The sequence below is a fragment of the Gordionus sp. m RMFG-2023 genome, chromosome 2 (assembly GCF_954871325.1).
Source record: "Gordionus sp. m RMFG-2023 chromosome 2, tfGorSpeb1-WG-v2, whole genome shotgun sequence".
Taxonomy (NCBI): Eukaryota; Metazoa; Nematomorpha; class Gordioida; order Chordodea; family Parachordodidae; genus Gordionus; species Gordionus sp. m RMFG-2023.
In genome coordinates, this window is record NC_088776.1 from 33,186,281 (window position 1) to 33,246,592 (window position 60,312).

The following is a 60,312-nucleotide window of genomic DNA, read 5'->3' on the forward strand; positions in this document are numbered from 1 at the left end:
TTTTATTTTCCTTATTAATCGTTTCATTATAATTAAGATTATATAAAACACAAAAATAATTAATGCAGTAATGACATTATTAGTCATATCCACTTTATTAAAATTCGAATTAAATATTTTATTAAAATTACTCTTAAAATTTGACATTTTATAAAAGCCATTTTTTCATTAATTATCCAAAATTTAAAATTTTATCTTATATATATTTCTAATTTTAATCCAAAAATCCTACTATTGCGTTGTGTAATTTAAAAATCAAATAAAAAAAATTTTCTTACTTTTAAATATCCAGAATCCACTATTATTTTGAGGAACCCGGTCCTAGAAAATATTTTTCTTGCTTAATAACGTCTGAAATTTATTTTTATAAAACTCTCTTGTTTTATTTTTTTCTCTAAATATTTCAATTTTTATATTTTTCTCAAACTTATTTTTTCCCTAATAAGTGTTAACGAATCCTGGTACCACTGCACCAATAAAATATTTATAACTTTTTAATTTATATAACTCTAAAATAACTCTATATTAATATTTATTAATATATATATTTAATCTCTCCGATTATATATATATTCCTTAATATATTAATTCTCAATTGCTTCTCTTTAAAATTTAATAATACTTGCTATTTATTCTACTTTATTTCCATAATTTCTACAAAAATTTATATATCACAATAATTTTTATCATATATTGTCATAATTATATTAATGAATACAAAACATTCGTTTCTTTGTTATTACAAAACCTTCTGCGCCGATTATCATATAAAAATCAATATAAACAAAAATCAATATTATTACTAACTAAAAATATATTTACAATGATTGACATCTATCAATCATTTAAGAATAATAGTTTAAATATATATAAAATATACAATATATATATATGAAATATAAATCACATACAATATATATATGAAATATACATCAATCCACATCTAACGGATGGACACCATACGCGATAAATGGACAAGTTGGTTTAATTTTTGGTTGTCCAACAATACATGTCCATATATCAACTTGATCAATGACGCAAGCACATCAATGACAAAATTGAATTCAACATCCAACCCATTAGCTGCAGTTAGCTTTTCTCGATTCTTTCGATTTTATTAAACCTTTCATAATTATGAATAGAATCACTTGATGACACTATTATATAATTGAAGTTAGTTGATTTATAATAAACTGGATAGTTAAACGTCGCATTTGTGACTTGCTATCTTTCTTCCCTGTTATGACTCACATTTATATAACATTTTATTTTATTTTATTACAATCTTTATCAAAAGTATAATTTTATTTGGCTTTATTACATCCTTTATCAAACATATTATTATATTTGGCTTTATTATAGCCCATTATCAATATCCGTTTTAAATGGATGTTTAAAATTATTATTATCATCATTTTTTTTGCCCATTAGAATGGTGGAGATTGTATGGGGAACATTATCCCTTGTTGTCAAAAATGCCTACATATTTCGTTCATTCAGGGATCATCGGCGTCATGTGAGAGATTATTCTCAGTAGAGAAACCATTAGAAAGACTTTATGCTTGAAAAACCGATTATTTTTAAATTCGGATTTAGCATAATTATATTTATCTGGTTCAAAGTAGTTATAACGGGATATTTAACTCTTTCCATCTAATTTATCAAATTTAACATTGGATAAGTCTGCCAGTTTTTCTTATGCTAACGTCACTATTTGAAGCGAAATCATCACTAGACTAAATCACCACCATTCAAGGCTAAATGACCCCCATTACAGACCTTATAACCAAACCTTAAAGTAAAAGAGCCAAATTACGAGCGGCATTAACATTATTAATGGACAATGGAATTATAAAATTTTGACAAATGTAAATTTTATGCGGAAGAGATAGAAATTTTAGGGCGTATAATTAAACAAAGAAAGAATATCGCACACTACAAAACATCTAGATGCAATCATCAGTATTAAATAAATTTATTAGCACTATAAATAAGATCATACAGTGACACTTAATCATAAAAACTTACCAGAAGTTTTGCTTGGATCATTCACCTAAATATAGAAAAATAATCATCCAATCTATTCATCAATTAAAATAAAAGGTTTATTATATAAATAAAATATTTATTGTTTTTTAAGACATTGATTATATTTTTTATTTTATTAAATATTGGTGTTTTCTATATAAAATAATATTTATATGACAGTATCCGTGATAATCGCTAGATTTTCTAAAAATTATTTTTCCATAACTAGGGTCAGATTATATTAAAAACAATATTATACATCATAGATTGAATATAAAAGTTACCTACTTATCAATTTCAATCAATCAAAATTTGATCATTGCAGGCATGGTGTAGCACTAACCCACTTTTTAAATATTTGATCATCAATCCATATGTCTATATTTCAAAAAATAACTTCATATGTTTTGCAAAAAAACTTTAATCGTAAAATATTCGTGATCTTTTTATTTTTATCATCTTATTATTAGCCATTTTAGTATATAGTGATATTGATAGGATTAATTTATGGACTCCATTAATCCAAAGCCAAAGAGGGGCTAAACGAGGATATAGAGGTAGAACAAATGCAAACAGAAAGAAAAAGGCACCTAAAGCAGAAAACACTGATAAAGTGATTAAAGAAAAGACTTTCAACGTCAAGAAAAAAAAGTATGTTAATTTAATTTGCTTAAAAAATATTTATCAATAGTGTTATAATTGATGATAATTTACCCATTAATTCATTAGACTATGAAGAATACTGCAAAAGAAAACCAACAGATAACATTTATTTATTAGAAAAATTTCTACCCAAGTTATATGACCTAAAAGAGGCCATTATAGCACATAAAGATGTTGCAAGCCCTGCCATATATGACAATCTTGATGGTTTATTTTATATTAAAATGTTATTAAATATGAATACATCAAAAAAAGTTTGTTTTTTATGCAATAATATTTAATCAAGGCCTATTTAGAACAAACCATTGACTCCATTTTCAGGAATATTGTTATATAAAAATCCATTTGACTTTCCTATGAAATTTAACAATCGTATTTTGGCCTTTGCACACAAACTATCTGAGCAAGAAATGGCCTCTGAAGCTGGTGCTTTGATAACTGGTTTTAAATTGATTTATTAATGTAACAATTTATAAGAAAATTTTAATTTGAGGTGTATGCAATTTACTAGCCAAAACCAAGTGCCTTATGAATATAATTTTAGTTTTGGGTTAGCGGAAAAAAATGGGCCTAGGAATTGGTATGGTGTGTACTAACTAAGCTATAATTTATATTGGATGAAATAAAAAAGCATATGAAATTTATTCTTATATTAATTTTATACTAATTTCTACTTAAATATCTGCTTTGTTCCTTTTTCTAACACTGTTATCCTGTAACAAATTGTAAACTTGATATTAGATGTTTAACACAACATTAATCAATTTGTACCATCTCATTTAAAATGCATATTTAAAAAAAACACAAACACTTCAATTTTGAAGTATTATTAGATATCTACTGTTAAATTTCAGATATTGAGCATATCTAATTCAGTTTTTTTTATAACAACTTTTGAGATATTACATCTTCAGGATATTTTTACCCAACTCTTACATTCACTCTTTTCTGCCCCTTTATATAGAAATATTGTTTTAAATTCCATTACTAGATTTTAAGTACTAGCATCTGATATATGGAAGTTAGTTTTCAATATTATATATTGCACAATATTTATTAAATCAATATTTACATTTTAAAATTTGATAATTTTTTTCCAAATGGAAGAACAATTATTTTGCTTCTTAAAATGCTCTATTTATTTAATCTGATTTATTCATTTTCAACATTTTATTTTATAGGTGGCAAAGAGCTTGTCAAAAAAATTATCAAAGGAACTATTAAGAGAACTGATTTTGACCATGTCATATGTACACCAGAAATTTTACCTGAAATAATTAGTCTCAGAGGCATTTTGCGTAATAGTTTTCCAAACACATCTAAGGGTTCTGTTGACACTGATTTATGTGGTATGGTTAAAAAGTTCTCTAAAAGTGTTACCTACAAAACCGAAATTGTTGAAAATAATCTTTCCACTGTAGGCAGCAATGATAGTGAAATAGTACACAAAGCACTTTTGGAATGTATGTTAGCCAAAGTAAATAAAACATATATTTAAGATTGATTTAATTTATATAATTACTCTATGTTTAATTATTTATTTTAAATCACTATAAATTAGTGCTAAAGCCATAGATTTTTTTTAAAAAAAACACTTTTATAAAGGTTTTATTCAAAATAATTATTTAAGCCTCGAGGTTTCATCAAAAGAGGACCTAACTTTGGCAAATTTTTTAGGCTTAGGTAATGAAAATCTTGATTTATCAGTTTTTTTTTAAATCAACTAAATTAAGCTTTTTTTAAACAACCCTACTACTTATAATTAAATAATAAAGTTTTTCTAATGAATTGGTGATTGAATGCATTTTAAAATTAGTTACGTAAATATAATATTTAAAATTCTTTTGTTGATAATTGTACATGTTGAAACTCTGAAATCACATATTCATCAATTTTATTTAATTTTACTAATTTATTCATTACTTTACCCTTTTTAATCAATTTATATTAAATAATTAAAAATATCAAATTAATTGATTGCATTAAATATATAATAAAAAAATGTTCAAAATTTATTTATACAAAGATTGGAATGCCGTTAGAACAAATTGTTCAAAATTTTGAAACGTTAGTTGACACTCTCATGTCTCATAAGCCTAATACCATTGATCCTGGTATGTAATTTTTATTTGTTGTATAATAAATTTAATGAAAGATTTTTAAAAAAATCATCACTTAAATATCGTCAGTCAGATATTTTGAGTCAGATGACGGATATTAAAGCCCTTTATAGAAATCAGACCTACAGAGGTACCATTTGCACGGTCCAGACTTTTTAAAATTATTTTTCAGCCTGGCCTAGGTTTTTTTTTGAAAATAATCTTCGGTCCAACCTAATTTTTAAAAAATATATTACATTTATTTTTAATTATAGCTAATAGTAGCGATTTAAAATATATGGCCCGGCCCGGATATGTAAAAAAATATTTTTAGAACTGGCCCTTGCATATTTAGAAAAAATTAAAATACGGCCCCGCCCTTATACCCGAGCTTAGGGCCGGCCTGTAGGTCTCTGATAGAAATAATTAAGCTAAAGGAAAATATATTTAAACGATATTGCATTTTTTTTAAATGAAGCTCGATCAAAATTTTTAAATACTTTCCTTGACAACATATTAAAATTTTAATATAGTATTAATACTAAAATGAAATTTAAAATGACGACTATTATAATATTTGAGCTTGTAAAAATACTATATCATAATGAATTTTTTTTCATTTTTAAAAAAAATTGCCATTACATTTTAGTCGATTTTATCATCAAAATTTATTTATCAACACCACCTAACCCCGAAGTTTTCGAAATATCGTTTAAAAATTTCTTGGAAAACCCTGTTGATCAGAGAGCAAGTGTATAATTTTATTTCAGTCTTATTTTTTTCCCCTCTAAATGTTTTAATTGTTATATGACGAATCTTATAAATATTGCATATTATATAATATGATGAAAATTATTGCAAATTTTTTTATTACACATAAATTTTTATATATAAACAAACCATAATAAAATACTTACATGTGTCAAAATATCATACAAATCATAAAATAAGATATCATTACAAATAGGTTCTAATTTATGAATCGTCTATTCTAGTATCTTCTTTTCCTTCTATTTGTTTAGATTTTTTCTGTTTGAGCAAGGTTTGTTCTTAATAGTCTAATTTATGTTTTATTTTAAAGTTTTTTTTTGAGAAAAATATTATATAATTTTTTAGATAATGTTCCGAAAAATGACAATATATTTACAATGAAAATGTATCAATGTAAAATTGATGATAAATTTCTTGGGCGAAACGATAATTTTGAAATTTATTTTAAACGTGACAAAATTTGTTAATCATATGTATAAACCATTCATATACGTTTTTTTACTATTTTATTTCATAAAAATTTTTTTTAAATTGCTTATTGGGATAAATAGGTTTATTAACAATCTATAGTTGATTAAGGCATGCATAGCTTGTTGCGTAATTGGCTAAAATTCTCGTCTACGCCTAATTAGGCTTAGTCGAAAAATTGGCTAAAACTAATTAATTAAAAGTTAGGCATCGGCTTACTAATCGTCCGTCAGCGTTACGTAAAATAAGCCTATCCTTAATTAATATTTATTAAAATTATATATAATCATTTTTATATTTATTATATAACCCTGACTAGCCAATGCTTAATTTTGATTAATTAGTTTTAGTCGGTTTTTCAGCTAAATCATTTTGGAGTTTGCTAAAATTAACCTATTGCGCAACACTGAGCATAGCTCATACCACAAATTAGTTGTGTGAATAATTTCCCAATGAGCTAAGTTATCTCAATAATATCAATTAATATGTTACTGCATGTTCCATTTATATACTAGAAGAATTAGCTAATAATTAATCTTAAATTTTTTCCCCGCTATAATAAACTAATCATTTTAATATATTGTGTAATTAAAAAAATATTTGAAATTTCTTATAATAATTTCGATCTGTCCTTATTTAAATAAATATTAATATTTAATGTTTTGACTAATACCAAAAAGATTAATTCTTACAGTTTATATAAAAATACATATTTTAATAGTAGCTATTTAATATTGAAAATTTTTTTTTAATTAACCATATACTCAGAATGTATTAAAATTAATATAGATGAGAAAATATAAAATATTGATAATTATGTATAAGTACTTTTTAATCATTTCAATATTGCTTTAGACAATTCGTTAATTTTATAATAAATATTAATATAAAATAAAGGTGTGTTCATTTCCTCTAATGTCTATAATCTACGATTTCATAGAGTATCTTAACAAAATCATGAACCCATATTTCAGAAGGTTTTTAGACGTGTTTTTAATTATGCAAGCTAAATTAAAGAAAAGTAAAATATAGTAGGGTTTTTTAAAATTGATATATTAAAAATTGGAGATTCCCCGATCACAGAGAACCTTTTAGACCTCCATTAGCCGCCAAAAGACGTTGCCACTCCCCCGCCACGATGAGGCTGAAGGTAGTGATTTAGGTTATTATTTTATATTGCTTATTACTCTTTTTTCGATAAAGTTAAGATTATTAATTATATTTTTGATATTTAGATCATAGCCTAAGCAGAAAAATTTAGCACTTAACACAGTTTTCGATGTCCTAAAGACATGTTCAACTGGTGCGAATTTTTTTTTAAACTTATTAAATATTATTTTTAATTGATTTTGTATAAATGAAAATAAAATTTTAATTAATTATTAAGATTTATATTATATTGAAGTTATTTTTCCCTAAAAGTGAAATTACTCCTTCCCTAAAGAAGTAACTTTAACGCTTTAAAGCACTATAAATTTTGAGATTTTCTTTTCGTATATGATTGGTTTCTCTTTTTAAAAGGCGCCAACCAGGCAGAAGACACCAAGTTAGACTTTCAATTTATTCACACTACTAAGATCAATGCTGTGCTGAGAAGTGTTCAATATTTTCAGCTAATAGAATTTACTTATTTAAACATAGATAATTTAAAGCTAAAATTAACCCTTCCCTGGAGATCAATAAATATATACACAAATCATGAATGTGGTTTTTTTTCATTCTCTTTTAAATCAGTCCCCTTTAAATAATATTCTTCGGACTAATAGGCATACAAGTACATGTACTTGCCTACAAACGTGCAGAGGGTTCCTTATAGTTTTCCCCAAATTTTTCTTTAATAACCAAGTAGGTGAAAATAAGAAATACTTAGCCTAGCTCGGTCGTATCCACAAGATAAGAGGGCATATACACTTAAATCTCGTACAACGTAATATAATTTTAAAATAATCCTAGAGGTAACAACAAACATTTAAAAATATGAAAAAACGGGGAAGTGAGTAAGGGATTACTTTTTAAATTCTTTTATTAAATAAAATAAAAATGGTCTATACTAAAAAAAAAACTTAACAAAAATATTTTAAATCATTTTCCAAAAATATAATGCGAAATTTTGTCAAAAAATTGTTCAACTGGTTGAATTTAGTATCGATCAATTGGCAAGCTGCCGATATATATAGGTCAATATATTATTTTGTATCTATGCAACTCTGTTTAAAATTCATAAATTTTGAAAACTCTTAAATAATAAACTTAATTATTACATTAATCAAAAGAAAGTCATTTTAAACATCCCATCTGAATAATGTTCTGGACTAGATAAAATAATTCAATTTTATCATGACAGAAATATGTATAGAACAATAGTGTTAACGTTGCTATTGAAAGTGGCACGCTACAAAAGTGACTAAACTTTTTTGAGTAGCAGTCGGTAAAGTTATGGCTAAAAGGCGCTATTTATTAAGTTATTTTAAGTTTATATTTTAAAAAATTAAATATGCTCAAATCCTTTAGCCTCTTGCATTCATTCATATATTTAAAATTAAAATGATGATTGACGTCGATCGACATCTTATAATAAGATTAAATATTTCATTTCATCTAGTTCTCCCATTGAGAGACTATTTAGTTTAGCTAAAGATGTTTTTTTCTAGATGAAAACTTAGAGAGACATTTCTCTTAAAATACAAAGCATATTAATTAAAATTATATATAATTAATATTTTAATAAAATTATATATAATAAATATTTTATTCCGAAAATCTATTATTCTATGTAGAATTGATAATTAATACTAATTAGGATATTTAGGTTCGTGCCGACGGCATTGGTGAGCTTGGCAGCTGCCCCGGGCGGCAGAAATCTGACGATTTTAATGGCCGCCAATATTTTTTTTGTTTGAATTTATGAAAAATGCAAATTTATTTAATATTTTTAAAGAAATTAACCTTATCTACTAAAATAGTAAAAGGAAAAAATGACCATATTTGGAAGAAATCCAGAAATTCATTTTGTACAAAGCCCATAATGGTAAAATTGCATCAGTTTCTTATCATGTCAAATTCGAAAAATATTTATAAATTGTTTAATCATTTTATGATTTTTTTTTAAAAAAATAAGGCTTGGCATGTCCAGCCATATCCTGTTAAAACAAGAAATTTCATTTATTTTTTAAGTTATTGGAATTTTTTTTTATATTATAATCTTAAAATTTATTATTTATTCCAGATGCTAGGTAAATTATAAGTAAAAAATAATAAATTTATAAAAATTAGGTAGAACTTTATTTTATTAATTGATCTGGCTTTTGAAATCACCTAAAAAGCACTCTTTAGATATTATGATTAGTTTTATTTCAACATAAAAAAATGTTTGCACCATAGACAATAAACTTAGGTGTTAAATTTCCTCATCTGAATTGAGGTATTTTAATTATGCTTTCGACTATTATATGTTTAATAATATATATTATATACTAGTTTCATGCCCTTAAAAAATGACAAACTAGATTTTAAAAAATAAATGTGTAATAGTGAACTAAATTTTTAAAATGTGCCAATAATTTTTTAGTTCATAGGCTATAAAGAGTGTTAAAAAAATAACAAATTTAATTTAGGTGCTGAAAAATGAAAAAATAAGAAGCAAAAAGATGAATTTATTCATTCTCATAAAAGGGGCTCTTTTAACACTTTAAAAAATTACATCGTGCACCCACATCTGAAATGTGAGAAATAATCGATATCAGCAATGAAAATATTGATGATTAAATTTTTTAACGTATACTCTATCAAGCGAAGATTTCGTTGTAAGAACATTTCAAGGAATATTTTGAGTTTTTATTCGATATACCTCATTGTTAAATATGTTTGAAATGGAGCTAAGAGAATATTATAATCAATTAAATTAACTGATCAAGATTCGTTGGAAAGCAATTAATGTAATAGATCTATTAACTGAATTAAAATTTTCAATAAAAATATTGCGTAAATAAAGTCCTTTATATTTTGCGTTATATTTACATTACACTAATAGGTGAAATGAAGCTATAACAAATGTATCAATTATTTAGAAGATTATTCTTATTTTAATTACCATCGCATCCCTAACACAACTTCTTAGAGCTCAAACTAATTAAGATTTACTTAAGATCCTGCATAGCTGCCTCACAAACCTATTCATGATTTTAATCGAAAATGACTTTGCATCGTTGTAGATTGTGTAGACACCCTCTTTTGCAAATAAAAAGACAAGGAGGATAAATCTAAGCAACTATTTTTTAGTTTTTAATGATATGATAAGCCTGTGATTATATACACGGTACATGCACTATACTAATTTTTTTGATATGCGTTATTCATATTTATGATTGAGATCAATAAATTTTGCCATATTATATTCTTTTAGTTCTTGTGAGAATATAAAAATTATTCAAATTAGTTTAGAGAAGTTGTAGATTTTTAAAGGGCCGCGGAATTAGTTTTTGCCCTGGGCCTTTAAAAGCCTCAGACAGTGCTGAGGACACTTATAGATATTTACATAAATTTTAATTTATAACAATCGAATATTATAGATTACTACATAATGTTTTTAACGAAAAATCGACCCACTTAGTCTAATGATTAATTTTATCTTTCCCAGCCCATCCCGCAATGTTAAATGGATTATAATTTTAACGGATCAGTCTGGACCAGTAATAATTGATATCCGTATTTTCAAACATCTTTCATATAAATAATATCTTGATATTAAAATTTGACAATAAAAAATAATATTCTAAGATGAATATTTACTTGTTTGATCATTAGGAATAATAGGGAGAGCAAAACTACTAAAACGAGCATAAGACCGACACCTGCATATAGACCATATATAAATATTTTTTCTTGACCTATGTTTTTTTAAATTATAAAATATAAAATCTTTAAATCTTCAATTTATTTAAATAAGGCTGTTTTATTTCCACAGTAATTGATTGCCAGTATTTTTGAAGATATTTTTTCAATAATAACAAAATAGTCACTATTTTATTTTCCAATATGAATTATAATATGTCAGTATATTAAGATTTTAATATAAAATTTATCTTTTCGATTTAGTTCCAACTCAAGGAAATTACCCAAAAGTTAATTTATTTAAATTTCTATTAGCCGAACCCAATCTCTCAAACCGTTAATTATCCCTCCAATATCTCTAACCTTTAATCTTACTTATTAATATAATTATTTTAAATATATTTAAATCAATTTTAAAAAAATTTTCTCAAATGAATAGAGTTATTTGTCAAATTTTTTAGTAAATATATCGTTTTTTTCTCAATTTAATTAACAGATTTGCCAGTAAATATATATTTTTTAAATATATTTTATAAAGTCATTATAATTTTTTATTTTTGAAAAATTGCAGAATTTGAAAAGGATATATATATTTTGTTATTTCAATATTAAAATAATTATTATAAGATAAATATTGATTATAACAAAATTAATATAAAAACCTTTATCTCATATGCATTATTGTATGGCAAATATATAACTAAATAATATAGTATTAATTTCTGTGGTATATACTATTAATGATCTATAAACTTTCTTGATGAAAGAAATTTATATTACTCAAAAGTATATTATATGACTTAGTTCCTGCTTTTAAAGTTAAATATACTTTCCAATAAATTAAGCTTAAAGCTAGAAAATATGATGGTATATTAAGGTAGTCTATCTAGATATATATTTTATATAAAGGTATGACACTTATTGATAATAACCCATTTTTAAGGAATCTGCAACTCAAGGAAATTTTTTAATTAGGTAAAATATATAAAGTTAAACAAGTAGGATTAAAGGTTAGAAATATGAGTTAGGGTTAATTAAAGGTTTAAGAGATATTGGTTAAGGGTAAGGTATGTATGGATTTTAAGGATCGAGTTAGACAAAATTTAAAAATATTTGTTTAAGTGGTGGTAAAATAATAATCATTATCATAATTTATCAGTGTATATATATTCTTTGGTAAAGGTTAATTGTATATAAAAAACATTTGAACATTATTTCAACAAGAAAATAAATTAACTTCTGCAATTAATAATTTAAATATTTGATTTATAGCTTCAAAACAATATACAAACAGATAATATAATATTATAAATAAAAGACCATAAAAATATAAAGTAGAATATATATAATATTACTATATAAGAGGTTTTTCAGAAAAATGTAATAAATTCTATTAATAACTTGTCAAATATGACAGGTCATGTGTAAAAATAATTTCCTTAACTTTAACCATAATCACATTTAATTTACCCCTATTAGCTGACCTTATTTTGTTGTTTGACAGTTAAATATTTATACATTCACCTATAAAATATTATCCAATTTTTTTAAACCTTTTACAAAAGTATAAAATAAAAATCCAAAGTAAAAATTCTAGTTTATGTTTTGAAATTTTGCTGTAATATAAATAAAATATGAAACTACTATATTTACTTTTGCACCTTTTTAGTGTTAGTCATAAATATTTAGTAAAATTTTATAAAATTAATTGTATTGCTTGCCATATTTTATCTTTAATTAATAATATTATTGATGAAAATATAACAAAATATAAACCGAATATATCATTATAATTGTAATTTAGTAGTAGTATTATTACAAAAATCTCAATCACAGAATCTAGCGTATGCGCTATCTTATTTTATATTATATTTTAGAACCATCTTTGATAAGAAATAACGAATATATTTTTAGAACAGACATCAATAATATCTAATTATAATTTAGAAGATTACCAGACTTTAATAAAAAATATATATATTGAATAATTGAAGACATTATTTTAATAGTTTCCACAACAAATATATTTTAATATTTTGAATCATAAACCAAATTTCTATTTAAATATAAATAATTTTTAATTTTCACTTTTTTGGTTAGGGATAGGAAGGAGGGTTCAAACGCCAGCCCTTCGTAATTTCGTGGCTATCCCATTATCCCATGTATTTTAAAAGATATTTTGACTAAAGAAGAAAATCTAAATATTATCCAAAATGAATTTGATTTGGTTCCACAATGGCTAAAATGTAGCTTAAACAATTTTTGCTAAAAATTATCCATTATTAAAAGAGGTTCAATTTAGTCCCACTCATTGGCTCTTTTGACTTAGGGTATGGCTAAAATTAACTCCGGGAATTATTTCTGTAAAAAAGAATTTGATATTTTTCCTTAAAATTAAAAGCAATAATCTATAAGTTAGACGTATAAAATGAGGTAAGATATTATTTTAGAAATATAGGTGTAGCTCATTAACCTCGGTTCCCTACATTGCTAATAAATTTTATGATTACTAACCTGAAATAATTATAATTTTAAAATAAATTGCAAAAATTGAAAGCACACCAAAATACTTATATATGGTTGGTTTCTAAAATTAAATTACATTTTACTTTGATCATATTTCATCGCTTGTACTTGGGAGGAGGTATTATTGATTATTTTTTGGGAACCATTAAAATTAATGTTAGAACCATTCACATTGCGCCCTGAAGATTTACCCGCTAGCCACATCATTTGTTTAGTGTCTTCAGTAGTAATATTTACAATGTAAGTCACAATATCATCAATGCAAACTACATTATTTTTCGTTTCAGAGTATCTGGCCATTATGAACTTACGATTTTGGGGCTTATGTCTTTTTAACACTTTACTGCATAACTCAGGGGGATTAGTCGAGGGATATGCCCATGGAGGGGGCGTTGGAACGAAGTTAAAATAACTTTCCGCATTTTGTGCTATTTGTATTTATGTAAAAAAATTTAAAAATCCACGAATTAACAAAATACTATAGACAAATTTTATTTTATATACAAATTGTCACATAAAAAATTTATTAAATTATATTAAAAATTTTATTAAATTATATTAAATAAATTTATTAAATTATATTTAAAAAATTAAAAAAACGATAGGCTTCCCATCGTATGAGATTAGTATTTTAACTTTTCTATTTTCAATTGTAAAAGCGCACTTAAAATTAGTATTATTTTCTAAATAATCGCTCAACCTTACTGCTTGAAAATAAAAAATCAGCTATTTTATAATCGTTTTCAATTTAATCGTAACCAAATCTTATTTTGGTATTACATTTTTAAAAGATGCTAAGTCTATTTGGATACTTTTCTATGCTACATACTAAATTATAAGTGCTATAAACGTTACTTCAAAACGTTACATCAAATAAAGAAACGCGTTGCCATTACTCGTTACCTTTTGAAAAAAAGAACGCTCGTTACTGCCTATTTAAAAAGTAACGCGTTACTCGTTACTAGATAAATTTAATAATATATTCAAAAATTTCCTATATATAATATAAATAAAATATACACAATAATATATTATAAGATGAGACCTGTTGTAATATTCAGATGAATATTTTCGAAAAAAAATGTCTTATTCAAATTAAAAGAATTATTACAATATACTTAATTTCATAATATAGATAGACTATGTATATGAGGATATTTCGAAGATGCAAGTTTTAAAGGAAAGATATATAGTTGAGATTTTGTGGATATAATTCACTTTTCAAGTTTTTGATAAGAATTCTTTTTTAATTTTTTTATTTATAACTAATTTTTCATAGTTTTTTTCATAGTTTTTTTACTATGATCTTTTTATAATGTTAATTTAATATATTTTTACTTTATAAATTTATTTTATATTTAATGGAGATGAATAAAGGAAACCAAAATTATGTTATTACATTTTTGTTTCAAACTTCATACCCTTAATTCTATTTATCACATTTTTTTATTTCGATTCAGCTAAGCCTTTTACAAGATCTTTTTAGAATAATTTTTTTCCTATATACAATATAAATAAAATAATACAAATATAATATATGATAAAATATTTTTAACAATTGATTTTAAAAATTTTGACCAGAAAAACAAGAGCGTTGCTCAACCCATCTTTAGCCGTGCTAACCACATTCAACTGGCGCAGAGAATGTTAATGAATAAAAATTTTAATTGAGGGAATTAATTAAAAATTAAAAAATATCCATACAGCTTAATAGATTATCTTCAAAAGAATCTTAATTCAGATCCTTATCAAAAATTTTTTATCTTTATCAGAAATAATCTATGTGGGTTGTTTTTTTAAAGAAATCAAAGTCTGATTTTTATTCTTTAAGATATTTTCTCAAACTGGAAGTAAGTTCAAACTAGTGTTGTTAAACGGCTCGTTTTGAGCCGATTTTTAAAAACGGCTAACTCAATATTTCATCCAGAATAGTATTACGCAAGCCGGAATATTTTGTTTGCAGAAGGAACAAAGGTTTGGACATCTATTAGTGATCTCAAGGCTTAGGCAATATTTTTCTGGCTAAAATATTGAGTTAGCCGTTTTTAAAAATCGGCTCAAAACGAGCCGTTTAACAACACTAGTTCAAACTTTCTACCTTCGATGACCTTTAATTTTATCCGGGGCCAATAATATTTAAATAGCGGATTAATTATTGCTGATTGTATATATTCATCTTCATTGATGTGTTTCGAATCTATTGAAATAAATATAATCAAAATATAAATTGTAAACACTATTCCAGCTGTATACCTTTTATCTATTTCTTGCAGGATTAAACATGAAATTATTTAAAGCAATTTTTTTAAGTTTTAATATTATAATAGTTATCGTGGGAGTAAGATATCTCAAATGTTCTAAAATCGAAAGAGCCATATCAACATTTTCCATAATATATAAAATCATATATATGAGGGATCGAAAATGGTTGGGACATTTTTCGTTCAAAGCTCAATAAATTCAATAATATTAGACTAATCTGAATAAATAAAACATCTTCTGTATCCTAAAAGCATGAGTAATTTGAAATCATTATAATATATATTTTATAAAATGTTTATTTTTTTAGAATTTAAAAAACTTTTGTCCCAACTATGACATACTCTGGGTACGTTGGGATAGTTGGTCCACTCATAAAACAGAGGTTAAATAAATTAAAAATCGCCATTTCATTAAGACTAGTGATATATAAATATATTTTTAATAGTTTATATAAAATATAATAAATTACTTGTATATGTTGTAGCTGTTGAAAAAAAGAAGAAATAAATGTAATTTAATACATCAAATGTCAGTGATTTTCTGACAGGGGAATGGGAGTTTTCCTGGTGGAGGGAGAAAAATGTGAAGATCACATGGGTTATTGTTAAAGAAAAGTCTTTTGTTAAAGATTTGGAGTGAAGATATTGGATTAATTGGAGAAGATGTCAGCTGTGAGGAACAAAGAATGGACCTTTGGGAATGAAGAATATATGAAGCTGGATAATTATTATTTATAATCTTTATATTTTTTTTAATGGATAGATAAATATAATTATGAATAAATATGGATCTTTTTATTGTTGCCGTCGACAGGATCCACTTAGGGATTAATGCGGAACACAATGCAATGTAAAGGATAAGAAAGTGATGCATGTACAGAACCTGGAGATTCAAGAGTTATTTGTTATAAAAGGTAAGAACCATTTTTTTTTTCATGTAATTTTGAACTTTACTGTGAAACCACAACACAAGTAATAGAAACTATACAGGGGTAAGTGAGATTAAGGGATGAGTTTAAGGGTTTCTATACTTATATATTTAGCTTACAAAGGTAAAGATGGAAAGTATGTAATGGGTATTAGGCAGGAATATGAAAATAAGATCAGGAATTTAAGACAGTAATATTTGGTATATTATATGTCTAGATGTATATTGTACATCCAATTTTGATTATTATTTGATACGCCTTAAGACTCATTGTGAATGGAGGTATTCCGTCATAGAGAGCTAAGACCTCAAGATCAGCAGGACAGAAAGGATTGCTAAATTTTTAAATATTTGAAATTTAGGAAAATATATATGGAAATAGACTTTTGTAATAAAGTGTGTATTATATAATTATGCAATTTAGGTTTTTAAAGGGATGGACATGTGTGGGATCATTTATTATTAATTAATGTTAATATATTATATTTGTAATTTAGTTTCAATTAAGGTTGATATGTTATTAAGGGATCTATTGAGGGTGAGTTAATGTTGTTTATTTTGAAGTAATTAACCATTTTTATGAAATTGGGTGTAATGTGAATTACACATATGATATATTTAATTATGAATGATAATTTAAAGGAATTGAAGTATGATGAAGTCAGAATAATATCTATAATGTTATAGGTGGATAGTTATTTTGATTTAGTGCCTGCATTTGATATATATATAAATTGGGTATGGATTTATATGATATATTAGATGATGTGTAAGATTTTTTTTTCCAAATTATGAAATCTTTATATTTAATATATATATATATATATTTTTAAATTATAAAATTTTATAAAAGGTTTTATTTGCAATTATTATATTATTTTTATGGTATGCAATGATGTGAAGGGAAAATATTTTTACAGATAAGGTCAGTCATGTTGATGGGTATGCCTTGAGGTAAGAATATTGTTTAGTTTGCATACTGGAGAAAGTTTTTTTTTGTGTATAAATTTTTTTTGTAAATTTATGCGGCATATTACATTTTTTTTATCTTTGTAATAATTTTATAGCACATCACATTTTACTATTTATTTTATGAACATTTTTTTTAAAGAAAAGACTCAATTTATTTTATATTGTGATTAAAAATTCTTTACATATATACCATATAGCCCATTATATTTTCAATTTTTGATACTTTGCATTCTACATTTTTGTGAATTTGTGCTCATTGTGATGGCGGAGTTAGGTAGGAATGGTATATTTTTCTTAGGATACTAATTCTTAGATGGAAAATATTGTATTTTCTACACATTATATATTTTTCCTCCTTATAAAATATTAAATTTATTTCTCATATGTCTTGTAATTTTATTTAAAATCTTTGTTCGGCAAATTTTCATTATTTTTAATACCTAAAAATGGATTTTTATATCTATTTTAGGAGATATTTATAAAAATGTAGTTTTGATTTTGTTTACATGACAGAAGGACAATTACATGTGTTGAAATTGCATTTCACACATAGACCATGTGTTCACATTACAGTTATATGTAAGATCATTATTTCCTAATTACCATTAATCATACCCTAATGATGTATATTATGGATCCTATTTCTCAAATGTCTTAAAATGAATGAATTATTATGTTTTGATATTACATTGTCCATATTAATGTTCCATAGAATATAAATGCAGATACCCCAATGTACATGTCATTATTGATAATATGTGTTTTCGCGATTATATATTGAAATATATCGGAGATATTATATTATAAATCATCATAAGGGGAGACGATTCGATAAATTCCCTGAACGTCTTCAAGGCGTCCCGATACAATTCAAAGAAGCGATTCGATACAATTCAAAGGGCGATTCGATACAACACCACCACAGAGAGAGGGACGCTGGGCTTGTGAAGGGTGGGCGTGTTGTAGCTGTTGAAAAAAAGAAGAAATAAATGTAATTTAATACATCAAATGTCAGTGATTTTCTGACAGGGGAATGGGAGTTTTCCTGGTGGAGGGAGAAAAACGTAAAGATCACATGGGTTATTGTTAAAGATTTGTTGGAGATTTGGAGTGAAGATATTGAATTAATTGGAGAAGATGTCAGCTGGGAGGAACAGAGAATGGACCTTTGGGAATGAAGAATATATGAAGCTGGATAATTATTATTTATAATCTTTATATTTTTTTTAATGGATAGATAAATATAATTATTAATAAATATGAATCTTTTTAGTATATACATTAATATAAAAGCATGGTAATAATTTCCAAACAAGTATAAGAAATTTATTTAGAAAAAGTAAGTAGGTATATAATTGATATTCCTCTATTATGTAGAATTAGTTACACTAGGTAAAATTCCACTTTTACAAACATATTTGACAGTTAGAGAATATATTACAGTTAATATTTTAACAAATATCAATGCTCTTGATAATAAATATAGGAACAATTTGCATTTAATTATTTAACGCCATCTATTTATCTTAAATAAATATTAAAAATTAATCTTCATATTATTTATCTCACAATGTCTTTAAAAGATATTTTCTGATGTCCTTATCAATATTTTATATTCTGTAAAATATATAATTCGCTATATCTGTAAAAATTACTTGATTGTCATATGATAATTGATAAAATTAGATATACTGTAAATCTATTCTTTCAAATTATTGTTTAAGTTATATGCATACATTTTTGGGGGTCAGGGAGTAAGAGGAAGACTAAGGGGGATATTTTTTATTAGCTTAAAATGAGTGATAAATTTCTGAAGGGGGGGGGGTAGGAATTTCCCCTTGCCCCCCCCCCCCGGCTACGCCTATGGTTGTAGGTGACGATAAATTTATAACTGGTTTTCGGATATAAATTTAAGATTTTTTCACAATCTTCTGTACAGAAGATATCCCTCTCCTCTTTATTGTGATTTCGCATAATTAGAAAGTGGTAAAGTGATCTAAAATGCGTGTCTCAACTATGACCGAGTCCACTAACTTTATAAATATCATTCAGAATCATATTATTCCTATTTATTGATTCTGTAAATTTCTCAGATTAAAAAATAAGGTTTAACTTTTCTAAAAAATTTTTATTAAGATTTTAAAGGTTTTACTTATAAATATAAACGATCAAGTTTCCAATTATTTTTTATTATATTTGGTATGTCAAAACACATTTTCTTCTGTAAAAATTAATACTAAATATTTATCAAATCTTTTTTAGCCAATAATGTATGACGTAATTATCTATCTTTAACCTCAAATTTCCAGTTTTATATAATAAAGCTCAAATTATAGTTGGAGTGACCTAACGTTCTCCTGTACTTAACTACCCCGGTTTCCCCTACATATCATAATTAATAGTAACCATACGATATATCTATGAACGACTTGTCATTATCTGAAAATCTCTGTAATTCTGATTTATCAAAAGATTCCCCAAATTGGCCATTTAATAAGACTATTAATTTCACGGAGTTATAAAAAGAGTTCTTATTGTTATAACTGGTTTTCAGATATCTTCCCATTTTTTCCTTAAAAATGGCAGCACAGTTTCGAGACTGCCCATGTTTATCCCACAATTGAGTAAAATATTTGAGTTGGGACATAATTTTACAATGTATAGACTTTGGGCCCTTAATTTTCTTTATTCGTGTAAAAAATGTTTCATATTGGGGTCAGAGTAGGTTAAATCCTCTTCATCTGAAGAAATATAAATTATATAAACTGTTTATTTGTCGAAGAGTTCACATCCCTGATTAGCACTCTATTTTTAAATATTTAACTCCAATTTAAACAAATACATTAGTATTTTATTTAAATAGCTTTCTTACGAATCTTTAAGGCTTATTTATAAATATTATTCTCCTTGTGGCATTAAATCATTCTCTTATAATTTCCTTCCTTTCGCCTTAAAGCATAGACAAAATAATTAAATGTCAAAATATATTATATTATATTATATGGAAAATGGTGTATATTCTAATAATTAATTAGATAATCCTGCACGTCAAATGAAACAAAACCTAATACATTGAATATATGGTTGTTTTAAAATTCATTATACATTCATTTTTACCCCGATTTTTGAGTTTACAAAAAGTTGTGCTTATTTTCAAATTAATTTAAAGTTTATTTTTGAATTAGTCCCATTTAATTCTGAAAAAAACAATACAAAATCAAAGGACGAACTTGGTAAAAATAATTTTTTAATTTTTTTATTTGGAAAATAAATGATTTTAGATTGAGGTTATTTAAGGATTTTTTATTGGTCATGACATGAGGGTAAAGCATTTGGGCTAGGTTCCACATTAGTGTTAGATTTTATTTTGATTAGTCAATACACGATATTATAATTAATTATAGCCGAAGATATAAATCTATGATGAACTATAACTCGACCGAAAGTCGGGAAAAATTAGGCAGAAGGCCCGGCCGGTCAATGAAGGGTATGGGGAGTGTTGTAATATTCATATAAATACTTTTAAACGAAAAATGTCTTATTCAAATTAGAAGAATTATTACGATATTATAGACTATGTAAATGAGGATTTAAGGAAAGATATATATTTAAGATTTTGTGTATATTATACTTTTTAAATTTTGGAAAGAATTCTTTTTATTTTTTAACTTTAATTTTTTATAAGTTTTACTATAACCTTTTATAATGTCAATTTAGTATATTTTTACTTGATAATTTATTATTTTATAATTAATAAGATGAATTAAGGAAAACAAAATTTTGTTATTTTGCTTACGAATTCAATCTTCATACTCTTCCTTATTTAATCTATTATCTTTTTTATTTAGATTTAACTATGTTTTTTATCTTCTACAAGCTCAAACCTTCAACTCTATCTCTGCAGTGGTGCCGAAGAGAAAATGCGTTACTGGGCTACTTTGGAAAAATTTCAATCGAATGCCAGACAATGGTTACATTGGGACAAAGAGTGTTGTTAAACAGCATTCTAATGAAAAAATTCCAAAAATAAAAAGGTAAGAAAAATATTTAGAGAAATATAATTGAAATTTAAAGAACATATTTTTTTAAAAAAAGAAGAAAATTTATCGTTTAATTAAATTTACTTTGGATAAGAATATTTAGAATTATATAAATCAAATTTTAAAGATGGATGTTGAAAAGAAAGAAATTATCATAGCTCATTTAGATCTTGGACTATTTTTTGTAAATATTGATAATATTAAGGTATAAAATTGTATAGGAATATAATTATCTAAAATGAAAAACAAAGAATTATAAAGGTAGCATTTAAAATAGATAAGATATAAAGAAATTTGTGTATTTTATTTAAAGGTGATAATTTATGCAATTTATAGTTAGTTACTGGTAAACATTGAATCGATAACTAAAGATAACTATGACAAATAAAAAAGAACATGATTAAATTAATTTATTTGTAATAATAAAGTATAAATTATAATGGCAAAGATTAAGATTAGTTTGGTTTAAAGATACCATAATTTGAAAGATTCGGAGAATAAGATTAGAAACTAAGATGCATATACTATTATTGTTAGAAAATATGTTGATGTTATAATTAAATTCTTATTACAGTTTACGTTTAACTTTTATTTTAAGGGCTGCGAGAGATAAACAGCCGCAATGATCTGATAAAGTTGATAATATTAATATTTGGTTGTATATTATCCAAAATCTTCATAACGAAAAACGAAAACGGCGTTCATCATTAGAATTCATACCACAATCGAGCTCAATTAGAGATCGGAATTTTATTTTGGATCATTAATAAGATTTGAGGTCAATTATGCAACATTTTTTCTAATAATAAAAGAAAGAAAAACAAGCGAAAAATATGGAAATACCAAAGAAGAAATGAAAAAGGCTATTTTAACTTGTTTTAATGAAGTTTTAGATATGGAGAAAATTAAGATAGAAGGGGAATAAAGAAATAGTGTATTTTTTGAATAATGATGATATGGATACGAAATACTTCTTTAGAGAAAAAGAAATGCTTAATATTTAATTAAAATAAGAATAATTACAAGAGTGTAAAATTTTTTAAAAAAGCATGAGAATATAAAGGGTTTTGAAAAAGGAAGAATGTGTGCCCAAAAAATGATAGAGTTTTTGGGAAATGTTTGTCAAGTGAAAATTTAATGATTATAAAAAGTTGTTATTTAACAACGTGTTAGAATTATGAGAATCATAATTTTATGTGTTTGAAAATTGATAATAGACATAATTGATTTGTTTTATAACAAGTTGTGCTAGAATTATGAGAATCATAATTTTATGTGTTTTAAAATTGATGATAGACATAATTGATTATACTATAATTATGAGAATCATAATTTTGTGTGAGAATTGATGATAAACATGATTGAGTTGTTTTTAACAACGGGTGCAAAACTTATGAGGAGATAAGTCAGTTGTTTTTCATTAACGAGTGTGAACAAAAAGAAGAATAAAAAAGATATTTATTCCAGTTGTTTTTGACCAATGGGGATGAGCCGCATAAAAGAGAAGAAAAGAAATAGATATTTTATTTTTTTGTAAAGAACATGCGCATACAAGGATTTATTAAGTAAAACGAAATAAATGCTTAATGCCAAAAGTAGAAAAAAATAATTTTTGGGGGTAAAAATTTTAAACGAAGAGATTTTTAGATTCATAATAATCAAGAGAATTTTAAATTAATTCAGCTTTAGACATGGTGACAAAAGATGAGGATCAAAATATCTAAAGGACGACAGAAAATGGTTCAATGAAGATATGGGTCTAGGCTAATTGTATAAATTATTTAGTATATTTGTACTATGTATTATTAATTTAAGATTTAGAGAAAAAAGTAGCAAATATTTCAGGAGTTAAGAGAGAAGTTAAGCAATTTAATAGATTATGTTAGGCAGAATTAGATTAGAGAAGTTAACCTTAGACATTAAGATGAATTTGATATATTTATATATTACAAGATCATTAAAGCAGAAATGGAAGAGAAGTTGGTCATTTGCAGAATGGTGGGTTTATATTAAGTGGAACTGGACGGGTGTTGTAATATTCAGATAAATACTTTTAAACGATAAATGTCTTATTCAAATTATGAGAATTATTACGAGATTATAGATAGTGTTAGGCTCGCTCGTTTTGAGCCAACTTTTAAAAACGGCTAACTCAATATTTTAGCCAGGAAAATAATGCCTAAGGTTGCATTCATAGTGGAGACGGATCCGATTTTTACATCCGTTCCGTCAAAAGTCAATCTCATTAAAAATGATATATATGTTCATAGTGCGTCCGTTCCGATACCTTCCGTCTTAAAAACGGATCCGGCAAATTTTGAAGTCAAAACATTTTGACTTTTTGATCCGGCAAATCTTAAAGAGCGTTATAACGTTACTTACAATTTTTTTTATAATCTATGAACATATATATCATTTTTAATGAGTTTGACTTTTGACGGAACGGATGTAAAAACGGATCCGTCTCCACTATGAATGCAGCCTAAGCCTCAAGATTTCGATAATATGTTTAGACCTTTGTTCCTTCTATGAGCAAAATCTTCACCCTAACTATTTTCCTTAATGAATACATTAATCTGAATTAAAAATTGTTCTTGGCATTGAACGTGACATTTATAATAAAGATGTCACCCAATATATAAATTTAAAATCAAATAATTACTTGTTAAATTTAAGTTAATTGAAACTTGGTGTTCACCACGTTGGTTCAAGTTTAGATATTGCACACTAATGCACGTTATATTTTTGCCATTGTCACTTTGATGTAATATGTACTTTAAAATGCCGGAATCTTCAGGACTACCCATCGACCCCATTGCAAGTATAGGGATTTCTTTTTGATCCAATCTCCATTCAATCTTAGCCTTGGGCTGACCATTTTTTGCAGTACAGGTAAACATTTTAACATTTTCTGGTTCCCCAAGAGTAACCAAAATCCCCTTTGTCTCCATATCGGAAATATTTAAATTTGCCTCTTCTAATTTTGGAGGTTCGGGAGGAGCCAACTGGATATTAAAAACTTTTGACTGAAAACTATTTGATGCATCCAAAGTTATAATAGGCTCATCGTTGGGTACTTTAAATAAAATATAAAATTATTTCACAAAAATAACTTAAATTTTAGTCTTTATTATTTAATTTTTGCGCAATTCGATAATTATCAAATGTGACATGAGATTACTATTCTTATCTTGCATCCTAAAATACTTGAATATATTTTTTGTCGAATTTATAAATTGCTACCAGGCTTAGAAAACAAGGATTTAAGATTTTTAAATAATATATAGGAATTACTATTCAGTAGCATCTAGGATTTATCCAAAGTGGGTATGAATTTAAGAAAGGGACTTCACCCCCACCCCCCATTTGACCGATCTTTGGCACTCCTATAGAAAATTATAATATTATCAATTTTTTCATGATTATTTTATTTTGCTTTAATATATAATAACATCTCTGTTAAAGTTGGCGAACTATTGGAATTAATATTGTTAAACGACTCGATTTGAGATTTTTAAAAACGGCCAACTCAATATTTTAGCCAGAAATATACCGCCTAAACCTCGAGATTTTGCTAATGAATGTCCAAACCTTTGTACCACCCATGCTCAAAATCATTAGGTTTGCGTAATATTTTGTTGGATAAAAGTTTGAATCAGCCATTTTTAAAAATCGAGCCGTTTAACAACACTAATTAGAAGCATTTATTCTAAAATCAATGCTAATATTTCTTGCTCTATTAGAGCATGCGTGCTTGTAGCCGCTATAAAGGAAAAAAATTATAGTAACAAAATGTTAGCTAACCACGATTAGAAAACCATTTAATCTGATAATTTTATGATTGTTCAGTGCTTTGAAAATTATTTTAAAGGTAAAATAAAAAAGTTATTAGCTATAGAAAGAAAAATATAGAAAACTAAAGACGCATAATTCTGAATCTTATATTAAAACATTAAGTATAATTAGTACATTTTATTGCTTCATTCTGTTTTGTAGAAGATGATTTAAGAAAGCAGGTTGGGGAGGGGGGGGGGCTAAAGAATTATTAGAAAGAATAATTTAAAATAGCATCATACCAGAACGGAGAATATAGAAGTTCTAAATATTTGTTTGAGTTAATATTTAGTGCCTTATACTAATTAATTCTTCAATCAATTTTATCAACCAAAAAAACCGAAGTCAAATAAAAACTGATACCATGCAAAGCATAAAGTAAGCCAAACTTCGGAACCTAACTTTGATTTATCCATAATTAATAAGTATTTAGCATAGTTTAGGACTTCAACCCATTTGATATATAGTTTTTTCAAAAACCGATTATTGACAAAATAAGATATAATTGTCAAGATTGGCGTCATGATAGAACGGAAATTATAAAAGCACTAAATATCCGGGTGCGCCGATTGTAATGGCGGACCAGTATTTAGACTGACTAATTCTTCAATCAGTTTTTACAGTCAATGAACAGTTATAAGTGAAATAGTAACTAACATGCCCTAAATATCGGATTTAAAATTGCGATTCCAAAATTAATTATGCCTAAATGCATTTAGGCTTCCTATTCCTCGATTCAAAATATTTTTGATTCTTATGATTCTATGATCTTTATGGATATTACTTGTTCTTTTCGGTATATGTAACAGATAAAGAAGTAAAATATTATATTTTAAATCGAGTTATATTTTCAAAATTATGATATAAATCTGACTAATATTAAGTCACAAACTTTCGAAAGCACTAATTTTAAAGCTTGGGCAAATATATAATTAAATAGTATATAATTTAGTTTAACCTTCAGCCGTTTGGACTGTAAAATCAAACAAAAATTATTAAAATTTATATCAAGGTTCAAGATAAACAAAAAATCTAGGAAATTATAATAAAAAAAAATTAAAAAAAAAATATGTAAAAATTTACTAGTACTGTAAAATAATATCGATGCTAGTACCATTGTTACTAACGGCGTTACTTTTTTGAGGAAAACGCCATTTGTTACTTGTTTTAAAAGGTAGCGAAAAAAGCGAACGCCATTCCGTGACTTATTTCAAAAGGTAACAAGTAAAGCGTTTCATTTTTTTGGAGTTTTAAATTTTTTCTTAAAAAATATGGAAAAAATATTTTTTATTTTATTTTATATTAATATATTTTTTTAAATTTTACAAATAATTCAAGTCGAGTTTTTAATTCAAATCAACTATTTTATATATAATATTATTGTTGCTGACTATTATCAGTAAAGATTAATAATCTAACAAATTAAATCAATTATGGTATATTAATTTTTATTCTCTAATTAATTTATTTTTTAAAGAATTCATGTCAATAGTACCTTTCCTTTATATGAAGATGATTTGTCCTTACAACATTTTTTACACAAATAAAAAAAATTAAAGGCATGAAGTCAGCACTTTCTAAATGTAGATTGTGTTTTAATTCAAATATTTCAACCTTGATGTCCAGCAGCTCAAATCCAAGAAAACATATGAAGACAGAGATATGAATTCAGATTAAGTTCTATTAAAGATAAAAAATAGTTTGATGCGCACCTGAATGAATATTTTTTGAAGATGATCTAATAAGTTATTTTGAAAATAAAGATTTTCTTTAAATATTTTTAATAAATTTCCCCAATTAAAATTTATATTTATTCATTAAATATAATGCAACCCTCTCATCCTCTGCGCCAGTTAAACAATTTAGCTCCACTAAGGCTATGTTAAGCACTAAACGCTTGTATCTGATCAAAATTTCGAAAATCAGTTGTTGTCATAAAAAAATAAAAAATTATTACAGAAGGAACTTATTTTATTATGATATTCAATAAGGTGGCCCATTATATTTACCATTATCCTTGGTGTTTAAACATTTATAGATTCGAACCAAGTTTCTAAATATCTAGTGTTTAGATGATGACTTCAACGCCCATTAGTGGGTGATACCTCTTTAATAAACACCATTCTTGACATTATAAATAATTGCCCATTATAGGTTTATATCATAACATGTCAAAATCAGATCACCAAATCTATTGTCTCGATCCTTCCTTTCAAATATATTACCATAGAACTTACCCATCTTGGTTCTCCAATTGGTGATCTCACTGCAATTAAGACCTTTTTAGACAAAACTAGTTCTAATCTAAATGGAAATACAATCAATTTTAAATAAATTACTCGCTCATCAGTCTTTCTTTCTGCTTAAAAATTATTCTAGCATTCTCGAGATTATATATTCTATGAGATCAGCCCCAATATTTTAATACCAAGCTCCTGTTTAAGCATGAGTTGCATATCCACTCAATGGAGGCTATCGTCAATAAAATTTTTAGATAAACTATAGCCTCAGGCCTCTCTTTCATGCAAAAATTGCAGGATCAATTTCCATCTTTCATTCCTCATCTCTCTTGCTGCTTTTATTTCATCAAGATCAAACAGTTCAAGTATAATATACTGGTCAAGATCTTGATCTAGAAAGCGGTATTCACACTTGGGTGAGCAATTGTCAACCTAGCATTATCATACCAATATCTACCCTTCAGAAAGCTTGGGATATTCCCCTAGGGTCTACTCCTTTAATTTCCTTTTATCGAGTGATTCATTAGAACAATGTCCCCGCCAAGCTATGCTGAATTCTAAATCGGGCTACGAATGGCTGAACGATTCAAAGCAAAAATGTTTTTCTTCCTAGTGAAGAACTTATAGCTATCACTCTTTCTCAGGGCGATATATTGCTTCCTTCCAAATGTATTATTAGTTCTTTACTATCTGATTCCAAAGGATATAAAAGGCGCCTCCCATCGTATACATAAATAACTTAATCTCAAAACCTCTTAAAAGGGCCAATATCCTAATATTATAAATACTCTAAAATCATTTAAGTTAAAACAACAACATAAAAATCGATGGTATTCGTCTAACGCCATGGGCCTTCCAGTTGCTTGGAATTACACAGGAATTGATATTTTGGCACGATCCAACAGAAATGCCTCAGCCATTAGTTCGACAAAAATCTTGGAATATTCAGACATCGCTAAGGTTATTTTTATTCCACTTGTCACCAATTCTTTTAGTGTTTTTGGTTTTCCTTAAATTTATCACATTATTAGGGAGAAAATTAAGGCAAATAAGGGGCGAATCGTAATGAAGCCTTTTATTTCAAACAAGCAACGAGTTGATTTAAGATAGTATAAGTAAATCAATTAATATATGGCGTTGCATTGCTATTCATAATTCCAATAGCAATGCAATTGGTCCCACCTTTGTTTACCTAGTTTAATTGATTTTTTTAATATATGTTATCTTTGTATTCTTTTATTTTATTATCTATGGGAAAAAAATAAATAGAAAGAAAATGTATAAGCTTAGTATATTTTTTAAGTAACGTGTTAATTATTTTGATAAACAAGTAACGCGTTTCGTTTTTCTTTAGGTAACGAGTAACGGTGATGCGTTATTTCAAACTTATCGAGTAATGCTTTTTTTTTTGAATTAACATTTACAGGACTAATTTACTATCATTAAAAAATTTAACTTTTTATTATATTTTAAAATATGAAACTCGATGTCTCTGGCTGTAGTTTTGATACTCTTATAATTTAGTAGCGGTTTCATCTAAAAAGTATTCAAATAGGCTTGTGACATCTTTGAAAATATGATACCGAAATAAGATGAAATAGTTAAAGTTAAATTGAAAACGATTATAATAGCTGATTTATACTCAAGCCCTAAGGTTGAGCGATTGTTTAGTAAAATAATACTAATCCTAAATGTGTTTTTACAATTGAGAATAAAAAGGGTGAACGCCTATCTCGTACATAGCGAGTAATGTTTATTCGTCGATTTTTAAGATTATTTTTGTGCACTTTTTAAAATAAAAGAAGAAATTTATGAGATTAGACAATTAAGAAAGGGGATTTATGAAATGGAAGCAAATTTTTATCTAGATCTTAATATAATTTTTTTTTATCTAATCATGATTTCTAAGGATGGGGGAGGGGGAGGTTGCCTCTGTGACTATCACATCGGAACTTCATAAAAATAAGGCTCTGATAACAATAATAAATTAAATCAAATTGGCTTGGAAAATTAATCATACATCTAAAGTGATTTACTAATAAAATACTATTTTGGATCTTATATTAAGATAAATATAAATTTATTCAAGAAAAGTATAATAAATCTAACATGTATTTAGTTTTATACCATGTCGGTGAACTTCAATAGTTTTAGACGTAAGCATAGGCCATGTACTCGAGTTTTCGGCGGTCAATATACACTTACGCTTGCCTAAATCTTCTCTAAATGAAGTGTTAACAACTTCTAAATTGTAAAAATTGCTTATACCACCTTCAATAAGTGAATAACGTCTCGAATATTTATTAGGGTTATCATATACGATATCATTTATAACCCAGCGAAAGTAGGAAGCTGGAACATCCACCATGATGAGTGAAGAATGATTATTTTTTTGTTTGACTCGTTTAACTACGTTGCACCACAAAAATAAACTTGAATTTTCGACTATGTAGACATCTTGTGGAGAGGTTTCTAATTCGAAATATGTGTTGTTGATTGAATCTACTCGATCTAAAGTCATGATTATATAAGTAAAATTATGTAAAAATATAGTATTTTAAATATGTTATGTGATATTACCTTGCGAATGGACATCCTTATTGATTAGTAAAAAATTTAGTGTCGTGAATGTTAAAACGAACATTCAAAATAACTTGCAATTACATAATATGCATTTAAAATAAGTGCATTTATTTTACATGATCTATAAATTTTAAAAGAAAATTACTATAATAAATGGAAATTCGAAATGTATTATATCTTTTGCTCTAATAAAACACATTCCAATTAAATAAAAATTTCTCCTTATATCAATCAAGATCTCCGCTAGATGCTGTTACTGGCGCTTATTATTTGTGCTTATTCAAACACATTATCCTAAATTAAAAAAATTTCTAGATAATTTGTATGAGAAACTTAGATCATATTCGTAACCTGTATTCTATAACTTTTATTAACCTAAATATTTTATCCTTAAGAAAGATAGGAAGAGTAAAATGAAGTTAAAATATTATATTTGAATAATATTTAATATATTTTATTCTCTCATTATATGAGAGACCCTTAAAGGTCCCATGATCAACCATTTCTACATCCTCTTTTTCAATGACGATATTAGGATATTCAAACCAAATTAATAATAAAAAAAAGGAAATTCAAATAGTAAATAAAATACTTATCAAAAAAAGGAAATCATAATCCCCTCTTGCTCCAAAAAGTTCAGATGCTAGTTAAGTATTTTTCATATATTCCAATTTATATTTATTTTTCACATTCACAGCAGAATTAAATACGCTATACTAATTTAAATTCTACCAATCCACCAAACTATTTGAACCTTTTTCAATGCAAAAATAAAGTAAAATATAAAAATATGACATCGATTTGTTTTAGACTATGAGAATAGCTAAAATCTTGTGTTGTTAAATTTCCGATTTGGACCGATTTTTAAAAATGGCACTCATTATTTTAGCCAAAAATTACCTTAAGCCTTGGATTTTGCAAATAGATGTCCAAACCTTTGTGCCATCAAGTAAATTCGGGCGTGCAAAATATTATTTTGGATAAAATATTGAGATAGCCGTTTCAAAAAATCGGTTCAATAGCCGTTTAACATTCCCACTGAAATCATTGTATTGGGATTTATGAAAATTGGGGCAAATTTTGATTACGAATTTCATTAATTAAATGTCATTGTTGAGTCATAAGTAAATTATGAATTTAATATTTTTTTTCCTCGACTCGCAACATGGCAAACTCATCGTTTCAATATTCATATAGGATTAGTGGAAGAATGCTATATACACTTTATCCCTCTCCGGGATACTTTTGTAACTCAAATTAATAAAATGTTCTTGATTAATCAGACAGCACTTACAAATTTGCAAATTATTACCTTAGAATCCTTCTGAATCTATTTCAAATTTAATAAAGAAAAAAATTATATATTTGGAAGATTTCATTGTGGGGATGTTATGCATTACTGGCTGAGTGCAAGCAATGATATAAAAGGTTACATATGGTTGATAATGTTCCAAAAAATACTATGACATGTTTAGCATAATTTCAAACATATTTTTAACCATTGTCTTAATATATAAAAATTATTATATATTTTGGCAACTCTACCCATTAGTATAATTCCATCAATGAAAGAACATTTTTTTCTTTAACAAGAATAAAAACATACCTGAGATAGTGATGTTAAATAGCTCAATTTGAGCCGATTTTAAAAATTCCTAACTTAATATTTTAGTCAGAAAAATATTGCCTAAGTCTAGAGATTTCACAAATAGTTGTCCAAACCTTTATGCGAACTATGAGCTAAATATTCAGGCTTGAATATTATATTTCTGGATAAAATATTTCGTTATTTGTTTTTAAAAATTAGCTCAAATCGAGCTGTTTAACCATACCACGGAGCTACCTCTGAAAAAGATGGAATGAGTGTTAGCCCTTCTTAATATAGATAGGAAATTGATAATTGAAAAATTATCTCAATCCCAAAGAAGATAGAATTTTCCATTATAAATTTATAATATGCTTCTTAATTATATTTTTTCCAATTTTTTATTATACCATAATTTTTTTCATTACTTTGCAAGTTTATATGTACCGAAAATTCTTAAGAATCTTTTTATGCATTAATAAAAATTTGCAACATTCTTTTTTAAATATAATTTAAATTTATTTATCAAATTTTTTAAATGAGTAAAAATTTTATTTTTTTTTTTACAAAGATTACAAACATTTAATAATAGTCATTAATTTATATTTGAATTTGTGTATTAGAAATTGTCAATATTTTATAACCACTAGTCCTCTTAAGATATTCTTAAATAACTCCTAGAATAATTCTAAAAATTTAATTGTAAACACGTTTCCTTATAGAAATTCCTGCATACGCGCTTCTATACGCGCTTCTCCCAAACCAAGCAAAGAGTTTTTCTAATTGTTTCTTCTATAAGACATGTATGGCAAATTAAATCCAGTTAAGATACGCTCACAAGAAATATATGTATACCCTGTTAATCACATCACCCATTATATTGATAGGATATCAAATGGCAATATTAAATTTTATTAAAAACATTTTAATTATTCCGATCAAATATTCGATCACATTATTAGAATAATTTGATTTGAATAAAGTATATTAGTCGAAAAATTTGTCAGAATATTGAATTATTCTAATAATTCGTTAAATATTTGAATTATTCATATTATTCGAATTGAATAATTTTTTCCTTTATTCGTGTTCGAACAAACAAATAATTTACTATGTGTATTCGTTACTATTCGATCAAATCGAATTATTAATGAATCGAATATTCAATTCGTTTTGAATAGGCCGTTAACTTATAGTTTTCAAATTTAAAAATCACTCCCAATTAATAATGTAAAATTGATCGATTCTAAGTCCTCATATATTACAACAGCATAAAGAAAACCAAATTGTAATAATATAAATAATTACAACAAACAAGTTAATTCCACTTATATACATAATGATATCGTTTTTCGATAATAATTTTCATTAAAAATTGTATCAAGATGTATCGAGAAAATAATTGTATCTACTTCTACACCTTGATATATCTTTAAAAGAATATCTATATTTTTTAAGCAATGTATTGATATCGATATTTACATTTTAAAAGTGTCCAGGCCCTTGCAAACAGCATTATTAATTTCTGGATATGCCTATGACCATTTCCAAGCAAAACTATTTTTTTGAAACTGAAAAAATTAAACAGTTTCTTCCAAATAAGGATCAGCTACCTTTATTTTTCTCGCTTTGAAGAAAACTACTTGTTTTGAAATGTTTTATGGTTTCCTTTACAATTATAAAAATTGTTTGTCATTTTTATAATTAAAGGCGGAAATTAGTTTAAAATATAAATTCACTCTAAAAAGGAGGAGACAAAACTTTTTATTAGACATGCATTATTATGTATATCTTAACTTTTTTAATGAATATATTCTTTCCTTTTAATTAGTATTTTTCATTTTTATAGTTGAAAAATATAAGCCGCTATTGGATTTTTATAAAGACATTTAAAATTGCTTTAAAAAAATTAATTTTAATATTTGATAATGCAAATATATTATTTGTAATAAAAAAATGATATTATTTGTATATAAATAAAGGAATAATGGAGGAAGGAGGAATAACTTTAACATTGTTCATTAATCTATTATCTCTCTATCCTTGGCCAACATTTCATGCTCTACATAACTAACTGGTTTTATTTTTATTTTCACTTTTATATATATATAATTTATATAATATTTTAATTATAAGGAATAAAAAAAATTTACCTGAAAAATAAATAATTAACTTTTCACAACTATTAGAAAAATAATGACTATTTTTCTTTTAATTAACAGCTTTTTTGATATTTCCTATAAAACTAAATTGTTTATTTTGATTGAGCGCTAATAAAAAAAAATTATATATATACAATTATGCATTTTTTTAATGCAATTGGTTTAAGAAATGGGCAGGCACTGCTTCTATTTTAAATATGTTCAAATTTATCATTGCCCCACAAAAACACCTGTCATCAAATAATAAAAATAACCTAAGGCCTGGTCAATATTTAAGCCTACAACCCCCCCCCCCTTTTTGACTTAATTAAACCTAGTAATTTTTGAAAGTTTGTTATTTTTAATTTTTTATACTTTACTAATTGTTTAAAGGGAGGGACATTGAAAATATGATTACTAAATGAATATTTCGCACTCTATATGATTTTCCAACATATTAATAAAATTTAAATTTATTGTTTTTTAATCAGCCCGACCGGGGTTTGTAAAAAAATATTTCCAGGCTAAGTTTATGCGTTTATTTTTTAATTTTACGGGTCAGTTCCAATACTTAAACCGAGCTTTAGTCCTGGCCTGAAAATCTCTAATATAAATATGGTATGACCACTCCGTATTTGGGCTAAAATTTTACAGGGAAAAAGTCCACTAAGTTTGCCTATGTTATAAATGTTAAAAAAAATAATATTTTTATTATTAATTAAAATAAATTTAAATAATAATTATAATAAATTATGATAATTGGAAAAATATATTATAAAGTTAATTTAAATAAATTATAATATTAATTATAATATTCGAATGACCTTTTATAAAATATAGCGCGATTTTAAATATATTTTATTTCAAATTTATATTCTAAAATAATATTATATATATAGAAATTTTGTATACTTAGTAACACAGGTAATTTTACATTTTAAAATAGTTTTCTTAATCTTTATTTGCCATCATGTGTTTTTAACAGCCTACAATAATAATATTTTATTTGAAGCATTGTTTAATTATAAATTTAAGTTTCATATATTCTTAAAGATTCCAATTTTAGTAGATATATTAATTTTTCCCCTTGTTAGAATAAGAAGCTTTATTTAACTTTTTGAGATAATTATTCAAATAGCCAAAATATAGATATATGTATATCACTTTTAGTGTACAATAAATATTTAAAATATGATTACATTTATATTGCGTTTAATTTAACAATTGTATATTTACAGTAAGTAAAATTTATTAATCTATATTCTTTTTCCCAGATAGGGACACTTTGCAATACCTTCAGACTCTCCTGTTATTAGTAAATAAAGTAATATTTAATTTTAATTATCCTAATTATAAAAAACAAAAAATTATTTCTGACAGTTTTTAATAAGAAATGAAATGAGCATTAGTATTAATTACTTTGGACAGTATTTAATTTAAATGGATAAAAAAATCCTTTGGTAGGTATATTTTAAATTTCTGACAAATTATTTATTATTTAGTTTCTTATTAACCTTTAGGAAATTTTTAATTTTTCTAAAGTTGTGTTAGATTTTTTTGAATTTAATAATATTGGAACAGTCTGACTAAACTGTAAATTATATAGGTAACTATTTATCAACTATAAGTTCTGATTTATTTTCTTAATAAAATTAACAAGTCATTAAAATTAAATTATTGGTTATATTTAATATTTTATTTAATTTAAAAGTAATGTTTTTAATCTTTAAATGTATCATATTTAAAATAAGTAGAATAAGAAAATAAGATATCGATAATATATATTTCGCAAAATGACGTATTTTATTTTAAAAAAATTTTATTTTTAAATTTGCACGATAGGTTAAAGTTTAAAAAAATTGCCAGAAACAATAAATAAACAATATATTTTCACTTTCTAAATATTTTGAATAGAATTACATTAATTACATTAAAAGATTTAAATCATCTATTATTAGATTAAATGAAACATAATAATTAATTATTTATAAATATATCCAGTAATTATATTTTAAAGACTTTTATATTATAGAAAAATCCAACTTAATTAGTAACGTATGAAAATTATCTATACCTACGCATTTGCAATTAACATAGGTCACTCATATTGGAATTTAAAATGAATATTAAATATTTATATAAAATTAAAAATCAGGACCTCTTTCAGTTTATAAATAGTTGAGATTGATTCATTTTATATCATATGTTATTTTAATAAAAGCTAGCTGGACAATTTTTAATTAATTAAACATTTTTATAATTTTATTGCTCAATTCAATTTTTATAAATACTGCCCAAAGCATTTTATTTTCTGATATTAGAAATACTAGGAGAGAGTGGAGAATATGTGCGAATCCTATAAGGCGAACGTCTAGAAAATACTTGATAATATTAATAAATCATATTCCATTTTATTCCTTTTATTCATAAAATAATTTTTTAAACATTTATACTTTTTTGACAGTATTAATTTTGCTAAAAAAAAATATGGGAAAAGGTGAGATACACTCGAAGGGTAACCTTCATATGAGGCGCTTTTAAGCTGCAAAATATTTATTTTAAATATAAAAATGATATATATATTATTGCTGATAAAAATAAGCCATTATGGAAAATAATTATTAAAGATCATGAAATTTATTGACAATTTAAACATAAAGAATGGATTAAAATTGCAACAGAATCAATGTTCTCCATGAGAGCATTTATTAGTTAATAGCAGGGATGCGAACCATCAAAATTTTTGCCCTGGTTCGGGTTAAGGTAAAAAAAAATGGTTTGGGTTCGGTTCAGGGAAATATTTTTGAAGCCGGGTTTGGTTCCGGGTTCAGTTCGTGTTTAAGAATTTTTAATTTAAATCAATTAAAAATCTAGACATAAATTTGGTATAAAAAATAAATTTTTTATTTTATTTATTAGTAAAATATAGTTAAAAATATAAAGCAGTCATGTATCAATTTTAAAAATTTTATTTAGACATATTTCTTTAAATTTACATTATCCAATATAATAATTTTTACTTTGACTTGTTCATTTTTTTTTTCTTTGGGTTCGGGTTCGGTTTGAATCCCTGGTTAATAGTATAATATTTTTCTTGCGCTTTCTTAAATATTTATCTTGATGTAGACAATTTAAAATCTTGTTTCATTAATCTTGATTTATATCTTTTTATTGTTGCATTATCCAAGTTTGCTTTCTCCGTATTAGCTAGCAGGACAGATTTTCATTAGATATATTAATGGTTTCATCATTTGTTGTTTCTTTTTTCTAATATAATTTCCATATTCAAATTTCAGTAAGTAGAAGCAAATTTTAAAAATAACGCTCAAAAAGTTCATACGAACCTCTGAAAAATAAGACCCTCAATATCTTTAAAATTTAATTTTATGGTAGTTAAAACATATTTTTTGTTCAAATAAAGAATATGGAATAGGGTTTAATCTTTTATAAAAGACAATTATTGGATAATTAAAACCTTTTTAATCTTTTACTTTTGATAAATTGCAGCATTTAAAAAAGTTACTTTTGAGGGTATAAATCATATATTTTGTAGTAATATATATATTTGGTTAAAAAATTAACCATTAGCGTTGAGCACTCTAGAAGAAAACCACAAGGCTCACAAAAACCTCTGGCTCATAAGGTTCCCAGTCTCCCCTACCCATTTTATTAATTTACTTCCCAAAATTTTATAAATACTTTCCTAGACTTTAATTTGTTGATAATAAAATTCCTACCCATTATGATTAATTTATTGTTCAAAAACAGCCTATATAAAACACAATTACCTATATTCTTTAATTCATATATACCTTAAAGGCGATCCGGTCAAATGGTTTCCGAAAGAGTTCGGATTTTATTTGTTTATAGCAGACTTCAAATTTCTTTTAGATTTTACTATTATATAGTTTCAAGATTTATTGTTTTTGTTTGTAACATTGAGATGATTATTGTTTTCTTACCCTCAGTATACGTTTTATGAACTCTTACTAAAACTTAGAGGCCCTACGAGAGAAATAACAGAGTTATGATTTGAGAATTCCTGTAATTTTGATATTATATAATTAACTCTTCAGTATTATCGTGTAAAATGAGGCCAACTCTTGTGGTGTCTGGCAGACAACATCTGCATGAAAGGATATAAACCTCACTCAAAAATTTATATCTACCCCCCCCCCTATTCCTGCTGCCTTCAGTGGCTATATTTTACATTATTACTTACACCTTTATAATTATAATGATACTTTCATAAATTTTAAAAAGAATAACTTAAATCATTAATGTTCTACTACCAACTATCAAAATATTGTGAATGTAAAATTATTTTTTAGAACTTGAATTCAATTAAAACCCCCCTCAATTACAATGGATGCATTATTATAGTATAATACTTTGTAAGAATATGAGTTTACTGATAGCATGTCCAACTCACTTTTAAATTACATTTAAAAGGATAGCAAAAATTAACCAGATAGTTTTATTTGGAAAATAATGTCTATAATTGTGTGCAATGTGTAGATTTGGTCGATGATTACCAATATCATTGTATTATAATAGGTCTATAAGAAAGGTATTAATTTTTACAGCAATATATTTTTCCCTATTTCATCTAAAAATTTAATAGATAACTCCCCAATAAATTTATCCTACCCCTAGCCTACCACCCCCTTAAATGCCTACCCCCTCCCTCCCCATCAAAAAAAATGGAAGCAAACTGTTCCTACCCTCCTCAATCCGTTCATATGGACGCTGCTGACACACAATTTTAATTTTATATCTCTATTCTTCTTTTTTTTGACATATATAACAACCTAAACATTTATTTTTAATTTATTGTGCTTAGATAAAAAATAAATAAAAAAAGGATCAAAATAATTGTAACTTGTGCTAAAACTAAAATAAATTTTTAAACTAAATGTAAATACTGAGTAAAAAAATATTTAGTCGATATTATGTTAAAATCAATGTATTTCATAAAGTTAATGTTATTCTTCAAAATAAATGGAAATTTTTTAAAAAACCTATATTAACTAAGGTTTAAAAAATATTTACAAGTATTACTCTTAGGGAGTTTGTAAGACCCAAGCTCGCAAATGACTTAAATTTTAAAAACTACTTAAATCGAATCTCGCCATATTACCATGGATTAAATTATAAGCTGATTTCGTCGCCTGAGAATTGGAATATTTTATCTCCATTTTTATAATTTTACAGGAGAGCAATTTTAAAAATTAAGTTTCTATTCTTTTTCAATAAAATGGTTGATTGACATAGTATCGGCTTTAATTTGAGTTATTTTATAAATATTTCGAATTTTTTAATGTAAAAAGAATGGTATAATTATTAAAAATTGATTTGTAAAAAAAAGTCATTTTTGGCAAAAAGTGGATATAGAGTAACCTAATTCTCATGCGACGATATTCCCATTCCATATTTATAATTTATTATAATAAATATAGTGATCAAAATTTCTCAGTTTCCAAATTTATAAAAGAAAGATTTTTCTCTGTTTCCCACTATCATATAAAATTAAAGTGTCTGACCAAGAAAATTTTTTTTTATCATTTCTAAATATTTTTAAAATTGTTAAATCAGTAGCATTGTTCGGAGGAGGCGCATAGGAGCACAAGCTGGCTAAAAACTTTAAAGAACCTCCTGAAAAATATTTATATTTTTATAGATATGTTGCAAATTTAGATGGAATTACTTTTTTGTCAATTTTTAGTCATTATTTTATTTTATTTTTTGTTCATTTTAGTTAGAATTACCTCTTTTGTTAATGTTTGTTTTTATAAAAAATGAGCCTCCTCAAGTTAGAAAGCTAAAATTACACTTACAAAATTTGAAGAAGTATAATGGTAATGTTATAATTAAAATTACAATCTGTATAAAATAAGTCTTGATTAATATATAATATTTTTTTTACCAAAGTTTTAATATCGATAATGTATAAATAGAATTGACTTACGTTATTTTTTGAATAATATGAATAGCAGAATATGTCGAAGGATTGAGGTTCTGTTCTTAGCTTTGGTAACCTAGCTTTATGAATATTTTTATATTTGTTTTATATTTTTTTTTTTATTACTGGTAGAAAGAATACTTTAACTATTACTAGTTTGGATATAAAAATAACCGTATTTTTTGTAAAACAATAATAATTAATATAAGAAAGGTTTTCCAGTATTTTTTTAATGTAATCATACAGCTAGATAACCAAAGAGGAGTCCAAAACCTAGTGCATTTTGGCCGATGAATAATAGAGTACTATAATTTTTATTTGAAAGTCTTCAAATATGTATAATTATAGAATGTAGGCTATTCTATATGGATGATAAAATATTTTAAGGTAAAGAAAATAATAATTAAATTTTACTTTAACACTTTAAAAGAAACTTTAAGTATATTCTTTTAAAAAGTAAATGAATAAATTTTTCTATAAATAATTGAATTTGATCGATGAATCAAAAATCAAGTTATAATAATTATTATATTTTAAAATATAAATAATTTATCTTTAAAACGCCTTTTGGGCTGATTTTTTTAACAAATATTATTATTGCTCGGGAAAAAAAAATAATTTATTCTCATTTTTCAATTTTTATTTTGATTTCAATTAATAATCATAAGATTTTTTTTAATATCATAGCAAGTTAGTAATTTCTTGTTTTTGCTAAAACTAAAAAAGTTTGGAATATTTTTTTTAAAATAATATATTTTAAATTTAGATAAAAAGATGAGCTAGGTCACCCTCATCCCTCCCCATTTAAACATTTAAAATAAAATATACCTTTTTTTGTCTCGAATCTTTCAACAAAATACAAAAGTTGAAGGGCACAATAATGATTAATATGTATAATATAACTTTATATAAAGGAAATATTTTTAAAAAGCTTTTAATTTTTCACACAAAATTAGTAAATTTTTTTTGATAAAGTGAAACCAAAAACTTGACCTCATTGAAAAGGTATATAATCTGAAACCAAAAAAAAATAGAATTATATACTTCTAACTGAGGCTAAAAGTCGCTATAATTAATCGTATAACCTATTCTAAATTATGAAATAAATTGTACATGTATAATTAGTATTGCTATACTAATATAAAAGATTGCACAGTCCATTAGAAACAATAATTTCGTAGATAACTAAATTCATTTGATTTTAATAGGTAATGCGAAGATCAGTGCCCAAAAATTGATGACAATTATTTTGATCTAAAATTATACAGCAGTAATTTCCTAAGAACGAGGCTCGTTATAATTACTACAATTTTGCAAAATCTTTTTTAATTTTAACCGTGAGATAGATGCAAGTTATTTTTTACCATAAAGAGAATATAGATATTTTTCCAGTAAAAATTTAAAACATAGAAAGGGAAGATCTGGCTAAATGATAAAAAAAATATTTAATCGACTATTTCCAGATATACTAGGGGGTTTTGTCTCTTAGTAAATGAAGGTAAGAAAAAGTGGGCCTGCCTCTAACCGGGTAAAAGGTAGACTTTAGTTGGATAGAAAGATGATTGTCAAAATTATATCAAATCACATATAGTAACAATAAAAAGTGGGCATGCCTCTAACCGGGTAAAAGGTAGACCTTAGTTGGATAGAAAGATGATTGTCAAAATTATATCAAATCACATATAGTAACAACGAGTATACATTATAAGGGAACCGAATAAAAAAATATAGACCCTGCCAAAAATAGATAATATAATTAATGATGAATATATAGTTTAGAGCAGAGTTGTTAATCGCTACTTTTAAAAGTAGCGCGCTACCGCTATCGCTATTTATCAAAATAATTAGCGAGCTACCGCTAACGCTATTTGTCAAAAAAAAGTAGCTCGCTATTAGCTACTATTTTTAAAAGTAGCTTTAGCTACTTTTTAAGCTACTTTTTATAAAAAAAATTTAGAAACAATTTTTTATATTTTATGCTTATAATGTTATTGTATAGTAAATATATAAAAATCAAATTTATAAATATTAAAATATAGTTAGTTTTGAAAAAAAATTTATGTAATAAAAAAAATATTTATGGTAATCTGTTGCATTAAGTTTTTACCTTGTGTTATGTGTCCAACTATCTGCCGTGGTACATATATATATGATATCTCTGATAACTCTACTATTAGAGCATCTTTCATCATATCTGCTATTTTATTAATTAGTGTCTGGCGACATAAAATGTACCAGGGGATAGAGTTTTAATCATCATGGTAAATGATGGATTATCAACGAAGGACATTGACTGAAGTGTATCAATTATAAAATCAACAATAACTATCAGCCAATTTCTGAGAAATATTGGCATTTGTATTATTTATCAATTTGGTTTGAATTGAATTAGACTTTTTGGATGTGGAGTCGCCTATACCAAAATTATTTAGATGTTTCTCCATTTCCTTAGACTATTGGCATAAACAGTCTTATAAAATAAATACTATTAGAATGTAAAAATGACAATTTACCTTTAGGTGTTTCGTGAGGTTACAATTTACCTTTAGGTGTTTCGTGAGGTTATAACTGGATTGATTTGAGGAAATAATTTTTTTACATTTGAAACAAATAAATTTGAAGCCATTTTTGGTTTTTGTATTTATTTTAAAAAACAAATCTAAAAAATAGGAAATTTGTATTATAGCTATTAAGAATTTTCTTCCCTGGCATCTTCCATTTCATTAATATCATTGTTTGAATCACTTTCAACGATTTGGGTATCCATAAGCAATGACATTTTAAATTATTAACACGTGATTTAGGTTTATAATACAAATGAAAATATAAATTACAAATTGAAAATATATATCAATTTCAAAATTAAATAATAAATCATAAAAATTATAATTAATTATGATATTGTATTTAAATTTTTATGTTTATACTTACCTTCATTATATTTTTTGAAATTCAAAAAAAGTAGCGCGCTAAAAAATTAAATAATTACAAAAAAGGTAGCCTCTATTAGCTATAGCTACCAAAAAAATAAGCGCGCTAAATAGCGCGCTACAAGTAGCCCGCTACTTTAACAACTCTGGTTTAGAGAAGCCAAAATATAAAAAATAAAGTTACATAATATAATATTATAAAATAATACTACAAAATAAAGAATACATAGTTCTAAAAACAACTTAAAAATAAGAAACATAAATGCATAAAAATAGAACAGGTTTTTAGTGAGAACCTCAGCCAAAATTAATGGGCTAGTAATATGTTAAAAATTTTTATAAGTAATAAGAAATCCTTTTCTAAAGATAGAAGCTTGAGAACATTATAAATATCTAAACCTTGTTAATTAAAAATAAAAAGTAAGTATACAAAAAATAATGATACATAATAGCAGATATTTTATAAAAATAAAATTATATATATTACATTAATAATCTTTAAACCAAACCTAATTGCGAATCAACCCCTATTTCTGAACTGTATTTGTAATCGATAAGAAAATTCTAAAAAGAGAGAACCGATACGTTAAAATTTTAGATTTTAAATTATATTTATTAAAATATATATTTCATTATTTTGCTCAATTACAAATATTTTTTTAATGAATATAAATTTAAATTTGTTACAATAAAATAAAGGTAACTTATTTTATTTAATCTTTGTTTGTTTTTATTTTTATAAGCCTTTTATATATTTCTTACTAGACATTAAGGGATACGATATGAATTTGTAAACCAGAATAAATCAATATAAATTTGTTATATAGTATAGAACGGAATTAAACGGTTTTAAAATTTAAAACTAAGAACCGGAAATGGAAGTGAACCATTTTACTAAACGGTTCAATACCTTAGTTATTTATGACTATAAATATATGTCTATTTTTCCAAATAACTTATCCGTTTTCGCGATAATTAACAGTTGAGGTCTGCAAATAAAAAAATTCTCAGACCTGGCCCGTCCCGGTGAGAATTTTGTTTTTTCCCCGCTTGGCCCAGTAAATTTTTTACCCGGTTCGGTTTTAATTTTTCACGAAGGTTGCCTGACCCGCCTGTTATTAAATTTTTCTTAAATACAAGGCCTAAACCAATATATACTTTGTTGAACCCCAAAATAAACAATTTTTATAAACTTGGGGAGTAGTTAAATTAAAAACACTATACTTTATGGATTATTATTTCTATGGAATCAGAATTCATTATTATTTATTTACTATGATATTCAAATTATATTTTTTTTATCCGAAAATAAATAAAGAATATCCAAAAAATAAAAATAATTTTATTGGTTAAAATAAAAGGGGTGACATATGTTACTTTAAAAATATATGAACCTCATCTTAACCCAGTAAGGTGAAGCCAAGGAGGTATGGTATATTTTCTATGAATATCTTTTATATTTTAGAGAAAAAATTAGCGTTTAATATTCACAACTTAAAAAAATTGAGCTGATTTTTTAGTAGTCAGTATTCAACCCAACCTTTATCTAAAGGATGTTAAAAAGATGTCGTAAACTACTAAGCCACGTGGATAAGTTTAAAATTCGATATAAATTTGAATATATTATGAAATTTTTCTAAATGGTCGTTCTGAAGCACTGGCCATTTTTAATTTTAATGAGATATGCTCATTTTTGACTTTTATATATTGGCTGATAGATTACTCCATACCTTAAAAACCATCATTGAATTTTTTTTATAACATATTTTTTGTCCCATTTACGTTATTATTTCTATTAATTTTAATCCAAGGTAAGGGGAAAAAAATTAATATTCTTTTAAAATAAGAGATAACGGGGAAAAAAATAAAAGATAAAAAAAATTTATATGCCTAAAAATCTGTTTTTTTTTTCAAAAGGTAAATTATCATATGTAAAATAAAAGGATGAAAAACTATATTTATATAGATTTTAATAGAATAAATTTTAAAAAAATCCTTGGTATTAATTCCTTTTAAATATATTATTTATTTTAAGAAAAAAATTTTTGAAAGAAAGGCCAAAAGATTTTTTTTTAATATTACTTATTTCAATAAATATATATGCTTTGAATCGAATGACCTAAAAAACGGCATTTCTAATATGTGAGTGAATTCTCAATATTATAAAAGGTTTAAATTCGAGCCTTATTTAGAGCGAATATTGTTTTGTTTAAAAAAATGATTTTCATTGGATTTAATTTAAATTATTGGTTTCAATTTTTTTTTAAGTCAAAACAAACTGTAAAAGTCAAAAATAATATAGAAAATTTTAATATTCGAGCTAGTGTTGTTAAGCGGCTCAATTTAAGCCGACTTTTAAAAACGGCTAATTCAATATTTTATCCAGAAAAATAATACATGAAGGTTTTATTTAGAGATGGCACAAGGCTACATCTATTAGCGAAATCTCGAGGCTTAATCAATATTTTTCTGGCGAAAATATTGAGGTAGTCGTTTTTAAAAACAGGCTAAAATCGAGCCCTTTAATAACACTAAATCGAGCTATAGTCTCATTTATATAACGTTAGCTATGAAATAAAAATTTTATTTAAATATATCAAAGAATTTGTGTAAGCCTTATTTTATAAAATAATCATTTTTTTCAGGGATGCAGACATGGTATAGGCATCTGGCCGCTTACAATATCAGTAAGTATCGATATCAGCCAATACTTTTAATTTTGACCTATACCGGTAACCCAATCTCAAATGATAATTAACCTTCATAAATTTAAAAACACATCAAGGTATGTATTTATATAAAAAAATCATATTATAATATCTAAACCGTTAAGAAACAAAATGCTTTTAATTTTTTTTCCTATATCTTTTTACTCTTTTTACATATATAGAGGGCTGTTAAAAAGCCCGATTCAGGCCGATTTTTTAAAAACGACCTGATTAAGATTATAGCCAAAATAATAACCTCAAGATTTGGATAATAGAAGTCCATACCTTTCTGTCGCCTATAAGCAAATTTTAAGCCTTATATAATATTATTTTGGCTAAAATCTTAATCAAGTCCTTTTTAAAAATTGACCCGAATCGGGCTTTTTAACAACCATATATATATATAAATTTCATATATTAATTATAAATAATAAATAAATAAATAATGATAATATTGATGAATTATATCTTTGCTTTTTTTCAATAAATAGTATGCTTTTTTTGGTAGTTAGTAGTTTTGGTATCGGCTAAAATAAAGTGGTAACAGTGTATCTCTGGTTTTAGTAAAGATGTTTCTAAAATGGAATCGATCTAAATCCGAGAGAAGACCTCTTGTTTCTTATCTTAATATCAGGTGAAAATCTAAAATAAAAATAAGCTTAGAAAAAAGAATAAAATTACATAATCAATGTGTTGTGAAATAATATTAATTTTTTTTTAGAAAAAAAATTGACATTTCTCCGAAATTAATTTAAAAAATAGGAATAAATAATGGCATTATTCGCAAGGCTGATAAACAGGATCTTTTTATAATTTAGGGTTCAGGGTCTAGGAATTATTTTTTGATTTATTTTCAATTATAAACATTATTTCATAAAAAAAAAAAATTTGAATCATTTATTATTGTATTGTGCAGCGCATACATTAGAGTTAGCTATTAATGATTCTTAAACAAAATATGCCACAACTATTATTGGCAGAGCAAGGCAAGTTGTTAAAATTTTAAACCCTACAAATATTAGAGTTCTAAAATCATCGAAAATGTCTATAGCAATAATGGATGTATAACAAGATAGTTCTCAAGTTAATCTAGTAGAAACAAAATTGATTTTAATAGGTAACATAGCTGAGGCTTGGAAACCACTTAAGATGGCAACTTTTAGACTATAATAATGTGTTTCTTAGATTTTTATCGTAGTTAGATAAAATATCGCTTAGAATTAGAAAAAATGAACAATTTTTCATACCTATGATAATTTGAAACAAAACTTATTTAATTAATAATATTTATGCCTCACTATATTTAGACCCCATAATTCATGTTCTGTTAACCATTGGCCAAGAGACAGTGTGCTAAATCTAATTTTGGTGAAAAGGAAAGTCATTACATTATAAATACATGGAGCCATCATCAATTTCATCTACAATTAATCCGTCTGATAATTATGATGATTTTGAAAACTTTCTATTATTAGAATAAATGATAGATTATTGTCAATAATGAATAAATGAATTTTAAAAAACCTGTGTTTCTGTTATTAATTTTATAGAAATTTTTTTACTCCTAACCCTGAATTCGACTCTGGGTTTTCACTTAAACCAGATCCAAGTTTGGATCCGTTTTTAGAGAGCCCTAATTATTCATATTTTGTAAATAGAATTATTCTTTAATCGTTATTAAATAATAAAACCATAATTTTATTCGATGAAATTTTTGAAATATTTTCAAAAAATTAATTTATTAAACTTTAAAAAAGGAAGATGAAATATGGAAATATATATAAATAAAAAATTCCAGAAAGAATATATGTTGAATACTCAAAGATAAATAATTTCGAATATATGAATAATTTCATTTATTTTTGACTAATTTCTAATAATTCAATGGAATGATAAGAAACTTTTATTCGCCCAATAATTTTTTATTATATTTGTAATCGATTCATATAATTTTATTATCAAAATCGAATATCAAATAATCCATTTTAAGTATATTCCCTATATAGAAGACTCACGTTGAAGATTATTTCCTCATCCATAAAATGTTGTTAGCTACCAAAAATTATTCATTGTTGCGCCTGAAAATCTTGCTACTCTTTTCCTAAATGGGATGGAAAAGATTTTCAGAGCTTAAACTTTATAGCATTAACATTCAGCTCTTATATTTTGAAAAACACAAGTAATATGAAGGTAAAACTAAGAAGTACTATATATAAACCAGAGACTTGAAACCCACCCTAAGCTCGGACCATATTTTTTTCTAAATATAATTTTCAAAAAAATATTCGGGTCGGGCCTGAGAAATTTTTGTGTCTGGACGACTTTAAAACTAAATATTTTAAATCGCCATTATTATCTATAAAAATTAAAAATAAATAAAATATATTAAAAAATTGTGTATCATTGAAATACATCACATTCATTCAATTAATATTTTCTATTTCCATTTTTTCGATTCTTAGAAAATATTTCTAGTAAAAATATTATTCAGCTAATCATTATTTTTAGGCGATATTCAATCAAATTAAAAGCAACAAAATACACTCAATATTCAAAGTATAATACACTTTTTAAGGGCAAATTTTATTTTAGCTAAGTATCATTTTATCTCGTCCCAAATTCAGTCAATTACCTATGTTAATAGACCGAACGCGTAAAATGACTATATTAAATTACAAGAGGAACAAGAAACAAGAGAATTAACATCGACCAGTCAAATAGAAAGTGCGATGATTCACTCCTTTTACACAAATGGATAGATAAATGTGAAAAGTTATTATATATGATATCATATTCGCTGAAAAACGATACGTAAAATGCCGAATAGGCAAAATTTATATTTTAAAAAAACCAAATCAGTAGAAAAATTTATACACCGTCGCCGAAAATTTAATTTTTAAAAAAAGCCGGGCCGAAAAATTTAAAAACCTGGCTGGGCCAAAAAAAGACTTTTCGGGCGAGTCAAAAAAAATTTTAGGCAAGGCCGTACAAATGTTACTTCTGCAGGTCTCTGATATAAACTAATAATAAGGTTCACACTAGATTAAATAAAATAATAAAAATTGACAATGAAGTTACACTATAGTAATCTTCTATACTTACAAAATATGTATGGAGAGGGTATCCTTTTAACACTTAAAATAATTGTGGAATGAAATATTTAAATTTTAAAAACAAATTTTTGGTTAGAAACCATGTAAACAAAATAAATTTACTAGCGTCAAGAAATTCATAGAAATATTTAAATACTATGTTACTTAAGAATAATGACTTATTTACCTTTAAACCTCTAAATATTATTGATTTAAAATTAAAATGATAAAATGAAAAGAATTTGAAATATTTCTAAAAAAAATACAAAAAAATAAATAGACCTTTTAGCGAAAATATAATTTTAAAGATTAATTTTATTCTTATAAAAAGAAGATTGTTTTTAACCTTCAAAAAAAAATTATGAATATAAAATTAACCGATTAGTTTGCAATGATTTCTTATAAAAATATAATACCAATTTTTTGTATCCTTTTTCTTTTTTTTAAACAAAATTATATTATACATGTAATCAGGGATCCAAACCGAACCTGAACCGAACCTAAACCGCTAAAAAAATTCTAGCCGAACCTGAACCGAACAGATAAAATGCCTCTGAACCGGTTCGAGACTCATGATTTTATGCTTATAAAATAATATGTAAGTTATTATTAGTATAATTGAAAAAATTTCAATTATATTCTAATTATTTTAAAGATTATTATGAATCACGTTTGATTGATAAGTGTCGGTAATAATTTTTGAAAACTTTAGTAAATTGTCATTTAACAACATTTTTCTCTAAGCTTATAAATTATAAGGCATAGAGAAAAATTAAATCCAAAATATTATTATAAATCACATATCAAATTTGATATCATATTGGCAGTGCATGCTACCAGAGTTAGTGTGGACTATGGAAAGATGTTTTTCAACAATTAAATTTATAAGCTATTTCCTTATAGATGTAATTTGAGTGGGACGAATTTTAAAAATATATTCATTGTGTGGCTTAATAAAAAAAATTTAAGTAAAAAAAGTAAAATATTGTTCATATTAAAATTAATCATTGATATTTATTTTTATATTTATAAATTAAATTTTATTTTATAATGTGCAATTAAAATAAAAGGTATTTTAAATTAATGATAAAATAAAAAAATATTTTCCCTATACATAATTCGAATGTAGGTTTGAATACAAAGTTCAAACCGGTTTTTAGAGGTTCGAACCGAACCGATATTTTGATTTTTTACGAACCGAACCTAAACCTTGAACCGTTATTTTTATCCGAACCTGAACCCGAACCGAACCAATATTCGTTTCGGTTTGGATCCCTGCATGTAATGATACAAACTTAAGTGGTCATTACTGCTTTTTTTCATCACTTTTTCAGTTTGGAATTTGAACATTATACTAATGCAAGACTCAAAAAATAATTTGGAAAAAGAATATCATTAAAATTAAAAGAAATGATAGTATATAAATACTTCATTTAAATATGAGGATCTTCTTATTTTCAACATAAGTCTATAGTATCTTTAACAGAAAGAGTTTATATTTGTTTGCATAATGATATGTTTTCGTTTCCCATGTAATAATTTATAGTTTATATTACCCCTATTTATAGAATGAGAATATAAATTTTCATCATTTACCATCTCCTAACAACAAAGGATCTGATAGTTTAAACTTAGCCCTAACCCGTAACATTTTGAAATGGCGCATGCATCTCGAGCTCAAACATATTAATAACCTAATTATTGATTTATAATATTAACTGATTTTACTTGGGGGGTAAAATTTTATTGGAGGTTTTTAGGTCCACTTATTGTAGGCCTTTGGTTATATTATATTTTTATAAAAATAAGTTTTGGTTTTCATTTATTTTTTTTATAAAAATGCTTTTTTCTAAAAAATTTGAATTATAGTTATTATTTTAAGCAATGGGGGGTGGGAGGGGGGATGGAGGCGCCTGTAATCAATAATAAAATAAAAACTTATTAGGCAAATATAGGAATTTTTAGTAAAAATTATTTTTACCTGTAAAATCAAGTATAATACAAATAATCCCCATATAAAAAAATATTGTATTTGTACAAATAAAATGTCCCGAATGTTCTAAACTAAATCACAAATTAATATAATTATCAATCTACTACTATTTTGAAATAATGTTTGTTTTATAAAGGTAATTAAATATAAAAAAATAGACTTTTAATATTTTAAAACATTAAAAAAATCCATTTATTTTTTATTATTATATTATTTATTGTATACGTGGTTTGTTGCGAAATGTCAATTTTTTAGTAAATATCTAAGCTAAATAAAATATCAATGTTAACATTTTTTTTTATATAAGATATATTTTTTAACATGACAATATAATAGTCTATAACCCAATTAATAATTTATAACACTTATATTTTTATAAATACTTTAATGTTTATTTTACCTCGTTTTCCCCAATTATTTTTATTTTAATTTTTACTGTTATCAATTTATTTAAAAAGGATGATAATTTACTAGTCATATTACAAAATATCCTATAAGTATATTAGATCTCTAATTTGGACTCTATTGGGGCCTAGATTTTGTCCTAACTTAAACAGTCACCCAATTTATCAAGACTTTTTACTATATAAAAAAACATTTTACCATCTGTTATATTCTTAGTTTAGCAAAAAGTGAGATCATTTATGTTCAACTATTTTCAAATAATTTTATTATTATTAATAAATCATTATAAGTAAAGTAAAAATAAGAATGTATAAAATTATCAAAGCTAAAGTATCTAGATACAAAAATGTGATAACTTTATTTAGATACACTTTTATAAGAAGTCTAACTTATCTTGATACTATTTTAGAAGTAGTATCGAGATACGTTTTTAGACGAAATATCTGTATCCAGATCCATTTTTAGACAGTTTATATGTATCTGTTTCTAGATAAATTTGGGAAGTATCTTTCAACAACCTGAAAATAATTATAAAATGGTTTTACACAAAATAAGAATAAAAATATAAAATAAATATCTTCGTTGCAATATGTTTTATTTGCATGTTGTTTAAAAATGTCTTCTTTAAATTTATGAATTCTCTTTGAATATGATGATTTCGAAATTTAATAACCTGAATCTTTTAAAGTAACAATAACTCTTTATTTTTGTTTTCTTCATTAATTTTGTTATTTTACATCAATAGTTTAAAAAGATGATAAAATTTTATAATATAAATGAATGAATGAATAAATAAATAAATGAACGAATGAATAAATCCCCGGTCGTTCCTAGGAAATTTTTATCCGAAAATTATTTCTTAACCTCAAGGTTTTAACCTAACAGCGATCTGGAAAGCTAGAAAAAAAGATTGAATCTCTATTTTCCTCCATCCTTGTGTATAGCTAATTTTTTCCCTTATTTTTTTCAGGAAAATTTAATATTGTGAAAAGGATATTTTATTTTTTTATATAATGTAAAAATATGTAAAGGGAACAAAATGAGATATTATTTATTTTGAATCATCAAGTAGTAGGTTTGATTTAAATTGATTTTACTTTTTAATAATTTAAATTTGGGTCCCTTTCTTATTTTTCTAATTTTGATATACATTTTTTGTTGATTTGATACGAATTCTAATTTGGATTTAGTAGGGGATAATATCCTCATTGGCTTAGGGTAGAAGTATCTGGTTCAGAGTGTTGAAAATAACAATGGAATCTTTGGAATTAAATCTCTAATGGAATAGTATAGAGAGAAACAAAAGAATCTACATATGATATACATTGATTTATAAAAGGCTCAGGGATGATCTGGCACAGGGGCAAAATGCCAATAGCCGCCAAAAAATACAGATTTTGGAGGTTGATTGATAAAAAAAAAATTGCTGAAACAAATTCCGATGAAATCAAACTGGTAACTTTTTTTATAAGATTAGTTAGACAGATAGTTTATGACAAACTTATTTTAAAAAAAATTTTACGCATATTTAAATTTGAAATTTGAGTATTGTTAAGTAAGTTTCTAATAATGGATTGCAACCCTTAAGCAAACATTTTTTTAGAAATTTTTTTAAATAATTGGCCATTTTCGCGCTATCTTCTAACAAAGAATATTGTTACACTTATTGCATGAACCCTTGAAGTTTCCAAATTAGCTATTTGGATTTTATAAATTGAAATAAAAGCATAGGATATGGCATTTATATTAATATTTGGAAATAAGAATCATTATTTTCTATTTATTACTGATCAAATTTTACTTTAAAATATTGTCAGATAGAATTAAGCGCGCGAAAAGAATATAATCCGATGAATGTATATGAACCTAATGTTTCTATGTATCTTTATAGAATTGAGGAACTTCGACTCATTATTGACCAAATAATCAATAGTATTAAGAGATTTTCTAAAAATAAAGGCAATTTTGAACATAATACGGTATCAAAGATTTTTATATATAATACCCAAATTAGTAAAAAGTTAATTAAGACAAGAATAAATTTCGTTTGCTCGATATATGAAATAAAAATCTCACATATAAAATAAAAATACAGAATGGAAAGAAGTTTGACGACAATGAATAACATTGAATGGAAAGAGGTTTGACGACAATGAATATGGAAAGATTGCATAATTTGGGTTTATAATATTTTGCATAGCTACAATCTCATTACTGGCTTATAAATTTATATTAACTTTATAAGTTACGCAAGTAGGAGGTTTAGCAAATTATAGCTAAGAGAAAATAGATTTCATACTTCCTATTTGAACAAGACAAATTAAACGCTTTGTAAATAATTAGAACAAGTTGAATTTGAGGACATTCTTTTTTATTAACGAAACATTCATCTTTATTATATAATTTATTAACGTACAATTAAAATATGAACATATATATACAATTATAAGTATAACATTTAGTTTTGTTGAAATCTTTTGCACAATACTTGCAATAATATCAGCTTATTTTATATGTCAGACACTTCTGCACCTCCTAAAAAAATGACGATACTACCCCCAAAAAGAAAAATTAATGACACCATGCCTCCTACTCTCTTCAATTTCAGTGACATTTAATATTATTTATCGTGTAATGCTCATCTTCTTCTTTTCTCTTTACTAAAATTTAATGGCTACGGACATGTTTTTTTTAAGTATAAAATACTAATTAAAAAAAGCAGGTAATATAAATACACACAAAGGAGACCCGGCATAAAGCAAACCCCGCAAAAGAGAATATGTGGAAAATCTCGCCTAGAAATATGGCCCCTAAAGAAATTTGACCAAGCCACAGCCTACCCCTGAGAAGGCTAATGATAGAGCTTAGAGGTATTTAATATAATAATTTAGAAAAAGAGAAATCTTAAAAGTCTGACTGAAAATAACCTAGGATATCTATAACAAAAACGAAAATTAGATAGTGAAAAAGCCTGCAAAGTTTGAAAGTTAATTTGAGTTGTATCAAAGGTCACCTATAACCCCATTCTCATTTCTATTATTTGATAAAATTGTTGTAGACATAATTTAGTATCGATTGCATGGACCAACGATGTGTTATGTGATAAGATTTTTAAAAAGTTGAAGCGGCAACTATTAATGTTCATGGAAGGTGTGGAAAAATTTGGAATAATAATTAGAAGAAAAAGACTATATATAATGTCTAAATGTTATTCGTTGAATAGAGAAAAGATCATCTGGTAGCAAATGATTGTAAAGTAAAAGGTTTAACTCCTTCATGAGGTTTGAAGTAATAAATTAAATGAGGATGTACCTGAAAAAAAACTAAAATTGCCTAAGAGACAGGGCCGTGGCAGCCCCCCCCCCAAAAAAAAAATATTTGCCCCTCAAACCTGGCCTCCAGAAAAAATCGTTGGCCCCCAAAAATGGCCCCCATAACTTTTTCCGGTCCCCCAAATTTAAAAAAAAATTGTAATTGATTATTTTTATATTTTTAGAATAAATTTTAAATATTTATTCAAAAACATGTCTAATTTGTAAATTCCTTACTATCCTGTTTTATAATATTTTATCATTTTCATGTGTGTTTGTGTATAACATTATACAGGCGCTTAATTATTAAGTTTTATTTGTACTTATTTCAATGATAATTATTTTATTTATTATGGTTCAATCACAATATTATTATCTTATAGAGGTCTCTGATATAGATCTGAGTGCAAAACAAAAAAATAGCCATTTTCTGAAGCTAATCAAGTGGTTACTCAAGGCATAATATATATAATACACTTAATCTAAGAAAACAGATTGATACCATTCCGTAAATATTTATTAAAATAAAAAAGGGTCTTATTAAATTTTTATAAAATTTGCTAATTGTTGTGCAAGTAGTGTTTCTAAACAGCCCGATTTGGGTTGATTTTTAAAAATGGCCCGATAATAGACAAAATAATATTAAGTATGCCCCATATAACCAGTTATTTAAAACAGCGGTGAATATTTTAGATTTATAAAGAAAATACTGAGATAACAACAATTTTGGTAAGCTAACAAATTAACCGCAATCGTTACTATCTAAAATCAAGATTTCATGATATTTCTTAGATTACATGAGCTATTCAACAAAAATTACGGATGTTGCAAATGTTGAAACATAATTTATTCTTCTGGACTATTTATAGCAATGTTTTCTTACACCATCCAAAAATATCCTGAATTAAATAAAATTATGAAATTTAAACCCAAAAATACCCGATATACATCACCCAAGATTCAAAACGAAGTAATTTCTATTACGGCATATATGGTGCTAAAATTGGATCAGGACTAGTAGCTATATTTTCACAAAATATATGAAACCTCTTATCAATGACGATGTTAATCTTAACTTAATTAAAATATATTTTACACCAGATAAATGTTTTGAGGACCACGTCAATATATTATAAAGCCCACTGGCCTAAATCAATTCACCCTGAAACCTTACTCATATTTAACATTCATCAATAAATCTTTGGCACAATACCCATGTTTAAATGTTAGAAAGTAATCAAAACGAAGTAATATCTATTATGGAAATATAGTGCTTGATTATATTTCAAATAAATTCAACAAAAGTGAGATGCCTTTTTTTATCAAGGCATATGAGACAAAAGATGCATCTGGTTGTGAAAACCTGAGCATAATTATTCGCTCTATTTTTTCTGGAGAAGTCCATGAAAATTTAATAGGAATTATTAATTTACAGTATCCTTCTGCTGAAAGCATTACTAATTGCATTTTAAAGCAACTTAATGAGTTAAATATTAATTCAATGCATATAATAAGCCAGGCATATTATCTTGCAAACGTTATGTCTGGCCGAGGGGTGCAAACACTGCTTTAAAAAAAATTAATAAGGTTCCTTTTATATATTGCTAAAACCACATGTTGCATCTTGTGGTTCAAAATTGGTATAAAAATATTGTTATCATTTCTAATATTTTTTAATTTATCCAATGCATTGTATAATTTTTAGGCGCTATAACGTTTCCTGTATATATGCAGGCCATACTCTTAAGAAGACTGGAGGTGGATTGGTCATTTAGAAACACCTCGCATCATTTATGATAATTTTGAGGTTATTGGTGAAGTATTATTTTACTTTTCTAATAGAACTCTTAATTCTGAGGGATTCACTCATGATTCAGTGGAAGCCTCTGGTCTTATATCTCAACGCGTTAATATAAATTACGTTATATTAGCCATTATAATTTATGAGATATTAATAACAATGGATCCACTATATAAGTATCTACAGTCAGTAGGTACTTATATAGTGGATACTTAAAGTTTTCTAGAAATATTTAAATGTTACGAGTTTATTTTATTTAATTTAGAACAAATCAAAGTTACAAATTTAATTTTATATAATTTATTTTAAAATTTTACATTTTTTTATCAAACTAAAAAATCAGGATAACAATTTTCATATTAATATATAAAAAAATCAATCTACACAATTTATATAAAAAAAAATCAATTTATATAAACATTAAAAAAAACAATTTAAAGGTTAGTATTAATGGGTCATATCAACATTCCACCCTTTAAAAACAGATCTCCACTCAGGTTTTTTATTGCATGTGAATCTTATCGTGCAGTCTGTCATAGTCTTGGAAAATGATATTTATTTTGGTTGTTCATATGATTGTTCTAATCGTTCATAAGTCATTGTAGTCGTTGGCTTGATTCTATCACGTAGGTTTGTTAATATCGTTCTGAGTACGCTGGCTCGTCGTCAAGCTCCGTCGTTATCATTGTCAATTTTACAAAATTGTTATTATCACCAATTGTAAAATTATCATGTTAGAATAATACAAGGATGATAAATCAACAAGATTGTTAGATAATATTTTTAGTGTGTATTTATTTTTTATATTTTTTAATAAAAGATGATAAGATGATATGTACGTCTGTACATCCATCTCTCTCTTCAGAAATTTAAACTTTATGCCCTTATTTTTTAATTTAAAAAGTATTATGAAATAATAATTATTCATAAGATGTTTTTAGTAAAAAATAATTTTTTGAACCTAAAATTTTTAGAAAAAGATCTCTTCATCCTTGAGTATTATTCTAGAATGAAGACGTTTAGTTTTTATATGACTTCTTTAGTGATACTTTTAATTGTCTTCAAATTTATAAGTCTCAATTTTTTTTTATCGCATTTAGTAAGAGTTTTTTTAATTTTATTATTTTCTTTAATCTTTGTTTCATTGTTTTCTTTAATGTTTATTTCCTTTATTTCTATAATCAAGAATATTTCAAATTTTATTATATAATTTATCTTTTTAGTTTATAAAAATTTCTTTCATTTTGAATATTTGGTTTTAATTCAATATTTTTCAATTTTTTGTTACTAAGAGATTTATTTTTATTAGAACGATTTTTTTTTATTTCTGTAAGACATAAACATTTTAATGTACACAATGCTTCGTCATAACTTGAATTCAACTCTCTTGGAAACACAGCTTTCATGACTAAATATAATTCATCTGGTAAATTACCTATTAAGCTTAGAGTATTCTTACTATCATGGAATTTTAAATAATCTTCTAATTTGTCAATGGACTTTGTTTATTATTATTGTCCCATATAGGTTTATTCATAATTTAGAGATTTATCATTAAAAATTTTTAATTATTCTTCACTTTTTCAAATTAATCATTTCTTACGTGTTTTTAAAATGATATAAATTACATTCCAGAACTTTTTTATCTAGTTGTCTATGTTCCAGTAGCTAAAATCATATTGTCTGTGGATTTAGAATATTTTGTAAGTCATTATAGCCCAATTTTATTTAGTTCGTCTAATTTGATATATACCTCATCTGGTAGTCTTCGTGTAAAGGAACCTGCTTTTTCGATGTCCGAGATCTGAGTGTCCTTGAAGATGTCTTCGAATCTACTCAAAAAAAGATCGCCATTGCCTGAGTATATTGGAAATTCAATATTTATTTTACATTATTATTGGGAATCTGTTTAATATTTATTTACGATTTCCTCGAATATGTAGCGGAACTGCCACCATAAAGTTTTCTAGAAATATTTAAATGTTACGAGTTTATTTTATTTAATTTAGAACAAATCAAAGTTACAAATTTAATTTTATATAATTTATTTTAAAATTTTACATTTTTTTATCAAACTAAAAAATCAAGCTTATATAACAATTTTCATATTAATATATAAAAAAATCAATCTACACAATTTATATAAAAAAAAATTTATTTATATAAACATTAAAAAAAACAATTTAAAGGTTAGTATTAATCGGTCATATCAACATACTTAAAATTGCATTGATTCCACGATCAATATATTAAAAAATAAAAGAAGCTATTATTGATAGAGGAGTTCTATCGAGCACTAGAGAGTCGTTGAGAGTTCAAATTGCAAAATTTAGTATTGATGCTTATGAAAAAAAAATAACACAAAATTTATCCTTTAATTCAATTATGTTAAAATTTAAAAATAGTCGTATTATATAATAGTATTATTTTGTATTCATATTACAATAATTTTTTAATAAAAATAGCAAAAATTTTCTACGAATGCCTAATTATTTGTTTTATTTCAAAAAAATAGTGGCCCCCCTAAGTAAGCTGCTGGCCTCCTAGCTGAAAATTCCTTGCTACGGCCCTGCAAAGGGATGTGGAGAGTTGAGGGCGGAATTCTATTAAATAAAGACGTAGGACTAGATCTTAAGAGAACACAATATACCCGTTAGTAATTAGGCCTGCTTTATTATAGGGAGTTGAACGCTGAGCTGCGATAAAGGTGGATAGATTGGTTTTGTAAAGTAGATAGGAAACAAGATATATTGGAAAAGAAATAGCGAAACTAGAAGATTAAGGTAACCCTAGATTACAAATAATAAATAGATAGGACTATTATACTCCCTTTTAGGAATCGCTAATTTTTCAAGTTGTATATTTTTCTTTAATTGTTCCTTCTACGAAAGATTATATATTGCTCAAGTTAATGAGTATACGCCAGATTTTCTGAGCAAAGCGCTTTATTTGACAAGGCCTAAATAAAAAAAGTAACTGTTTATGATATGTTTAGATTTTAGGTGCATATAACTTATATTTTAAAAAAATATATTTTTAAAATCATATTCATTCTTAAATATTTCAAACTTTATTTTGCATAATTCTTGTTAAAATAGCGAAAAATAGGGCCAATAAGAGCTTTATTGGTTTTGTTTAATCCAAATTTTTTTATAATTTTCACAAACTATTTAAGTATTTTTATATATATAAACACGATTGGGGTTAAATAACCCATTGACTTTTTATCTAAGGTTTTATGGCGTAAAGGTGTTATATCTTATATCAATTATTATTCGTATAAAATCTTATATTTAATAATTCGATTCTAATATAAAGGCGTGAACATTATATTAGAAATTCATATATTTTAATTTTTTTTACTTAAAATATTAATGTTATATAATAAAATATTAATTTTTCTTACAAAAATATTAGTGAAAAAATATGAAAATTTAATGACCCTTTTGATAAATTATCAATAATGAAAGCTAAGCGAATTTAGCCTGACTGGCTCTGATTTAACGTTGTTACCGATATATAGCATAGTACTTGAACTGTTAAAATAAGTACCATTATATAATTAAACAAGAAAAGATGGAGAATATTTTAGTTGTTTTAATTATTCTAATGCAATAATAACATATTTTTTTAATTCAAATGAAAGATTAGGCTAATACAAATTTTGAAATTTATATGAGCTTATACATGACGTGAGGATTGATACAAATTATTTTAATCTGTTCATTGTTCTAACGTTTTTTTAGGTTGTGGGCATAAAAATTAGTTATTTCATAGCTTAATGGTTACCTTTCCATGCGCTAACGAGTTACATAAGAAGCAGGAGTAAAAAAAACATTGGATTTGGAAAATAAGCTAATATTTGACCGGTACTAAAAATTATAAATAATAGAAATACAACGAATATTTTATAAGTTCAAATAATAAAAAAGATTTCTATGTCAAGAACAAAGGCTAATTAAGGATTTAGAAACTCAAAAATAAGATTTAAGTATTTGAATAGCTGATCTATATCTTAAATCCATTCCAATTATAGTATCATAAATTATGGGAAAAAAATGAGCTTGTTTAACTCTTTTCACAATTGGTGAGAATATAATTCGAAATTCGAATGTTCATCGCAAGAAACTGATTCTTAGTT

The 60,312-nt window shown here is 25.3% G+C and overlaps 1 protein-coding gene across 4 annotated transcripts; it reads left to right on the forward strand.

The window, feature by feature from the left end:
• The first annotated feature begins 2,397 nt into the window (after positions 1 to 2,397).
• On the forward strand, positions 2,398 to 45,587 carry LOC135925206 (large ribosomal subunit protein uL1m-like). 4 transcript variants are annotated; one of them, XR_010571578.1, is made up of 11 exons: positions 2,398 to 2,454; positions 2,499 to 2,679; positions 2,720 to 2,945; positions 2,988 to 3,132; positions 3,873 to 4,168; positions 4,718 to 4,805; positions 21,424 to 21,580; positions 23,270 to 23,356; positions 33,811 to 33,905; positions 35,244 to 35,293; positions 45,507 to 45,587. XR_010571578.1 is itself a non-coding variant. In XM_065460421.1 (8 exons), exons 1-8 carry the CDS (start codon positions 2,403 to 2,405, stop codon positions 23,292 to 23,294), a joined length of 1,170 nt encoding a protein of 389 aa, XP_065316493.1. In that variant the 5' UTR covers positions 2,398 to 2,402; the 3' UTR covers positions 23,295 to 23,967. The 4 variants fall into 4 exon arrangements, 2 of the variants coding, with proteins under 2 accessions (XP_065316493.1, XP_065316494.1); XR_010571579.1 differs by lacking the exons at positions 33,811 to 33,905; positions 35,244 to 35,293; positions 45,507 to 45,587 and adding an exon at positions 23,540 to 23,967; XM_065460421.1 differs by lacking the exons at positions 33,811 to 33,905; positions 35,244 to 35,293; positions 45,507 to 45,587 and having other exon boundaries at positions 23,270 to 23,967.
• Positions 45,588 to 60,312: the final 14,725 nt, after the last annotated feature.

Bases quoted from the DNA above. Each gene is read 5' to 3' on its own strand.
- LOC135925206 (XM_065460421.1), top strand. From the start codon at position 2,403: ATGTCTATATTTCAAAAAATAACTTCATATGTTTTGCAAAAAAACTTT. The intron at 2,946-2,987 runs GTTTGTTTTTTA...AGGCCTATTTAG, and splicing joins ATATGAATACATCAAAAAAA to AACAAACCATTGACTCCATT. The intron at 4,806-21,423 runs GTATGTAATTTT...ATCTTCTACAAG, and splicing joins GCCTAATACCATTGATCCTG to CTCAAACCTTCAACTCTATC.